At 49.8% G+C, this 68,395-nt stretch overlaps 5 protein-coding genes across 16 annotated transcripts; all 5 read left to right on the top strand.

Annotated features, from left to right (window-relative positions):
- The first annotated feature begins 16,962 nt into the window (after positions 1–16,962).
- Positions 16,963–21,632, top strand: S100A2 (S100 calcium binding protein A2). 6 transcript variants are annotated; one of them, XM_069574707.1, is made up of 3 exons: positions 16,963–17,012; positions 19,430–19,583; positions 21,380–21,632. In XM_069574707.1, the coding sequence occupies exons 2-3, from the start codon at positions 19,443–19,445 to the stop codon at positions 21,530–21,532; spliced, it is 294 nt and encodes a 97-aa protein (XP_069430808.1). In that variant the 5' UTR covers positions 16,963–17,012; positions 19,430–19,442; the 3' UTR covers positions 21,533–21,632. The 6 variants fall into 6 exon arrangements, with proteins under 6 accessions (XP_069430808.1, XP_069430798.1, XP_069430790.1 ...); XM_069574697.1 differs by lacking the exon at positions 16,963–17,012 and adding an exon at positions 17,024–17,859; XM_069574689.1 differs by lacking the exon at positions 16,963–17,012 and adding an exon at positions 17,566–18,054.
- Positions 21,633–30,312: 8,680 nt separating this feature from the next.
- Positions 30,313–31,466, top strand: S100A3 (S100 calcium binding protein A3). The gene is made up of 2 exons (XM_069571531.1): positions 30,313–30,447; positions 30,899–31,466. Exons 1-2 carry the CDS (start codon positions 30,313–30,315, stop codon positions 31,061–31,063), a joined length of 300 nt encoding a protein of 99 aa, XP_069427632.1. The 3' UTR covers positions 31,064–31,466.
- A 391-nt stretch (positions 31,467–31,857) lies between these two features.
- Positions 31,858–35,201, top strand: LOC138432926 (protein S100-A4). The gene is made up of 3 exons (XM_069574668.1): positions 31,858–32,897; positions 33,736–33,891; positions 34,902–35,201. The coding sequence occupies exons 1-3, from the start codon at positions 32,661–32,663 to the stop codon at positions 35,064–35,066; spliced, it is 558 nt and encodes a 185-aa protein (XP_069430769.1). The 5' UTR covers positions 31,858–32,660; the 3' UTR covers positions 35,067–35,201.
- A 2,470-nt stretch (positions 35,202–37,671) lies between these two features.
- On the top strand, positions 37,672–41,046 carry S100A5 (S100 calcium binding protein A5). Of its 7 annotated transcripts, none has more exons than XM_069571526.1 (3): positions 37,672–37,694; positions 38,896–39,054; positions 40,771–41,046. In XM_069571526.1, exons 2-3 carry the CDS (start codon positions 38,917–38,919, stop codon positions 40,912–40,914), a joined length of 282 nt encoding a protein of 93 aa, XP_069427627.1. In that variant the 5' UTR covers positions 37,672–37,694; positions 38,896–38,916; the 3' UTR covers positions 40,915–41,046. The 7 variants fall into 7 exon arrangements, with proteins under 7 accessions (XP_069427627.1, XP_069427615.1, XP_069427628.1 ...); XM_069571514.1 differs by lacking the exon at positions 37,672–37,694 and adding an exon at positions 38,185–38,330; XM_069571527.1 differs by lacking the exon at positions 37,672–37,694 and adding an exon at positions 38,205–38,330 and having other exon boundaries at positions 40,774–41,046.
- A 1,875-nt stretch (positions 41,047–42,921) lies between these two features.
- S100A6 (S100 calcium binding protein A6) lies at positions 42,922–45,058 on the top strand. The gene is made up of 3 exons (XM_069569867.1): positions 42,922–42,980; positions 43,366–43,550; positions 43,911–45,058. The coding sequence occupies exons 1-3, from the start codon at positions 42,922–42,924 to the stop codon at positions 44,045–44,047; spliced, it is 381 nt and encodes a 126-aa protein (XP_069425968.1). The 3' UTR covers positions 44,048–45,058.
- The last annotated feature ends 23,337 nt before the right edge of the window (positions 45,059–68,395 follow it).

Here is a 68,395-nt window from a genome sequence, read left to right as displayed (position 1 = left end):
AGTTCTTAAATTTCCATATGAGTTTGAATGTGTTTCCCCCCTCCCCCCTCTTAGTTACCCCAGTTACCACTTAGCAAATGTGTTCAACCTGAGACCTTTCACCTTTCTCTAATTCTCAGAAATCTATTACCATATTTCTTCAGCTATATCTGACCCCTTTTCTTCTTCCGCTCTTTGGGGAATCCTATTATCCTGATCTCACACTTTTTATGTCATTTAGCATCTTTTGAAATATTCTGTCTCTCTAATCTTTTCTTCTGCCCTCTGGGAGACTTTATTTTCTTGGGTTCCAAAATCACTGCAGATGGTGACTATAGCCATAAAATTAAAAGACGCTTGTTCCTTGGAAGAAAAGCTATGATGAACCTAAACATCATATTAAAAAGCAGAGACATTACTTTCCTGACAAAGGTCCGTATAGCCAAAGCTATGGTTTTTTCAGTAGTCATGGATGGATGTGAGTTGGACCATAAAGAAGGCTGGGCTCCAAAGAATTGATGCTTTTGAACTGTGGCGTTGGAGAAGACTCTTGAGAGTCCCTTGGGCCGCAAGGAGATCCAAACAGTCAATCCTAAAGGAGATCAGTCCTGAATATCCATTAGAAGGACTGATGCTGAAGCTGAAACTCCAATACTTTGGCTAACTGATGAGAAGAACGGACTCACTGGAAAAGACCCTGATGCTGGGAAAGATTGAGGGCAGGAGGAGAAGGGGACGACAGAGGATGAGATGGTTGGATGGCATCACAGACTCAATGAACATGAGTTTGAGCAAGCTCCGGGAGTTGGTGATGGACAGGGAAGCCTGGCATGCTGCAGTCCATAGGGTTGCAAAGAGCTGGACACAACTGAGCATCTGAACTGAACTGAACTGGGAGATTCTTCAGCCTGATCTCCCAGTTCACTCATTTGTTCTCCAGCTGTGTCTATCCTTTATTTTTTCCCCAATGTTGTGCTTTTAATGTCAATGAATATGTCTTACATATTTGATATGTCTACTCAGTTCTTTTTTTATGGCTTCTTGTTTTTTATTTCTATCGTGTGTTCTTTATATTTTGAGGATATTTATTATCTTATTTTAACTTCTCGGTTCATCAAGTTCAACATTTCTGCTCCAAACGGTTTAGGTTGCTCTTTTTTCTATGTCATTATAATAGTTAATCACTTCAGGTTCTGATTATTTTGGCTTGCAAGTATATGTTTCCTGGGCTGGAGTGGGATTTGTTCTCAGTTACTGTGTCTGCTGATGGTGTTTGGCCCCTCAGCCAAAGACACCAGAGAACTAGGGTCACTATTTTCTTTGCAGCCCCTCTACTAGGCAGCATTGTGGGGAGGGACATACCTCCAAACTTTAACTTAAAACTCTGGGAAGAGACAGTGTCTTTCATCCTCCAGCTCTGGGGATTTACAGGAGGAGGAGGCTTGGCTGCCTTAGGTCATCCCACACCTATTTTCATCAGCTTCTTATCTTGACAGGGCTTTTATATTGTCCTGTTTGTAGTCAGCTGTCAAGAGTTCTTGTCTTTCCATGGAGGGAGGCGATCATCTTGTTATTCTTTTTCTAATCCTTAGACCTTAAGGAAAATGGCCATAATCTTCAATTTAATGTTGAGTAAGGTGGTAATAGTGGGAATCCTTTCCTTGTTCTTGGCTTTTATAAGAATAATTTAAAGCATTCATTTACTATTGAGAATGAAATTGCAGTGGGTTTTTGATAGATTTTTGCTCTTTGTTAGTTAAAATATTTCTTTCCATTCTTAGATCACTAAGAGTTTTTATTACAAATGGGTATTGAATTTATTCTGGCATCTGTTGAAATAATCATATAATTTTAATTTTTAACCTGTTAATAAGGTGACTTACATTAATACAGTTAAAACCATCTCTGCTTTCATGGCATTGACCCAACTTAATCATGATGCATTTTTCCCAACTGTAATGCTGGATTCCATTTGCTAATAGTTTATTTAGGATTCTGCATCTGTAAGCATAATTGAGATTGATTTCTAATTTTCCTGTCTCATATGGTACATTTCTGCTGTTAGCATCTAGGGTGATCTACTTAGTCCACAGATTTGGCTGTGTAACGAATACCAAAAATAGCAGAGGCAAGGAGGAGGCAGAAATTGACTTCTTTATCTTGTACTATCTGGAGATTTGTGGTGTAGGGCTGGTTTGGTGGTTCTGCTCAGCTGTCTCTGGTTTGTATGGTTTCAATGGCCCATCTTTATTTTAAGCAGCAGTGAGGGGACGACGGCATGTTCTCTGCCATTAAGGGCATGAATCAGAACTTACACATACCAAACAAACAAACAAACAAAAGTTGCATATATCACTGTTACTGGCCGGAGTTGGGACCAAATCCAGGTTCAGCTCAGAAGTCAATGTTTGAGAGACAAGGGTTGATGGGAAAACACAGATGCTTTATTCAGGATGTCGGCAATCTCGGAAGATGGATGAGTGTTACCAAAACCATCTCTCAGCTGCCAGTTAGATGGAAAAGGGTTTTATAGGGGAAAACTGGGACCTTTCAGGGTGTGCAGGCAGGGGCTACATGCAGACCAGCACAGTCAGCTCTGACCAGCTTCTCAGTACCGGCCATGCAGTGACCTGGTCAGTATCATCTGTAATCTACAGCTCCAGGGTTGATTTGTCCATATTCCCTTGAGGCCCATTTCTGACGTTAGGCAAGCTGTAGATATCAGTACTGCTCAAGATGGAGCAGCTTATATCAAGGCTACAGTTTGGTCATCATGCAGCTAGCCTTTTCCTTCTGGTGATGGTTTTAGTTATTCACAAAACAGCTCAGGAATTTGTGTTGGACACTGGTTTCCATGTCTTTCAGGAGAAGCTAGGATTTCTGGGACTGCCAGATGGCTGACCTGTTGTTTAAATTATTACTAGTTCTCCTGGCCCCGCTTCTATCTTTTGTTATTATATATTCACATTCTTTCAATCCTTGACTCTTGAGCTGGCTTTTTGTGACTCATGGAATGCCTGGGAGACCAAAGGTTTTCTGTGAAGAAGCAGCAAGTGGAGGGCATGGATGGTGGGGTGGGGTTTGCCCCGGGAAGGCCCCACAGTTTCCCACTCTGTTTCATCACTTTTATCTACTTCTCTTGGCCAGAGCCTAGTCATGTGGCAAGGAGGACTGGGGACTGTGGCCTTTACTTGAACTTAAAAGTGAGTGTTCTTTTGCTACAAGAGATAAGAGGAGAATAAGTAATGGGACAACTAGCAGTCTTTACCTCAAAGACTATTTTGTATCTGCCTCATAAAGTAAGCTAGGCACTATTTTCTCTTTTTGTGTTTTCTGGAAATATAAGTTTTGTATAACTTTTTTTTCTTGGCTATTTGGTGAACGTCGGCAAAAATCATCAGGATCTGTTTTATTTTAAATTTTTATCTTTGTTGTGTGGATTTATACTAGTCATTAATTTCTTTAATAGTTATAGGGCTTTAGTCTTCTTAGTCCATGTTGATGAGTTTTATATATATATATATATATTTCTCCCCTGCAAAACTGCCTCTTTTATGTAATTTTTCAAATGTCACTCTCAGTTTTATCCAGAGAAATCTTGGTTAATCTGTTTTAAGAGTTTGGGCCTTCAAAATCATTTTGCTTTCATTGAGTACCCCAGGCCATTACCAGTTTAGCACCACTTTTTATGCTAACTTTTTATTTCCAGATTTTCAGAACCATGCCAGCCCCATAAACTAAAATCCCAAATCCGCACAAAGGCAAACCCAAGGTTAAAATTTCTCTAGGAAAACTATTTTTCCCCGTCCAGAGTCCAGGCCAAGCTATAGGAGCTTCTTTGTAATCTCATTTTGCTGGTGGGAGATTTCCCTTTCAGGCCATTCTTTCACTAAGGAAGCAGTCCTTTGAGGGTCTTGCTTCGTGTAAGGGGCTTTCCAGTTCCCAGCTACTTCCAGATAAAAGACTCATTTCTTCTCAACTGGTCACTAAAAACTGAAGCCCTTTGTTTCTAAGACTAGAAACCACCCCTTCCCAAGGACAGCTGGAGCATTAACTCACGCTCACTCCTTAGTGTTTGGTTTCTCCTTTGCTTTGGGCCTCTGGAAATTTCCTTTCTTGTGAGCTTCGCTATGAATTACAAAAAGTACGAATGTTACATCTCAATCAGAGGGAAATAGAAGTCTAATTCCGTTTTATTTCTTCCTTTTTTAAATTGAAGTGTAGTTAATTTACAGTGTTATGTTAGTTTCAAGTGTCAGCAGTGATTCAATTATACGTACACTTTCCGCATATTCTTTTTCAGATTCTTTACCGTCAATATAGTTCTTTGCACCATACAGTCGGTCCTTGCTGTTTACTTCTTTTGTATATAGTAGTGTGTATACACTTGTTTGAGATTTTTCTTGTTTCCCGAGGTAAGGTTATGTTGCTATAAACTTCTCTCTCACAACTGCTTTTGCTGTGCCCGTGGGTTTTGGATTGCTGTGCTTTCATTGTCAGTGGCCTCTATTTACTTTTTGATTGCCTCTGATTTCTTCAGAGGTCCATTGGTTATTTGGTAACATATTGTTGAGCCTCTACGTACTTGTGTTTTCTCCAGTTTTTTTTTTTCCCCTGTAATTGATTTCTAAGCTCATAACCTTGTGCTTGGAAAAGACGCTTGATATCATTTCAATTTTCTTGAATTTACCGAGGCTTGATTTGCGGCCCAATATGTGATCTATCCTGGAAAATATTCCCTATGCACTGAGGAAAAAGTCTATTCTGCTGCTTTTGGATGGAATGTCCTATAAGTAACGCGAATATGTTAATCCCAACCTCTTAATTTATCATTTCCCCATCCCCTTTGGTAACCATAAGTTTGTTTTCTAGGTCTGAGTCTATTTCTCTTTTGTAAATAAGTTCACTTACATCATTTTTAAATTTTATTAAACATTTTTGATTAATTAGTTAATTTTTTGGCCTCACCGTGCGGCATGTGGGATCTCCGTTCCCAAACGTGGGACTGAAGCCATACGCCCTGCATTGGAAGCTCAGAGTCTTAACTCCTGGACTGCCAAGGGAATCCCTGAATCGTTTTTTGAGATTCCACGTATTAAGTGATACCATATGATATTTGTTGTTGTCTGACTTACTTCGCTCAGTTTAATAATCTCTGGTCCGTCCGTATTGCTGTGTACTCTGCCATTTTTCATCGAGAGTGCCCCAGGGTCATGTTTAAGAATGAAGTTAGATTATGCCATCCTATTACCTAAAATCCTTCCCCGGTGTCCTTTTGTACTTAGAATAAAACTCGTAACTCCTTACACTGGCCAACAAGGCTCTGCATGACTTGACCCCCTTCTGACTTCTGCAGCTCCAACTTGTGCTAATCTCTCCCTCGCCATCCATGCCCCATCCACACTGGCCTTCATTTGCTTCTCTCACACCCCAAATCCCCTCCCATCTCTGGGTCAGTGCCTGGAATGCTCATCCTCCCTCCCTTTGGGGGAACGCCTCCTCCCTCAGGAGGCCTTTCCTGACCACCCTGCCCAGGTGATGCTTCTCTCTCATTGCGCCCGTTGGTTTTCATGCATAGCTCTTACTACAACTTGTAATTTACGTTTACTTGCTGTCACCCTCACTTGATTACATGCCCCACCAGTGTAAGGAATGTGTCTGGTTTTTTTTCACCAATGTATCCCCAGGGCCTGCTGCAGTGTTACTACCTAATTAACATTTGTTGAGTGTATGAATGAGTGTATGAAATGGAGAGCTGTACCCTTGAGAGCCACACTGAGGAGTTTACTTATTTATTAAAAAAAAAAACAAAACCTTTTTATTTTATATTGGAGTATAGCAAATTCACAATGTTTTGAGAGTTTTAGGTGCACAGCAAAGCAATTCAGCTGCACATATACTTGTATCCATTCTCCCCCAAACTCCCCTCCTATTGAGGCTGCCACATAACATTGAACAGATTTTCCTATGCTACACAGTGGGTCTTTGTTGATTATCCATTTTCAGTACAGCAGTGTGTACATGTAGGTCCCAAACTCCCTAACTATCCCTTCCCCCATCCTCCTTCCCTGTTAACCGTAGGATTGTTCTCGAAGTCTGTGAGTCTGTTTCTGTTTTGTAGATAAGTTCATTTATATAATTTCTTTTTAGATTCTTCAAACACACTGAAGAGTTTAAATGATGCGGTGGTCAGTGAAGAGATCTAGAAGTTTCTTGAATAAGTGAGGGATAGAATGGATAGCTATGATCAGAATGAAAGAAGGGAGGGGCTGTGATCCAGGAAGAGACAGGTCAGGAGGTTGCTCTCCCAGGGCAGCTGGGGTGAGGCTGTAGCTACAGGCACAGAGGGGAAGAGGTGGCCAGGTGAGGTTCCCAGGAATACCCGGCAGCACTCGCTCTGTGCTCAGTGAGGACCTGGGCTGGTGAGGCTGTCTGGCTGGCTCTGGGGTTTCTACAGAAGGCGGCAGGGTGATGCCCATTAGATGACCAGGGGATCGGTGACAGCCTGAGACTCTCAGGGGAGGGTGGGGCGGCCTGAATGCAGAGTCACACTCTTTCAAGTAGGTAAAGGATCTGCCTGCCATGCAGGAGACCCGGGTTTGATTCCTGGGTCAGGAAGATCCCCTGGAGAAGGAAATAGCCACCCACTCCAGTATTCTTGCCTGGAGAATCCCATGGACAGAGGAGCCTGGCGGGCTACAGTCCACGGGGGTCACAAGAGTCGGACACGACTGAGTGCCTAAACCACCACCAAAGTGAAAGGATGATGATGCTGTGAGAAAGAGGGGGAGAAAGAAAGGAGATGGAGGGAAGCAAGAAAGGGGGAAAGGGTCGAACACTAATGTCAGCCAACAGCAGAGAGAGGAAGAGCAACCAGGGAAGTGGCTGGAAACGAAACTTTGGGTGAAGGGGAGGCAGGGAGTGCGGGTGATTGAGGAGTGGAGCTCTGCGGCCAGGCCAACCTGCGTTTCAGTCCTGGCTCTATGCTTAATCCCCTGAGCTTCTGTTTCCTGATCTATTAATCACAGACATTCCCCACATTACAGGGTGGTTGGGAGGATTAAATTAGATAATGTAGGTAGAGTGCTTGAAACAATGTTTACACAGAGTAAACACTCAGTACATTCGAGTTTCTCCCCTCCTGCTTGACTGCTGCCCTCTTTCTGCTTTAGAAGCAGATGTTTATCAAGCCAGAAGCTGGGCAGGTTTAAAAAGTCTTTATTATTTAACTCAAGGATGAGCTTGTCCCGAGACACTAATTCTTGTGAATTCTTATGACTGTGTGATGAACACAAACATTCCAGAAACCAGCTCGATTTCTTACCAGAAGGAAGGTTTCTGTGAGAATCCAAATAAAGACCAGAGGTTGGTTGTTGAATAAACAGCCGGGAGAACTAGAGGTGGATGATCTTAACATCCTGAGTAACCTGGGATGATGACGTCTGTGTCTTCCCTCATGCAGGGAATCAATTTCCTTACCCATGACATGGGGTTTGGGGAGGCATTGAACCAGATCAGCCTTGGTTGTCACCAAGCTGCTATACGTGAAGCTGGTCCTAGATGTTTTACCAATTATTTGGACAAAATATGTTCATTTCCAAGCTAGGAGAATGAATGAAGGAAACGAGCAGACTTTCCTCAATTTTAAGATTTTCTTTATTATTTTTATATTCAGTTCAGTTCACTTTCAGTTCAGTTGCTCAATCGTGTCCGACTCTTTGCAACCCCATGAATCGCAGCATCCCAGATGGACAGCATCCCTGTCCATCACCAACTCCTGGAGTTCACCCAAATTCATGTCCATCGAGTCGGTGATGCCATCCAGCCATCTCATCCTCTGTCATCCCCTTCTCCTCCTGCCCCCAATCCCTCCCAGCATCAGGGTCTTTTCCAATGAGTCAACTCTTTGCATCAGGTGGCCAAAGTATTGGAGTTTCAGCTTTAGCATCATTCCTTCCAAAGAACACCCAGGGCTGATCTCCTTTAGAATGGACTGGTTGGATCTCCTTGCAGTCCAAGGGACTCTCAAGAGTCTTCTGCAACACCACAGTTCAAAAGCATCAATTCTTCGGCACTCAGCTTTCTTCACAGTCCAACTCTCACATCCATACATGACCACTGGAAAAGCCATAGCCTTGACTAGACAGACCTTTGTTGGCAAAGTAATGTCTCTGCTTTTGAATATGCTATCTAGGCTGGTCATAACTTTCTTTCCAAGGAGTAAGTGTCTTTTAATTTCATGGCTGCAATCACCATCTGCAGTGATTTTGGATCCCCCAAAAATAAAGTCAGCCACTGTTTCCACTGTTTCCCCATCTATTTGCCATGAAATGATGGGACCGGATGCCATGATCTTAGTTTTATATTAAAAAGTGTTAATATCTGAAACTGTGGGTGCATGCTCAGTCATGTCTGACTCTTCCTGCCAGGCTCCTCTGTCCGTGGGGATTCTCCAGGCAAGAATACTGGAGTGGGTTGCCATTTCCTTCTCCAGGGGATCTTTCTGACCCAGGAATCAAACCCGCGTCCTTGACTGTTGAGCCACCTAGGAAATCCCTGAGATTAGCAGAAGACAAGATAAGGGCTAAAAAAAATGTATAAATGTTGACGGGGAAACTAGAAGCAGACTACGGTCCTTGAGTTTCAGTGGACGTGTGGGGCTTGATCCTGGCTTCATGCTGCTGACGTGTCAGACGACCCCACCTGGGCAATGACGTTGTGTCTCACTGTATATCCTGGTTTCTGCTTCTACTGCTGTATGTAATAGCATTCACTGAGTGCTCACTGGGTCTCTACCTGTGTTATCTCGTTTGATCTGTGTGGTAGATGATAGTGTCCTCATTTTACAGGAGTGATGGGAACCTCCTGTCTCCCATCGGGGGTTAAGTCGTGAGTGTAGTGACTGCGGTAACTTGCTTCCTCCATTTGGAAAGAGATTCTTGATGGTAGGCTGGGCACCTTACCCACGCTGGCCATTTATAACACCCTGCATCCCTGGAAGCAGGGATTGGTCAACAGCTGAGTACGTGAGCCAAGTGGGGCCAATCAAGGCTCTTCCTGGGATGTGTGAGCCCTGGGTTTATGAAGCTGGAACAGTCTGTGGCTACATTCCTTGATATATAGAGACCTTGTTACAGTGAGAGTGAAGGTAACATGCAGAGACAGTGATGAGAGAAGGATGGACAAATAGAGGGATGGCCTTAAGTTCTGCGTCCTGGGGCTGTGGTTCATTGACCTGTGAATTATCACAGTGACCTTACCAGTTATGTAACACAGTATATCCCCCTTTTTCTTCAGTGAGCTTGCCTTGAACTGCCATCTCTTCTGGCTGAAAGATCTCGATCAATGGAGCTAGAATACAGTGGAGTTAAGATTCAGTCTCAGACTCCAACGTCTTAACTTCTTTGCTACAACCATTTCCTAGTATTATACGTTGGTCTCTTAGAACATCTCTCTTTAAACCACTTCCTCATGAGCAATACCCTATGGTTTTAAAAATCACTGCTCACCTTCCTGAGTTACCTTTCTTTTTCTGAAACTGCCTTTAGCTCCTTTCTGAGAGTTGGGAAGTTCCTAGATTTATCAGAGGACGGCAGAATGCATCTCTCAAGCTGAGTGTTTCTGGGAAGAATGTTAATCACTCCCCTTTGTGTTGATTCCGGTTGGCACCAGTCTCACCAAGTGATATTTTCCATCTGTGGCCCCATCTTCTAGCAAATGGCAGAACTCCACTTCAGACCTCGGTCTCTCTGACACCCAGGCCTGAGTGCTTGCCAGCAGGACAGCCAGAACCTAGGCCCCTGAGTCAGGCATCGGACCTTAGCAACTTACAGGCCCCCGTACTCTGACCTTGTAAGGGGCTGCGGACCAGAGAGGCAAGTCCAGCAGTGCGGGGGGATGGCCCAGAAGGCGCCCGTGCCCCTGGGAGTCCTCTCTCATGAGGACACAAATGAGGGTGAGGGCGGCTGGAGGTGGGTGCGTGCAAAGAGTGGTTTGTTCCTGGCCAGACCCCTGAGGAATGACCCTGGTTAAAAGATGTAGACGGCAGTAGAAGGGCCAAGAAGGAGGAGACCTAAGTACTGGGGTTTCTGAGGGTACTAATTGTTCACACTCCTCTCCTTTTTGAGTTTGGAGAAAATGGACCAGAGAATATAATTTAGAACGGGAGCCCAAAGCCCTTTAAGTTCCTTTCCTGCTGCTTCTTGACTTGACCTTCCCCATCTCATCACAGAGGGCAGCTGCCCTCCTGCCCCTGCCCATGGGGTTAGTGTGGTCACCAGGGAGGTGAGGACAGGATAGGGCTGGCTGGTGGAGAAAGAGAGCAGCAGGTTAGGAGCGTGGCCTCTTCTATCAGAGCCGAGAGGTGTGGACGGGCCCCTCCCTCTGAAGAGCACTTCTGAGGAGTGGGATTGTTAAGTCGCCCCCTCCCCCAAACTGGCGTTGGTAAAAAGGCTGCTTCTGGAGACAGCTGGATTTGTAGGATGGTAGAAAGTCAGCTTTTATTTGTTTATTTGCCTGCACCTTGCAGCTTATAGTATCTTAGTTCCCTGGCCAGGGATCAAACCCAGGCCCCTGGCAGCAAGAGTGCTGAGTCCTAAACAGTGGACCCCCAGGGAATTCCTGTGGGTCAGCTCTGAGAAGGTTCTGGGATGGGGGTAGGGGATTTAGAGTCTTAGAAATGTGGGGTCAAAGGGAGGAGAAAGGGGGGCGGCAACGAGGGACTGTGCTTGTGCCTCCTTCTGGCCATTCACGGGACACTCGCTCCGTGTCAAACACCGGGGGTCCCAGGAGTCGGCCATACTCAGCATCCAGGTCCCAGCAGCCTGATCGAGTTGGGGAAGACACACAAATAAACGGCCACGACGACACATAAAATGTGCGGTTACAGGGCGGTTGGCAACGGGCTGCAGAAGTACGTAGGAGGGACACCTACCTTAACCCAACACCCCACTCGGCTTGTGTGCACGTGAACACACATGTACACTCATGTGCTCTAGTATGTGAGGAGGCTGCGGAGTAGATCCAGGGATGCTGCACAGAGGAGTTGATCTTTGAGCTAAATTTAAAGGGTGAGTAGGAAGAACTACACAAAAAAGATCTTCATGACCCAGATAACCACGATGGTGTGATCACTCACCCACAGCCAGACATCCTGGAGTGTGAAGTCAAATGGGCCTTAGGAAGCATCACTACAAACAAAGCTAGTGGAGGTGATGGAATTCCAGTTGGGCTATTTCAAATCCAAAAAGATGATGCTGTGAAAATGCTGCACTCAATATGTCAGCAAATTTGGAAAACTCAGCGGTGGCCACAGGACTGGAAAAGGTTTTCATTCTAGTCCCAAACAAAGGCAATGCCAAAGAATGTTCAAGTTACCGCATAGTTGCACTCATCTCACACGCTAGCAAATAAATACTCAAAATTCTCCAGCCAGGGTTCAACAGTACATGAACTGTGAACTTGCAGATGTTCAAGCTGGATTTATAAAAGGCAGAGGAACCAGAGATCAAACTGCCAACATCTGTTGGATTATCGAAAGAGAGTTGCAGAAAAATACCTACTTCTGCTTTATTGACTATGCCAAAACCTTTGACTGGGTGGATCACAACAAACTGGAAAATTGTTCGAGAAACAGGAGTACCAGATCACCTTAACTGCCACCTGAGAAATCTGTATGCAGGTCAAGAAGCAACAGTTAGAACTGGATATGAAACAACAGACTGGTTCCAAATCTGGAAAGGAGTATGTCAAGGCTGTATATTGTCACCCTGTTTATTTAATTTATATGCAGAATACATCATGAGAAATGCTGGCCTGGAAGAAGCACAAGCTGGAATCAAGGTTGCTGGGAGAAATGTCAGTAACCTCAGATATGCAGATGACACCACCCTTATGCAGAAAGCGAAGAAGAACTAAAAAGCCTCTTGATGAAAGTGAAAGAGGAGAGTGAAAAAGTTGGCTTAAAACTCAACATTCAGAAAACTAGGATCATGACATCTGATCTCATCACTTCATGGCAAATAGATGGGGAAACAGCAGAAACAGTGGCTGACTTTATTTTTTTGGGCTCCAAAATCACTGCAGATGGTGACTGTAGCCATGAAATTAAAAGACACTTACTCCTTGGAAGGAAAGCTATGACCAACCTAGACAGCATATTAAAAAGCAGAGACCTTACTTTGCCAACATAAGTCTGTCTAGTTAAAACCATGGTTTTTCCAGTAGTCATGTATGGATGTGAAAGTTGGACTATAAAGAAAGCTGAGCGCCAAAGAATTGATGCTTCTGAACTGTGGTGTTGGAGAAGACTCTTGAGAGTCCCTTGGATTGCAAAGAGATCCAACTAGTCAATCCTAAAGGAGATCAGTCCTGAATATCCATTGGAAGGACTGATGCTGAAGCTGAAACTCCAATACTTTGGCCACCTGATGTGAAGAACTGACTCATTTGAAAAGACCCTGCTACTGGGAAAGATTGAAGGCAGGAGGAGAAGGGGACGACAGAGGATGAGATGGTTGGATGGCATCATCGACTTGATGGACATGAGTTTGAGGAAGCTCCGGGAGTTGGTGATGGACAGGGAAGCCTGGTGTGCTGCAATCCATGGGGTCGCAAAGAGTGGGACACGATTGAATGACTGAACTGAGGAGGAATTTCCCTGGCAGTCCAGTGTTTAAGATTCTGAGCTTCCAATTCAGGGGCACTTGTTTGATTCCTGGTCAGGGAACTAAAGTCCCAAATACTTCGCAGTGTGGCTAAAAAATATATATAAATAATGAGTAGGAGATTGATGACAAAGGTCCCTATAGTCAAAGCTATGGTTTTCCAGTAGTCATGTATGGATGTGAGAACTGGACTGAAAAGAAGGCTGATTGCCAAAGAATTGATGCGTTAGAGCTGTGGTCCTGGAGAAGATTCTTGAGAGTCCCTTGGCCTGCAAGGAGATCAAACCAGTCAATCCTAAAGGAAATCAGTCCTGAAAATATTCATTGGAAGGACTGATACTGAAGCTGAAGTTCCAATACTTTGGCCACCTGCTGTGAAGAGCCAACTCATTGGGAAAGACCTTGATGCTGGGAAAGATTGAGGGCAAGAGGAGGAGGGGGCAACAGAGGATGAGAGGGTTGGATGGCATCATCGACCTGATGGACATGAGTTTAAGCAAACTCTGGGAGACAGTGAAGGACAGGAAAGCCTGGCGTGCTGCGCCCACGGGGTCGCAAAGAGTCTGACGTGACTGAGCAACTGAAAACGACAACAGCAGGTCGACAGGGGGACAAAGCAAGAAGAGGCTTCTTCCTGAGAGAATGAATGGCTTGGGCAAGGGCTCAGAGGCCCGGAAGGGCGTGGCATGTGCCTCAGCACAGCTGGGTACCTAGGAAGGTGTGCCACGCGGGGTAGCCTTCTCCTAAAGTTAAGGGAGATGACTCCGTGTTTTCACCTGCGGAGTGACATGGTCAGGTCTGAATTTTAGGAAGATCACTCTGGTGGCAGAATTGAGAATGGCTCAGAGTGGGGGACAAGGTTAGTGGTGGGGGAAAAGGACAGAGCAAGGTGATACCGCGGGATCTCAGGCAGTGTAGACAGAACTGAGCAGTATTTAGAAGGTCAGGTCACCTGACCTGTGTAACTGGAGGGCAGTAAGGGGGAGAATAGGAAGACAGCCATGTTTTTGATTTGGGTCATTGTGTGAAGAGGTATTATTTGTTGCAACAGTAAGAGTCAAGGGAGGTGGCAGAGCTGAGGAAGTTTGTTTTTATTTTTTTTTTAAAGCTTATTTTAGATTCAAGCCAGAGTGCATTTGGAGGGAAAGGAAGAGGGGTCAACTGAAGATGTCAGACCAAAGCAGGCAAGAGATGGGCTCCTGGGTACTGGATGAGGTCCAGAAATAAGACTCAAAGGTTGGGTATAATGTGAGGGGATGGCTGGTTGGTCTGTGTAGGAATCAGAAGGTTAGGATTCTAGGGGATTCTTTTTTTTTTTGATGTGGACCATTTGAAAAAAAAGTCTATATAGAATTTGTTACAAAAATGCTTTGGTTTCATGTTTTGGCATTTTGGCCACAAAGCATATAGAATCTTAGCTCCCTGACCAGGGATTGAACCCACATCCCCCACACTGGAAGGTGAGGTCTTAACCAATGACGGAAGTCCCTAGGGGATTCTTGATGACTGGCTCTTCTAGGGAGGTTTACCATTGTGGCCACCTGTGTTTAAGCCATGCCTCATTAATTGTGTGAACTTGGGAAAACTTCTCTGAGCCTCAATTTTCTTCTCTGCAAAGTGGTGGTAAGACTGTACCAACTTTCTGGGATTTCTGTGTCAATTAAATGGGATTATATATGGACATCACTCAGCACACAGTAGGTGGCTCATAATGTCAGTCTGGACTCTTCCAGCAAAGGGTATGACAAATCCATTACACATGGAAGATCCAGAATGACCCAAACAGTGTGATAATGCAGGCTCTCTCATGCCGAGGGGCTGTCAGGGGATGTGCTGTGCTGGGCCCAGTCACTCAGCCGTGTCCAGCTCTTTGTGACCTCATGGACTGTGGCCCACCAGGCTCCTCTGTCCGTGGGGTTTTCCAGGCAATAATACTGGAGAGGGTTGCCATTTTCTCCTCCAGGGGATCTTCCTGACCCAGGGATGGAACCCTCGTCCCCTGTGTCTCCTGCACTGGCAGATGGCTTCTTTACCACCAAGCCACCAGGGAAGACCCATCAGGGGATATCTAGATGAATTATTTCATGCGGTTTGTTGAGAGAAAATATCTCAAAGCAGATTTGGGGAGGGCAGAGGAATAATAAAAAGGATCCTTGTGGTGAAAAATTTTGAGTTCAGAGGTTGGCGCAACTTCCTCAAGTCGCATGCTTAAGTCAGAGGAAAGCAAGGGCCCCACGCCCCAACAGCGAGACCATTTCTCTTTCCCTGGAACTGCCCCAGAGATGGTGGGGAGGTTGACAGAGCTTGACAGTGTTCAGCCCCTCACTTCTGCCGCTTAGTTCCTTCCTGCTTCCTCCCTACGGCTTTTAAACCCTTTACAGGCATCCAATTTCCATTTCAGAAGTCCACCTGGGCGTCTCAGCAGGAACTGTCCTGGAAACACTTCATACGTCATGCAGGTGTGAGAGGTGTGGGCGTGGGAAGGCTTGCTGGAGATGAATCAGCACTGTCTTCTCCTGCCTGAGTCAGGAGCAGGGCTGGGCAAGGGCTGGCCGACCCAGACAGGACGGAGGGAAAGAATAGGGAGACCAGCCTGCAATGACACATCTCAACCACCAGGGGGCATGAACAAGACGGGGAAAACCCAGGAGTGGCTGATGGGAAACCTTTGGCACCTGGAACCAGGCCTAGGAGAAAGAGGACACCCCGTTTCCCAGCTGGGCCTGGGCACAGTCACTGCCAGGATGTGTCCACTGCCTGCCTGCATCCTGGCTTCTCTGCCTTCACGAAGAAGTGGAGAGCACAGAATGGAATTGGACTTTGAGGGGTCAGCCTATCCAACCCTCCTGTTCTGCAAGGGGGAAGGAATTACTCTAGATAACACAGCAAGTTAGCGGCAAATTACTGTGATTTTCATCAGTTCCGGAATATGGCTCCTTGATGGGCATAGCCCTGGTCTCAGTTTAGGGACAGGGGTCCAGATGCTGCCCCTAGCGTCAGAGGCGCGCTCTCTCATCTCTCTGGTCTTCCCTTTTTCCTCTCACTTTCCGTGACTGTTTTTCTCTGACTTTCTCTCCCAGTTTCTGTCTGACTGCCTCTTCGTCTCTTCCTCTGTCTGCCTCCTGTCTCCATCTCTGCCCTCTGGGAACTCTGTGGTGCTCCTTCCCTCAGTGGGTCCCCAGAGCAAGATATTTCCTGCAGCCACTCCTCAGGGACTCATAGGTCTCTGAAGCTCTGTTTTCCAACCCAGGGTTTCAGTTCCACTCCTGGGAGCAGGCAGAGAAGTTATGATTTGGTAGCATCATCAGCGATGTGATTTCGGGAGGTGGGAAAGCCCCCTGGTACTGTCCCCAGCACCCTACCCACCACGGTGCCAACCGTAAACTTAGGATGGCACCTGGTGTGGGCAAGACCCTTTGCTCACGTGGTCCCTGCCCGGTGAGCTCACCATGTGGGAGTGAGGACGAGAGAAGACAGGCACGCGAGTGATTCAATTGAGATCAGAATGCTCCGAGTACAAAAGGAGCGTTTGCTGTGGGACAGAGCAGGTGGAGACAGACTCTGGTTAGCCCTGGGGCGGCTCCGTGAGGTGGGGGCGTTGAACTGGCCTTTGAAGGATATGTGGGACTTCGGGAGGCAGGGAGGTGGTGAGTGGGCACATTCTGAGCAGAAAGATGGGAATAGGCAGTCTTGGCCACTCCAAGTGCTCAGGCACAGTGAGCAAGCAATTAGGAGACATGCAGGAGAGGTTGGATATGCAGGTAGGGGCCAGAGCCCCAGCACCTCACTTCCAGCAAGGGCCATGGGGACGCCACTGCAGTTTCTGAGCAGAAGTGCCATCTGCCAAAGTCCTCAGTTAAAATGGAAGAAGTGCTGTAAAAACCAATGCATTGCACCCCACTGATCCTTACCCTCGGGGAGAACAATTTTTATTCCAAGCTCGACCTGAAATAGGTTTTAACAGGGAAGAGCAGTAGCACAAGGGGGTCAAGTGCCTTGGGGAGGAAGGACACTGGGTGGCTTTGCAGAGGTGTAGGAGTGGGCACCGGGGGCCCCTGAGGCCTGGTTTCATCTGTGCTGCTCAGGCCGCCCCCAAGTCCCACTGCGAGTGACCGCCGGGGAAAGAGCAGCCTGGCTCGATGTCTGATCTCTGGGGGTTCTCAGTCTGAGTTTCTCTGTGGTGTCATGACCCCAAACTCCCCAGAGTGGGCCTGATGAGGGGGTTCTGTTCCAGTGCCCTGTCTGCCGGAGCTGGGTTGTGGTTTCTGCCTGCTGCCCCGTAACTTCGTAACTTCGGCTGCCCTAGCCCTGGGGGAGGAGGGCGGTGCCGCTGAGTCACTGCCTGAGCCTCTGGGCCTGGAACCTCGGGTGAGTCACCCAGGACTAGGGGCGCCGGAGGAGGGGAAAGAAGCTGTGGACATCTGGAGCGGGGAGGGGAGCTGGCGCACAGGAAGGGCGGTGCCCGGACTGGACTGAGGCAGTAGGCGAGGGGGGCCTGGGAAGGGGCCGAGTGAAGTCTGCTCTTCTCTGAAAGGCCCTCCCCTGGGCTGGGTCCTAACAGGCCTCAGTGTTTGCCTTTCTCTGGGGAGGGGCCTGGAGAGAGAGGCCTCATCCCCAGCCTGGCCTCCTGGCTTGGGAAGCTGTGCGGGCCTCCTCCTCACGTGCTCACCTCCCAAGCTGGAGGAGACTCCCGTTTTCTCCTCCCTTCAACCCTCCTGGGCCTTCCTCACACACACAGACTGCTGCTCACCCCAGCTGACGATAGCAGAGCCACTCCACCTGTCGCTGCCTCGCTGTCTCCTGCCAGACCCCTTCCTACCCGAAGGGGGCCTTTCCAGGTCTTTTAAAGCACACCCACTTGCCTCAGTACATCACTGACAGTTATTCTGGGGCCAGCTATTAAAAGCCACTTTGTTTCCCTGCGGTCACCCCTGCCCTCTTCTTCCTGATAGCCCCCAGCTGCCTCCTGGTTCCCAGAACACACACAGGCCCGTGAAGTCCCAGCACGCACCTGCAGCTTCGGGCACGCCAATGAACTGTGACTTGCAGGCATTTGTCATGAGAGCAAGACTGGGCCTGAATCTCCAGGCCCCCGTGAACAGGGGCTGCCTCCCCTCGCCCAGGGCCCAGAATACCTTTTCCCGGTGACACCCCCGCTCCCACTGTGGCCAGGGCGGGGCCGGGGGAGGGGCTGCCCTTGGCTGCCCAGGAGCCGGTATTGTCGGGAAGGGAGGGACTGGGAGGGGGTGTGTGGGGGTGGCAGGAGGCCAGGCTTTGGCGGGATCAGGTTGGGGCAGGTTTGGTTTCCTTAAAATGCAAAGTTGGGGGCCAGTGGGGCTAGCATATAAATGCCAACTCTGCACCTGGCCCTTTGCTTTCCTTCCTGAGTCTCTCTCTGCCCTCTGGTCTGGTGAGTACCTCTGTCCTGGGCAGGGCTGGGTGGGCAAGACCCCCATGGGTCTCTGCCTTTGTCCCGTTGGCTTTTTCTTTAATGGGTTTTTGTCGGAGCAGAGCTGGTTTACAGTGTTGTGTGAGCTTCTGCGGCATGTCCCCTTATGCTGCTCTTTGTCTCCCTGTTTCCTTGGTGGAAGGCCCGGGGCCTCTGTGTGTCTCTGCATTTGGGGGGACCTCCGGTGAAGTGTCAGACAGAGGCTTTTTCCCAGTTCCTCTGTGAGGTTTAGGGGTTACTCTTGGGGTCTGTCTTGCATCTCTCACTCTGAGTGTTGCTGCTTCTTGGGGGTTTGGGTCCAGGCATATGAAGTATGTGTGGTTGTGGGAGGGTTGGGGGGGTGCTTTAAGGAGAATCCTGGGTTTGTTTGTTTTTGAAAAGTCCTGGGTTCCAGCAGGACTAAGAGCCAGGGATCTCAAGCGAGCGGGCCTGCCTGGCCCCTGCCCTGAGCAGCGGGATAGCCCTGCCGCTTCCTGTCTTCTCCCGCCTCCTGAAGGCAGGGCTGGCAGGACGGGCCCAGGGTGCTTCTTGCCTCTGGCGCCTGCTCCTCTGGCCTCACCCTGGGGCCTGCCTAATCCCCCCAGGGTGGTGTGACCGCACTGAGAGGCTGGGCCTTGGAAAGGATGACCTCCAAATTCTGTCCTTGGTCTCAGATTCTGTCCTGATCCTGGGGTACTGGGCTTTTAATTTCTTGAATTCCAGTCCCAGAAGAATCCTTGCTGTCAGGGAGAGTGTTAGTTACCAGCACCCCTGCTCTGGTGCCTCCAGCGTGAGGGGAGACACATTCCCTACAGAGTGAGAGCCCCTGGTCTGACGGAGGATACAACCTACCCAAGGGAGCTTCCAGTTAGATGGGAGAACGACGCCCTCTGGCTGAGGGGGGAGGTCACTCCTCAGGGAACCTCATACCCCTGGGGCTGTAGCCAAGGCCGCTGCCAGAGCCCAGTGAGCCCCACTAACTGTGCATGAGACGCCTGTCCCTGCAGCCCTGGCACAGAGCCCACTGCCCTATGATAGAAGCTGACAGAAAGGATCCCCAGTGGGACTCTGGCCACCCTGCCTTTTTTTTTTTTTTCCCCACAGACGCTCTGGGCCCCAAATATGATGGGAGGAGACATGAGGCCCTTCCAAATACAGGGGAAGGTCTAGCCTCTGCCTCACCCACCTAGTGTGAGACGGAGGTATGGCTTCTGGCCAGCGAGCCACCGGCTGAGGCGGAGATGCAGCCCTGCCTGCCCATTCAGAAAGGGACTTGGAGAGGCAGCTTGGGGCACAAGGGCAGCAGATGGTCCTGCAGGCTGGGCTGAGGCCTCTCCCTCGCTTGCCACCCCTGTAGCCTCAGATCCAAGATGTCCAGTCCCCTGGAGCAGGCGCTGGCTGTGATGGTCGCCACCTTCCACAAGTATTCTGGCCAAGAGGGAGACAAGTTCAAGCTGAGTAAGGGGGAGATGAAGGAGCTTCTGCACAAGGAGCTGCCCAGCTTTGTGGGGGTGAGTGGGGCTGACTGGGGGTGAGAGGGTCCTGGTGTATGGTGTGGGGGCACAGGATGAATCTCTTCTCCCTCCCTGGCTGGGGGTAGGCGGGCCTGGGGATGCAGACACCAGGGTGGAGTCAAGCCTTTTATGACCTCACCAGAGTGAGAGGGAGGCCTTTGTGTGAATGCGTGAGTGGGCACTCTGCTGCTGGCTCCTCCCTGCAGCGTTCCGGAGAGCGGCTGTGCTGCCAGAGCCCAGAGAGGGGACGTGACTCGCTCAGGATCACACAGCTCTCATTTGTGATCTCCTCCTCTCTTCCTCCCTCCATCCTTTCCTCTCCCTTTTTGTTTTCCATATTTGCTTGCCAAACTAAGAAGGTGTCTAGGGAGAGAAAAGCTCAGCTAAGGCACACCCTGAGATGTTTTGGAGAGAAATCCCCTTTGCCCTGCCTTTAATCAGTGCCTCCCTCGTGTGTGCTCACGTGCTCACTTGGTCAGTCATGTCTAACTCTTTGCAACCGCGTGGACTATAGTCTGCCAGGCTCCTCTGTCCATGGAACTGTCCAGGCCAGAATACTGGGGCGGGTTGCCATTTCCTCCTCCAGGGCATCTGCCTGACCCAGGGGTCACACCTGAGTCTCTTGTGTCTCCTGCACCGGCAGATGGATTGTTTACCACTAGCGGCACCTGACGGAGAAGGCAATGGCACCCCACTCCAGTACTCTTGCCTGGCAAATCCCACGGACAGAGGAGTCTGGTGGGCTGCAGTCCATGGAGTTGCTGAGGGTCAGACACGACTGAATGACTTCACTTTCACTTTTCACTTTCATGCATTGGAGAAGGAAATGGCAACCCACTCCAGTGTTCTTGCCTGGAGAATCCCAGTGACGGGGGAGCCTGGTGGGCTGCCGTCTATGGGGTCGCACAGAGGCGGACACGACTGAAGCGACTTAGCAGCAGCAGCAGTAGCACCTCCTGAGAAGTGCACCGCTCCCCCTCTGCCCCACCAAAAAAACGGTTATTTACTTGGCTGCACTGGAGTAAGGACAGAGCAGGGTACATGGGCAGGAAGCTCCGGCTCTCTACCTCCTTCCACAGGCCAGTGGGCTCTATGCCAGGGCTGTGGAGATGTGCATCTCCTGGGGCTGGTTAGTGGGGCTCACTGGGCTCTGGCAGCGGCCTTGGGTACAGTCCAGGGGTACGAGGTTCCTTGAGAGTGCATGGGCGGGAGTCTTAGATGCAGCATGTGGGATCTAGTTTCCCGACCAGGGATCTAATCCAGGAGTCTGCACTGGGAGTGTGGAGCCACTGGACCAAATCCCAGTGGAGTCTTAGCTGCTGGAACAAATCCCAAGGTCACATCTCAGGCTTTGAACATACGAGGCATGTCCTTTTTTTGTAAAAAAATATTTTTGATCATACTTTTCTAATTTGGTTTCATTTTATCTGGTATGGGAAAGAGCCTGCCTTTTTGGAATTCACTTTTCTGGTGATGAGGCGTGGTGGTAGCTTCAGAAAGCTTGAGTTTCCTCATCAGCAGGATGTGGGTGATGCCTGTCTTGCTGGGCCCTTGTAGGGAGCAGAGCTGATCCTCTGAAGGGAGGGTCTGGGGTCCCCCAGCAGGGAGAGCTGGAGGCTCTGGCTCATGACTTCCCTGTGTCCCCACTCACAGGGCACCCTAGTGCTCCCAGGTGCTCCCTGCTCCCCATCACTCCAGGTGCTCCCTGCTCACCACTTACCTGCTGCCCAGGGAGGAGGGGAAAGCTGGGTTCTGCCCCAAGAGTGGATGGCCTGACTGTCTCTTGCTTTCAGGAGAAGGTGGATGAGGAGGGCCTGAAGAAGCTGATGGGTGATCTGGATGAGAACAGTGACCAGCAGGTGGACTTCCAGGAGTACGCCGTCTTCCTGGCCCTCATCACAATCATGTGCAACGATTTCTTCCAGGGCTCCCCAGCGCGGTCCTGATGCAGAGCTCGTGGCTCCCTGCTATGGGTCTCTTCAGCCCAGGAGGACTCTCTATCTTTTTAAATTTTACTCAATAAACTCCTTTTGCTGGTTGACAGTATTTTCATTGCTCAGAGTGGCCCTGTCATCTGGCTGGCCCTGTTGCTGTGCTGAAAGTTTAAGACCCAAAGCTGCTTTTTGTTGTGAGCTGTCTTTATCCCTTTCAGTGCAAGATGATACAATTCCTTCAAAAATGTTGTGGGCTTCCTGTGCATCAACTTACAAATTCAGTTAGACAAAAGCCACATTTATAAATCTCTTTGAGACTGGCCCTTTCCACCTTAGAGTCAGGGTGCTGGGAGAAAATGTCCTTATGATTCTTACAGACCCTCTTGTCTGAAAGGCTCAAGAAGACACAATAAAATTATTAGAAGACATAATATGTATGTGAAATCTGAGACTTGCCCTTAAATCTTTTTGAAGTCCGCATGAAATTTCTCCTCTTTGACTTTGTCTTACCCTGAGGCCCTTTTCCTGGGCAGGGCCGACGATTTGATCTTGGCCCCAAGGCCATTTATTACTTTGAGAGCCATTTGTTGTCTGGGAAGACTGCCTGGGGCTCCCCTGGTGGCTCAGACAGTAAAGAATCTGCCTGTAGTGTGGGAGACCCGGGTTCAATCCCTGGGTCAGGAAGATCCCTGAAAGAACGGAATGGACACCCACTGCAGTATTCTTGCCTGGAGATTCCTACGGACAGGGGAGCCTGGTGGGCTATAGTCTGTGCGGTCGCAGAGTCAGACACAACTGAGCAAGTAACATGGCCTTGTTCTCCGACTGTCCTGGGCCCTCTGTATCTTCTCTAAATTCTACTCGAATTGAAGAGCTCCTGTTTTTTGGCTGAACCATGAAGCATGCAGGATCTTAGTTCCTCCACCAGGGATCCAACCCATGCCCCCTGCAGTGGAAGCGAGGAGTGAAAAAGAGTTTTAACGAAAAGGAAAGGGGGGGTGGATAGTAGACAAATAATAGACAATATTTCTGTGAATTACTTTTTTTTCTCACTTCCCTGGGAAGCTCTGCTGCTTGGGAACTGCTTACAGAGTAGCTCAGACAAAAGCTCCCCCCAAATAAGGGGTGAGAAACCCTGCTTGTTCTCACTGTTTCGCTTTAACTGCACATCTGGGGCTGGTGCTGGGGGAGGTTGGGCAGGCTGAGCAATGAAAAGAGAGGAGCCTATTTCCTAATATAATACCATGTAGGGAAAGGAACCAGTGAACACAGGTCAGGGATGTATGATAATGGTAATTAACATTTCCACAGCAGTTCCCAAAGCTGCTTTCATGAACACTGTTTCTTCAGCCCCATGGTAACCCCCCAGAGAACGATCATTAGGCCCCTTTTACAGATAAGGAAATCGAGAGGAGGAAGCGTCTGCCGTTCGAGGTGCTCTCGTTTTTGGCCAGGCTCTCTCATAGGCCTGTTCGAGCAACATCCCACTGACTCTTCACAGCGGTTGTGTGAGGGCCGTATCGCTAGTTTCCACATTTTACAGAGGAGGACACAGGGCCTGGGAGAGGTTAAGTACGGGCTTCCCCGGTGGCCCAGTGGTAAAGGATCTGCCTGCAATTCAGGAGACGTGGGCTTGATCCCTGTGCCAGGAGGATTCCCTGGAGTCCGGAATGGCTGCCCACTCCAGTATTCTTGCCTGGGAAATGTCATGGACAGAGGAGCTACAGTCCTTGGGATTGCAAAAGAGTCTGGCATGACTTAGCCCCTGGACAGCAGCAGCAGAAGTCATACAGGGAGCGGCGCTGGAATTTGCCCCAGGTCTGTGAGAAAGGGGCTCCTGCTTAAGCGATATGCAGGCGATAGCCTGGGCCTTCCTCTCCTTCCCCTGGGGCTTTGTGTGAGATGAAGGGCACCTGGCTGGGCAAAGTCCAGATGCCCTTGGTCTCTCGACCCTGAAGACACGGGGAAGCGGATCCACTTGGTGATCGCAAGGCCGTAGTGTGGCTGCCTGCAGTGGATCCTGGCTTCTGCTGGCCCTCTGTCCCCAATTCTGGGGCTGTTTGGGCTGGTGGAGGCTGGTCACGATTGGCTGCCTCTGGAACTGTTCCCCGACTGGCTAGGCACCTAATGGGACAAATTTCTTTCTGTGTATTTGACAAACTAACAAACACATGAGTTTCCTAGCTGGTCTCAGTAATCTTCCCTCATCCCACTGCTCCCTGCAAATCTCCGTGCCAAGGCAGAGAGCAGGAGGGTCTGGAAAGTGGTGCTTGCTGTTCAGGGGCCTGCTGGCCAGATTCTCTCTCACTTTCTCCTGGAGTTAGGGCAGGGAGCAGAACCTCAGGGAAATATATCTCTCCTTCCATTGTGTCCCATTGCGACTCTGCTATTTGCTCTTCAAGGTCTGTCCTGCAAGAAAAGAGGGACAGAGGCAAAGGAGGATTCTGAGACAGTTCAATTCAGTTCAGTCTCTTAGTTGTGTCTGACTCTTTGCGACCCCATGGACTGCAGTACTCCAGGCTTCCCTGTCCATCACTGGTTCCCAGAGCTTGCTCAGACTCATGTCCATCGAGTTGGTGATGCCAACCAACCATCTCATCTTCTGTTGTCCCCTTCTCCTGCCTTCAATAGGAGTGACCCCAATGAGGCTCCCCATGCTCCCACATTTAGGTCATTTGAACTCCTCACCGACTCAGGGCTCCCATCCAGGAAATGGGCACAGTCAGGCATTGACTAGGCCCTCAGAAGAGGTGGTAGGTCTAAGCTCTACAGATTCTCTTTGATCCCAGTTCAGATTCTCTCCCCACCCCCATTCCCTAATTCTGTAGCAAAGGCCTCCCTGGCTCCAGCCTCAGTAAATCAAATACCCCTTCCCACACTCTCTCCACACTGGGCTCAGATGATGAGAGAGAGGAGATGAGTCAGTTTGAGGAGGTTCATTGACTCCCACGGGGCTATGAGACTGGGGGTGGGGTCACCCTGTCCCTCAGGCCCAGGTCCTTGTGGCACAAGAATGTTCGGACGCTCCAGGACATTTCATCTGATTTCTCCCTGAGATGCAGAACCAGGCACTGACCTTCAGGGGGCAAAGGGGTTTCCCAGAGGCCTTTGTAAGGTGAAGGTGGTGATAGTGGGGAACCGAGGCAAGGAGGGAGGGGAGATGGAGAGGAGGGCAGTCCTGCCAGGTCAGAGAGCGTCTGCTTCTCTTCCTGCCACCCACATTGAGTGGGGGATTTTGCGTGTGGTTGCTGAGTTACACGCGGGGCCCTCCACTCTCACACGCTCCACAGGACTGTCAAATGAAATGAAGAACTTTCACACTGAAGTCTCAGGGCAGGAATCTTCCAGATTAAAAAAAAAAAAAAATCAAGACCCAAACAAGGTAAAGGGCATGCTCAAGGTGGAGAGAGGAGGGTGGTGGAGCTAAGAGTGAGGGCTCAGTGAAGGGGTCTTCTCATGATGGTCCTCCAGCCCCAGAGCACCTCCTCCCAGACTCTCCAGTCCACCCACCCTCCCCTCAGCTGTCACCTCCTAGGGTGAGCACCTGCCTGCCTCAGTCTGGGCAAACAAAAGGGAGGAGTCCCGGGGAGGTGCAGCCAGGCTGAGAAACAGAGAGGGCTGGGGGATAAGGACTCAGACTGGGAGCAGGTTGCCCAGCTCTCCCTTGACCACTCACGTAAAGTACCCCAGGCCCCACCACTGTAGCCCTGCTTTCTGCTCTTCCTTGCATTTATGTTACCCATCTCTCATAGTACATTTGTTACCGTTTGTTGCCTGCGTTAGAGGGTCCTTTCCACAGAACTTGGATTTTGTCTGTTTTGTTTATGGCTATACCTCCAATGCCTAGAAGAGGTGCTTCTAAATATTCACAGGAGGACTTCTCGGTGGTGCAGTGGCAGGAATCCACCTGCCAATGCAGGGGACACAGGTTTGATCCCTGGTCTGGGCAGATTCCACGTGCTATGGAGCAGCCCAGGCCGCGTGTGCCTAGAGCCCGTACTCTGCAACAAGAAGAGCCGGCGCAATGCGAAGGCCTCACACTGCAATGACGAGCAGCCCTTGGTCCTCACAACCAGAGAAAGCCCATTGTGCAGCAACGAAGACCCAGGGCAGCAGAAAATAAGTACACTTAAAAAAAATAAAATAAATACTGACATGAGTCACGAATGGCTCTTACCCGGTCACTAATTAGCTGTGTGACTTGGGGCAAGTTACCTGCCTCTCAGCCAACATTCACACGCTCACCAGGTGCCAGCGCTATTTGTCTATGAGCTGGGTGCATATTAACTCATTTATGCCTCACAGCAGTCCTATGAAACGGTGACCATTATTTTCCTTGGTCATCCACAGATGATGAAAATGAGGCCCAGAGAGGTGAGGTGATCTGCTTAGGGAAGGTGGCTGCTCATGGCATTCCTGGGATGGCACAGGTGGGAACAGTGATTGACTCAGAACTGAATTAATTGCTGGTCCACATTAGTCCCCTGCTTCTGTCCCCTACTCCCCATAATTCTTTGCCTATAAAACAGAGATAATCACAGCCCTCCCTTCCCTGCCCTCCCACTGCTTGCTTCCCTCATCTAAAGGGGCTGAGTCTTCAGGGAGCTGATGGCAAGGTTGAGCTTCAGGTGCAGGGGGACTCAAGGGAGGCCAAGGTGTCATGAACTCTCTGGCTGCCCCATAAGCGTTAGGGTTTCTTCCCCATTCCACACTCTTCTGGATCTTGAGTTCTCTTTCTGAGAAATGAGGAGGGGTCTCTCCGGCCCAGGGATGAGGGGCGGGAGGAGAGAATTGATATAAAGGGATTTCCATTTCTGGTAATATGGTGATCTGTGCTGGTTTCAGCTAAAAACAACAAAAAGTGCTGGAGAGAATAAAAACAGCTTTTCAAAGCATTAAAGAGCTCACAAGGCGGTAAGGAATGAGATCAAAATCTAAGTGAAAGCAGATTCCAGGAAGAGAGCCAGGTACTGGGCCCCTCGTATCCTGAGGACATCACTAAACTGAGCCAAAGTGACCTTTGGCTTTGTTTGTGGAAAGAGGAAGGGTTCATTTGAGGAGCAGAGGCAAAGGGGACACCTCATGTAATGCTGGGACCCCAGAGGGCTATACCCTTAAGCCCCACACCAGAGGAAACCTACCCCCACCCCAAGGGAGTGCAGGGAACTCGGCCTTGGTGCCATGTGGAGCCAGGAGGACAGGGCACAAGAGCTCTAGCTCCAGGCTGCCCTGGCGAGAGTCTGTGCTTGGTGGGGTGGGGTGAGGGGGCACCAGGGAAACACAGCCTAGACTTCCGGAAGGGCCCCTAGGAGCAGCACGCCTTCCTCCTGGGTCTCAAGGCTTTCTACTGATGGTCCCCCCAGGGAAGCAAGCAGTTTTCTGCCCAAGGTGTCCAGGCGAAACCCTTAGGTGCTGTTTCAGGGGCTCCAAAGAGCTCCAGTGCCGTAGTTCTTTATGTCTCAGCACAGAAAAGAATTCAGGGAGAGGTGAAGTGATATAGTGAAGAAATGATTTACTGGAATAGGACGCTTGTGAGACTTAACACGTGGGAGGACGAGAGATGGCACACCGTGAGAACTTACTGGGCCACGGTTTTATAATCAGAGGAAAAGTGGGGAGGAGGAGAAGACCTTCTTTGTCTTTCTTAGTAGACATCAATGCTTCTATCATTAGCTCCTCCTCCGGGCTGAGCAGGGGAGTTTTCTTGTCTCTACATAGTCAAGCTAGGTTCAAAAATTATTGTTTTCCTAATGTGTACAGACAGCATGTCAGCTTTCTGAGCTTACTGCGCAGTGTGTGGGGCTCACGCTGCCGTTGTTTCATTGTTTTGGGGGATGTCCTGAGCTTCTGTTGTGTGGTTTTGTTGCTAAGGAAGCCTGCTTGGTTTTGGGGTTATGCAAACCTGCTTTCAGGCTTCCCTGGTGACTCAGTGGTAAAAAATACACCTGCCAATGATGTGGGTTTGATCTCTGGGTCGGGAAGATCTCCTGGAGAAGGGACTGGCAACCCACTCCAGTATTCTTGCCCGGGAAATCCCACGGACAGAGGAGCCTGGCAGGGTACAGTCCACGGGGTTGCAAAGAGTCGGACATGACTTAGCAACTAAATAACAACAAGCCTGCTTTCTTGAGTAATGATTAACATTCAGGGGTCTTTCATATTTTTCTGCTTACCATCCCCTAATGGGATTACCTATTTAATCACCTATTTTGTCCCTTTGAAAGTGAAAATGTTAGTAGCTCAGTTGTATCTGAGTCTTTGTGAGCCCATGGACTGTAGTCCCCCAGGCTCCTCTGTCTATGGAATTCTCCAGGCAAGAATACTGCAGTGGGTAGCCATTCCCTGCTCCAGGGGATCTTCCCTACCCAGGGATTGAACCCCAGTCTCCTGCGCTGCAAGCAGATTCTTTACCATCTGAGCCACCAGTACTATGCCCCCATCACAAAGACTGTTGGTCTGGGGATCAAGCAGGGAGAGTGTCTGTGGGCTCAGTGGTCTCACGATAAATGGGGGGCTGAACCAGAGGCTCACCAAGATCCTCTCTGGCACGGGGATTCTCTGGGCAAAAATGTGTCCATCCTTCTTTCGGGATGCCTCTTCAGCATGAAGAGATAGAGGGCGGCTGTAACGAATGACCTGTCTCCTCTAACCATGCAGGAAGGAGATGGACAGGAGGCCATGCCCTGTTCCCAACGCTGGGGGAGGGCAGAGGGAAAATGAAGAGGTGGTGGTGTCTGCAGCCTTTGATGTACGCATGGCTAGGTGTGTGAGTGCGGCTTGTAGTAGGGGTTGCCAGGGAGGGAGGCAGGGGAGCCCCTGGGGGGCATCCTGAGCTTGACCTACTTGGATCTCCCCATAATTACTCCCTTCCTTCATCGGGAGGCTACAAATAGGGATGTCCTGTCTCTGGGTTCCTCCACTTGAGACGCCAGCATCAGCGGTGAGTGCCAGCTGCTTGGGTCCTGCCCTGGGCTGGGTGTTGGCCAGCCCGAGTTCTGTCTCCTGGCTCAGGGTCTGAGCTTGGGGGCAGAGGGGTGACCACAGCAGGGACTGATGAGGTGAGGAGAGTCTGGTGATAGGCCCAGGGGCTCCCTGGCACAGTAAGGGGATGCTGGGGAGCTTGGGTTTAGCGGGTGTGCAGAGCTGAGGTCTGGCCGAGGGATGGGGACGATGGGCTGAAAGCACTGCTGTTGCCCACAGTTAATTCCCCCCTTACCCACTCCCTTCATTCCTGCCGGGGAGGCAAGATGGGCCAGGGAGGCGGGCAAGAGAGGATTCCCTCTAGTCTCCAGGCACTGAGCTCCTGAAAAAGCCACAGTGGTGGCGCCAGGCAGGCTGGCAGGAACCCAGAGGGGCAGTTCAGCCTCTCTGCATTTCCCCATTCCCTGCCATCATGGCCCTTTCCTCTCCTGGGAACCCGGAACTCTGCTCCAATCCTGGGCTGTCACAAAGCGTTAAACCCCAGGCAGCACTTAACCCCATTGTCTCTCCCTACTCTTGACCATCCACCGGGCCCAGCAGAGGACAAATCATTAGGGAGGGAGAGAGCCTTGGCCCAGGCTGCCGCGTGCTGCAGGACTCCTGTCCCCTGGGGGAACCAGGAGTGAGTCACTCGGCTCACGTGGAAACAACACATGCCTTCCTGGCTGCCTTAGGGTTTCCCCAGGCTGGAGGCATCTCCCAGGAGGGCAGTGGGAGGGGCCAATGCTATAGGGGTGGGTGGGCAATTCTGGGAAGGGCTTCCCCTCTAACAGAGCGGGGTACCTGTCTGCAGAGCCTTCTGTTTCAAGACCCTCAGGGGTCAGGCGGATGGCTATAGTTGGGGTAGATCACAGACTGGTCCGGACCGGAGCTGGTTGTCTCCAGAGACCATCTGCTTCAGGTCCCTAATTAGGTCTGTGAGGTGGGATTAACCCCATTTCACAGATAAGACACCTGAGACCTTAAATGGCTCATTCTCACCTGCACAGCTAGTCAGAGGCATAGTAGATCTTTGGATGCAGCTTCCCTGAGTTCAGGACAGATGGGATGGTGAGGGGGTGGTGGTGAGACTGTAGGGGTTCCTCTGAGACCTGACTCCCTCCAAGGATGCTCAGCTTTGCCAAGGACCTGAGGCTGGGAGCCCAGAGCAAGGATCTCCGTGCAGGTTCCTGGCTCTGGGGTCCTGAAGGGGAGGAAGATTCTGGGCTCAGGGGGCTGTCTCAGAGGGTGGTGCAGAGCTGGACCGAGTCACTGTTGGGTGTCAGATGAGAAAAGATGGAGACAATAGTGGGGGCTTCCCTGGTGGCTCAGATGGTAAAGAACCCCTGCAAGGCAGGAGACCCAGGGTTTGATCCCTGGATCGGGAAGATCCTCTGGAGAAGGAAGTGGCAAACTACTCCAGTATTCTTGCCTGGAGAATCCCATGGACAGAGGAGCCTGACTGGCTACAGTTCATGGGGCCACGGAAGAGTCCAACGTGACTTAGCAACTAAACTACCACCACTGTGAGGGAGTGAGGTGACGAGTGGGCCATGCTCCCTGAGGGCTTTGCAGTGATGTCGGGCAATTAAGGCCTCTGTCCAGAAATGGAACAAGCGGTGGTGGTGGGAGAGGGTGGGGGTGGTCGGAAAATAAATGAGGAGCTGGTGTAGTCAAGGAGGGCTGCTCAGAGGAGGGGGAGCTTGTGGGGTCGGAAGCGTGTAGGGGGTTAATCATGTCTGGGCTCAGTCCTTGGGACACTTGGCAGCGGTGAGAAGAAGGGCTGACTCGGCTTCTGCCATGAGTCCCACCTTTGTTCCATGACAGTCAATATGGCCAGTCTTCTGGAGCAGGCGTTGGCTACTCTCGTGAAAACCTTTCAGGAATATTCACAGTTCTCTGGAAACTCGCTCTGCCAGGCGAAGTTCAAGGAACTCCTGGAGAAGGAGCTGCCTACCTGGGCCCCGGTGAGCACCTGGGCCGAGCCCCCAGGAAGCACTGCTTGAATTCTGGGAAAAGACCCTGCTCTGAGTCTGGGGCACAAGGGGGTGGAAGTTAGACTGTGGGGAGGGGTGCTGGGAGGGAAATGGGCACAACCGGAGTCTCAGTTTCTTCATCTGTAAAGTGGAGGAAAATCACCTCCCAGACTGTGGAAGGGCGGTTGGGAGGACTGAGGGAGAGCTCTGTGAAGAATGCCTGACTCGCAGCTGGCGGTCTGTAAATGAGCTGAGAAAGAGGATTTGGGAGGGGAACTGACACGGTGAATCCTCAGAACAGGGAGGCTAAGGCTGAGGCTGAGGGCGTGGGTTGCTGATGGCGGGGAGGAGGCGTGGAGGGGAGGGAAGCTGGATGTGAGCACCAGGCTGCTCTGCCCTCCTCAGCCTGCCTCCTCATCCCTCCCCGCCCCACCCCGCACAGACGACGCTCCGGGAGTGTGACTACAAGCAGTTCATCAGTGCCCTGGACACCGACAAGGATGGCCAGGTGGATTTTGTGGAGTACATGCGCTTGCTCGCCTGCCTCTGCATCTGCTGCCATGAGTACTTGAAGGACAGCCCCCTGAAGCCCTCCTGCTCCCAGTAACGGGCAGGGCTGCTGTCAGAGGGCAGAGGAGGACAGCCCCCTGAAGCCCTCCTGCTCCCAGTAACGGGCAAGGCTGCTGTCAGAGGGCAGAGGTTGGGGTCCTCTCGACCGCTCTGACTCTGCCCCAAGGTCATCCTGAGCACGTCAGCTCTCCCCTTCCGGGCCCCCCAGGCTCCTCCTTCTAGAATCTCCCAGGTTTGCCCCTGGTGTGTCAACCCATGGGTCCAGGAGACACGAGGGGACCATCCCCAGAATCATAGCTAGTGATCTGAAGAGCAGCCAGCCGCTGCCTCCACCCACCAGCCACAGTGGTGGTGGCTGTCAAGGCCCAGAAGAGCATGTCTGGGAGAGAGATTGTGGCGGCAAAGGCCTCTTTTGTTCCTAATAAAGAACTGGCATCACTTGACTCTGTTTGGTTCTTCTGAGAGGACGGCCTGGGGACAGAGTCCCACTGGGGCGTCACCCCTCCCTGGACTTTTCCACGGGAGGACAGGAGGTTGAGGGCAGTTTCAGACCCTGCGGAAATGAAATGGTCCTAATGTCCAGCAGGAAGGCATGGGGGCAACTCGAGGACAATGCCCATGGGAGGATGGTTTGGGGGGGCTCTCTGTCTGTCTGTCTGTCTGTATCGGGCAGGTCTCTGAAGAAGCTCCCTTGGGCTGTGAAGGAGGTGAGAGGAGGGTCAAACTCAGTCCCCCAGACCACATGTTCTGGGAGGAGGGTGGGGCCGTAGGGGAGAGGGCGGGTCTGTTCCCCGCCCTGGGCTATGAGAGCCCAGAGTGCAGCACTAATCTGATCAGGGGTTGGACTAGGGTGTTGCTCCCTGATCATTTGGGGAGGGGTGCTCTGCTGCTGAAGGGGGAAGGAGAGAGACCTTCAGGCAGACCCCTCTCCTTGAAGCCACAGCCACCTGAGGGGTTAACCCCCGACTCCTGACCCTCCCTCAACCCCTGAGCTCATACCTTACCCTGGGAGGTTCCCCTGATCCCTGCCTCCCCTCATTTTGTGCTGCATCACCTCTAACTTTCCTCTGCTCCCTGCCCTCTTCATCCCTGACACCCAGCCCAAATCTAAGCCCCCTCCCAAAGCCCTCTGCCAAATCTAAGCCCCCTCCCAACGCCCTCTGCCACCCCACTGCTCTCGGTCCCTTCAGTCCATCCCTGAGCCCCAAGGCATGCCTCTCCTTCCCCATTCCATCACTCCGGCATCCAGCGCCTTTCTGCAAGGATGTGCCTGCGGGGGGTCCCCAAGCCTCCTTTGGGTGTTAGCCAGTTCCTCCTCCCAGACCCCCAGCTCCCACTGTCCCGGGGCTCACTCCACAAGGTAGGAAGCTCTTTGGGGAGGGGCGCAGGGCAGCGTGAGCCGTCCCCAGCACCGAACCTGAGGGGCCCTCCCTGTCTTCTCAGGCTGCCGCATCCCAGGGCAGTTTCCCACCTGCCACCTTCCACCCCTCTATGCTGGCTGCCTGGTGGGACCACGACCTCCTTGTCCCTCATGCCCCAGGCACAACCTGTCCCTCCCCCCAGCTCCCTAAAACTCGAGCTGAGCTGTGCACACCCACCCTCCAGGCCCCTGCCTGTGCCCCTGGGGCTCTCCCATGTCCGTCTGTGCCTGCTGGGGCAGGAAGCTAGCTTTCCAGGCTGGGCGGGTGGAGGGGGGTGGAGGGGGGCCGCGGCGTTCACCACATCAGCCCACGATAGGAGGGCTGGGTCCTGTTCTCCCGCATCCCCTGCCATGGGCAGGGCCTGGCCCGGGTATAAATAGGTCAGACTGCTGGGTTCTCCCCATTCTTCCTCTCTCCCCATCATCTCTCCCCAGCACTTCCTCTCTCTTGGTGAGTTGTGGTCGCCTGACTGGCATGCAAGAGGTGTCAGGCCGAGGCTGGGTGCAGGAGAAAGGGAGGTGGATGGGGGCCAGAGGCACTAAACAGGTCCAGATGTGAGATTCTGATGTGGAGGCTCTGGGGTGGGTGGTGTGCGTGTGAACAAGTGCGTGTGCACTCAGGAAAGAACAACAAGTGTGAGGTGGCTGGTGGGAACTGTCTGAGGGGTTCTGTGATGCTGGGGCTTGTGTGCGTTGTTGCTGCTGTACACACTGGTGGGTGTGTGGGCTGGTGTCTGCTGGGTGGCACACTTGGATGTGGAAAGCACAGTGAAGGCAGAAGGCGCCTGTGGGCTCTGGCTGGTTATGTCCTAGGAGCCTCGGTCCTGCACCAGCAGCCCAGCCCAAGGGAGGGTGGCCTCCCCGTCCCTCCCCTGCATCCGTGCCTCTGCCACCTCACCCTGCCCCTCCCTATGCACTGGTTTTTTCCGCTAGGCCCCTGGGCAAGCGTCCAGCAGCCTCACCCAGCCCAGTGTTGGGAGGGGGAAAGAATGGGCTGGGGTGGGGCTGCTGTGGGCTGAGCGTACCAGTGAGTGAATGGACCAAGTGAGGGTGGAGAAAGTGCTCCTGGGGAGCTGGCTGCCTGGAACCTGGAGCCTGAGCACCAGGCCCTGCAGGGGTTCACTGCCCCAAGCATACATTTCCCTCTCCCGCTAGGAGCTGAACCCCTTTCTGGATGGGAGCAATGTCACCAATGTGCTCCCTGAGGGATGGAAGTGGGGGGCATTTACAAATACATAGCTGGGGGTGGGGTGGGGAAAATAAGGTTGTCTCTGTGACCCTGCCCCCAGCTCCTGATTGCTGCCATGGCGTACCCCCTGGAGAAGGCCCTCGATGTGATGGTGTCCACCTTCCACAAGTACTCGGGCAAGGAGGGTGACAAGTTCAAGCTCAACAAGTCTGAGCTAAAGGAGCTGCTGACCCGGGAGCTGCCCAGCTTTTTAGGGGTGAGTGATACTGCCTGGGAGGCACCCGTCCTCTGTGAAGCATTACCTATAGCTGGCATCTGCTGCTGACACGGGCAATTTCCAGGCAGAGAGCTTACCCTGGCTGCCTGGGGCCAAAGCACGGTGAGCACCCACAGCTCACTTCCTAGCACCCTCAGAAAGAGGGCAGAGTGAGCAGATAGGGTATGGTGCTCTGTACAACTTCCCTGGAGGGAAACTGATGCTCAGAGAGGCTAAGTAACTTCCCAAGGAAGTCCGTGTTTAAAGCTGAGATCATGAACTGCGATGGTCAAACTCTTGCCATCACTCCAGCAATGAAACTTGTTTTTTTTTTTTTTAAGATTCTGTGAAAGTTATATGCCTTTTTTTTTTTTAGTTGAAATATCGTTGATTTACACTGTGTTTATTTCAGGTGTACAGCAAAGTGATTTAGCTATATATACACATATCTATTTTTTCAGATTCTTTTCCATTATAAGGTATTACACAATATTGAATGCAGTTCCCTGTGTGATACAGTAAATCCTTGTTGCTTATCTCTTTTATATACAGTAGTGTATATCTGTTAACCTCATATTTCTATTTTATCACCATCCCCCCGCCCCATAAACCATTTTTGAGTTTCTGTTTGGCTTGTGGACGTGAAGATACAGTTCTCTGGAGACACTCACACACTTACAGAATTCTCTTGAGCAATCCCAGATGCCGTCTGTATCAACCTTTACGCTGTTTATCTATTGCTTTCATGACCACTGTATGATTGGACTCTTAAAATGACCTTGGCAGAAGAGGCTGTGGTCTCCTTTACGCAGTTGTACCCAGGTCCTCAGACTTCATCTGAGGGGTAGCTTAGCCCCTAGGGCTGGAGGTCCAGAGCCAGGCCCCGCAGGGGTGCCTGTGCCCTCCTGAGCTCCCGTCTGGAGCTCAGACCTCACCCGGTGCTAGCTCTGCTCCACTTCCCGACCCCGACCTCGCTTCCGGTTTCCACCTGTAGCCTCTTCCTCCTGCAGAAAAGGACGGATGAAGCTGCGTTCCAGAAACTGATGAGCAACCTGGACTGCAACAAGGACAACGAGGTGGACTTCCAGGAGTACTGCGTCTTCCTGTCCTGCATCGCCATGATGTGCAATGAGTTCTTCGAAGGGTTCCCTGATAAGCAGCCCCGGAAAAAATGAAGCCTCCTCAGGTGTGGGGGGTGGTGGGCTGCCAGCTGGGGTCTTCCCTGTTGGCGGTGGGCGCATCACCTCACCCTGGCTCCTCCAGATGTGAGCACAATACTGAACAAGTTCAATAAAGATTCTTGAAAGCTATGAGGCTGATGGTCTGAGAAACTCCGGGGGCGTGGGGTGGGGCCTGAGGGATGCCTGGTGGGGGCAGTGGGGAGGGGGTAATGGAGGGTGCTGGGAGTTGAGCTGTAGTCTTCTGGAGAGTGGAGAGTAGATTAGTGAAAGTGGAGAGGGATGCGGGGGACTGTGCATGTGTGTGAAGGACAGAGTCGACTCTGGATGGGGTCAAAGGCAGGGAAAGGGACCCCAGAGGCTTGGAACATCCTGGCTGTAGGATCTTAGCCAGTGTTCTCACCCATCCCACCTCCCCAGCCTTGCCTCTGGCAGGATCTCTGACTGAGGCTGGGATGGATTCGGAGGTCACATCTGCTCCTGGTTGGGGTCTGGAATGGAGTGTGGGTGCCCTGGGGTGGTGGGGAAAGGGCTGAGTCATGGGGAGGAAGTAGTGAGGCCAGAGTGGGATGGGGAGGAAGGCTCAGTCCTGACACTTACAGCTAGGGCCCTGCCTGCCACCTGTTCCAGTGGCCTGGCTTCAGACCCCAGGGAAGATGAATCTTTCCTGTCCAGGGTCAGATCAGGGAGGGGACATGGAGGAAGGGCAGCTTGATGGCCACAGCGTGAGCATATCATCCTTCTCTAAGCCTATCTCTCCCGGAGGCCCTGGGATGAGATTCGTTACCAGTTAACAGTCGTGCTCCATCAGAGGAGGACAGAGGACCTTGGAAATGATGAGTGTAGGACAGTAACTGGATTGGGAGGGAGGGAGATAGAGGGAGGCGACCAGAGTTTTGGAGACAAAATTCTAGGCATGAGATCTGGTAAGTGAATTGAGACTCCCCTCCCCTCCTCCCTACCCCTCCTGAAAATATCAGGCACGATAGTGCTTCTCTTTAGGTTAAAGACCAGCAGCTCCAACCTGCAACGGGTGGGGGTTAGATTTCCAGGCCCTGCTTGGGTGGTACAGGGACTTTCAATGAAGAGGTGAGTAGAAGGCAGGTCCAGAGGCAGAGAAGGTCTGGTTCCCGTGACCTTTCAAGCTTTCCCCTTTTCTTCCATCACGTTGTGTTTTTCTCTCAAGTTGCAGAGGAGTGGGGTAGGTGACTCAGATGTTCCTTTAGAATGTGACTACAGAGACTCGGATAGAATTTTGATCCAGGAAAAAGTTTGCCACTTCTTCCTTCTCCCCCTCATCCCTCGCCCCGGTCTGCCCATCTTCCATCGGAGTGCCCTCCCCTGAGTCTCCCTTCTGCATCACTCTCTACTTTGGAAACTCCTGTTGCTTAGCGACCAGTCCCTGCTGCCTCTTTACCTTTGGCAGCTGGGGGTGGGAGTGGAATTGGGGTCAGCCGGGAGCATCTAGGCAGGCTAGGGTTTGGCGGCATCAGCCACAGGTGCTAAGCCCCTAACTCTGTTCTCTTCTCATTCTTGAGCTGGTTGGTGGTAGAACAATGTCTGGGCTTCCCTGGTAGCTCAGCTGATTAAAAATCTGCCTGCAATGCAGGAGACCCCAACAGGGTTCCTGGGTTGGGAAGATCCCCTGGAGAAGGGATAGCCTATCCACTCCAGTATTCTTGGGCTTCCCTGGTGGCTCAGATGGTAAAGATTCCATGTGCAACGTGGGAGACCTGGCTTCAATCCCTGGTTTGGGAAGATCCCCTGGAGGAGGGCATGGCAACCCACTCCAGTATTCTTGCCTGGAGAATCTAATGGACAGAGAAGCCTGGCGGGCTACAGTCCATGGGGCTGCAAAGAGTCAGACACGCCTGAGCAACTAATCACAGAACAATGTCTGAGTCTCCCCTAGGATATAGGCAAATCTCCTTGACTCACACCCTGGTCATTACTGCACCTTGAACCTGCTCCCCAGAGTCTGCAGCCTCTACCCCATCATCCAGCCCTACCCGTCCCCGATTTCTGCCTTGGTCTCCCTGATTCCCAGTTCCCCAGGAGTCTCTGACAATTCTTTCCCATGGTGACCAGTGAGGTGTCGAAGAATCCTTTAAAAATCTTAGCCTACATACTCGCTAATGGCCTTGACCATGCCCTTGGCAGGAAACATCTTTCCCCGCTGATTCCCATCTTGAGCTGCATCTGTTCTGCTCTTGGGGTGGGTAGGAGGGCTCCAATACAAAGAGCAGCCTAAGGTATGGGTGGATACCCTGCATACCTCCTGATTCTTCTTTCCAGGGAGCCTGGCTGTCGTCCCATCAGATTGTGAGTTCTGGGTTTTGGTTGGAAAGACAAAGCTTCTGGGATTGAAAATGTATGTACCATGGTAAACTCAGTATGCTCCCATCCCCTCTGTTTAGAAACAAGTGAGGTGAGATTCGCAAAAGGGGGTTTCTTTGCAGCCATGTCCCAGGAGGCTCTGACCTAAGCTTCTTTGGTCCCTGGCCCCTTCTTATTGGCCCTTCTTTCCCCTGGTTTCCTGGGGATTGGAACAAGGGAATAAAGGCAGAGAGCAGTGGCAGGCAGCCCGAGTCTGCCGCGTGAGTTCTCTGGCTCTCTCTTTCCTGGGTGAGTCCTTCCTTCTGATCTCCCTGCTCATTTATATGGTAGGGCAAGCTGGGCGATGAGGCCAGAGGCTGACAAGCTCTGGTGACCTCCCCCAAGAAAGGCTGGGTCTGATGAGTGGGCATGTGCTCAGGGAGGAGAGGGCCAGGTATTTGGCATCATGGCTATGAGAATTTCCTGAGAAGTGGCCCTGGAGGTGGAGGTGGGGATCGGAACCAGCCAGGAGGCTGCTGCAACTGCCGAGACCCTCGCCTTCCACCGTGGTCCTGGCTGAGTCTCCCGGTGGCGGGGAGAAGCTGAGGGTTTGGGGAGGTAGGAGTTGAATGACAGGTCCGGTTCAGGAATAGCCAGGTGGGCTTCTGGCTGAGGGTAGGAGACAGCAGCTTCTTCCTCGTTTCCTGGCTCAGGACCCTGCACAGATTTACCTGCAGCCCCCAAGTTCCTTGGGTGTTGGCTCCTTCCTGCCTAAGGGGGAAGTGGTTTTCAAGTCTGAGTCACAGGAGCTCCAAGAGCTTCTTCCTTTGGAGGGGTGTGTGGCTGTGCTGGTGGACTGGAGGGCCCCATCAGACCCAGCCTCTGGATCCAGCCCTCACAATGACCCCGGAGAGGAGGCCCACTTCCTTCCCTGACTCATGACTGGTCCGTGTGTACAGTTCTCTGGGCGGGAGCCTGGGGACCAGCCGGACAAGTCCTGTCACCCCTCCCGGCTTCCTGTTGAGATCTTATCTTCCAGTTTCAGCCCCAGGTTCCTCCAACCCCTGGATTCTCTCTTTGCCCTGTCCCCCACTTCTGTAATGGGACACTCCCTGATAGTGGGTGGTTCAGGCTCCTGGGGCAAGGAGGGTGACTAGGGCAAGGAGGATGACCTCTGAAAAATGAGTGCCCAAGCTGGGTCAGGCTGGAAGAAAATCCTGACCCTTCATTGGTTCCACCATTTGCCACCAGTTCTTCTGGGGAGGTCAGCTTTTTTACAACATCTTCTAAGCAGGAGAGTGTGCAGTCTCCTTCCAGGGCTGGTCAGGCTCTGGCTGTTCCAAGTTTGCTGTGGGTCTCACTACAGCCTATCCTGAGACATTGGGGTCCACGTGCTAGATTTTGGTCTCACCATGCATTCCAGTCACTGCTCCTTGAAGGAGAAGCTTGGAGAGGGGCTAGTGATGGGGTCCGGCTTCCTGGGGAACGTGATCTTTCCCTCTCCCTTCAGCTTCTGGAACTGCACGCCGTGATGGAGACCCCCCTGGAGAAGGCCCTGACCACTATGGTCACCACTTTCCATAAATATTCTGGGAGAGAGGGCAGCAAACTGACTCTGAGCAAGAAGGAGCTGAAGGAACTGATCAAGAAGGAGCTGTGTCTTGGTGAGGTAGGTTCTGGTCCCTCCCCTGCACCCCAGAGTCCCAGTGCTCCCTGGGCAGTTGGGGGAAGGGAGGAAAAAGAAGGGGAAGCACGGATGCCACTGTCAGGGGCTCCCCAGCACGAGGGAGGGAGGCCCCTCCAGAGGGGGCGCATGTCTGTCTGCAAGATACACTAGTCTCAGCCAGGACAGGATGGCCAAAAGTAGGGGCGGAGACCCCAGGAAGACGGTGGGCATCTTGGGCGTGCACAACTCTAGACCTAGCGGGGAGGGATGAATCAGGTATCACTGGGAACAGAGAAGGGCAGCGTTTGCAGGGTGGACCTCAGCCCGGGTGAGGGATTCAGAGAAGGAGATCACGGAGACTTCCAGGTTGAGGCTGGGTTCCTGCAGCTGTGGAATCTGTGAGAGGAATGGGGTGGGTGGTGGGTGAGGGGGTTCAGCGGTCCAGGTCAGCTATGCAAAACTCACAGGCAGGGCTCCCACCTGGTCCTGCTCTGTGCGTCCACCACTGCTGGGGCTTTCAGCTGATGCTGATGGGGGACCCCAAAGGACCATTCTGCTAGTTTGTGAACACAGGTTGGAAGGAAGCAGAACTGATTCTTACCAGATGGAGGTGGTGGGAGGGAGGCAACTGAAGAGGGAGAGGCCTATGTGGTAGTCATCACATTATTGTTACACTTAAAAAAAAAATTGAGGCTCAGATACATTATACAATCTCCAGCTAGTGGGAGGCTGGAATTCCAGGCCAGCTCCACGTATCACTCTCCCTCTTTCCTTTAAAATCAGCCTGGGGCAGGGGGCTCTCCTGCGGCATCCTGAACCTTAGCGGACCTCCCTAGAGAAAAGTGGGAAGGCGTCTCTGTGGACAGGGGACCAAAGCACGTGTGGGTGTCACCAGGCCTCCCCTCTGGCCTTCCTGCCTACTTCTCTGCATCCTGGAGTTAATGAGGGCAGAGGGAGGGGCCGTGGGTCCGGCAGGGTTAATTACAGGGAGACGGAGGCCCTGGGGAGGGCCTGGCTTTAACAGGAGCCCAGATTGGGGACAAGCACGGCGTCACAGAGAGGCTGTTTCCATCTCCGTATGTCCCGACGTCCTGTCTCCTGTGGCAAAGCTGGAGTGGAGGGCAGCGAAGAGGAGCCGGCAGGATGTGCCTGTATTTTCTTCCTGTTTCCCCCAAGCGCCCTGTCTCCCTCCTCTTGTAGAGCTGAGCTGGGAGGGCAGGGGACCAGACAGAGAGCAGGCCTGGGTGCCATGCACTCATTCCATACAGCTGTCCTGCAGGCTCTCCTAGCTAGGGAACACAGAGCTCTAACCACTGCTCTCGTGGAGGGATGTGTGATCTGCTTGCGTTCTGAACGATCCCCAACAGGGACAGAGTAAGACTTGGATGCTGCTCAGGGCCAGTATAGTCACCAAGCTGTTTCTATGAGGTGTTGTAGGAAATCTAGCTGTTTCTTTGAATGGTAGAAATTGTTGAGAGGAAGAGGGGTGCCTGCAGTAGCTGTACTCTAGTCATTTGTTCAGGTTGAGGAGTCAGGGCACGGAGGCTCTGCTAGGTGTCAGATCCCATGCTGGCTGTGGCCTGGGGGGAGGCTCTGGGGGTTGAGATGCTCCGTGTTGCTGACTCAGCTGGTGATCAGCCTGAGGCCACCTTCCCAGGGGCCACCGCAGGGCTGGGAGAGGTGGCTGGCTGATCTGTCTCTCTATTTGGGCCCTCGAAGAAGATGAGGGAGAGCAGCATTGACGACCTGATGAAGAGCTTGGACAAGAACAGCGACCAGGAGATTGACTTCAAGGAGTACTCGGTGTTCCTGACCACGCTGTGCATGGCCTACAACGACTTCTTTCTGGAGGAGAGCCAATGACCGGGGCCTGGTCCCTGGCCCCGGCAGCTCTGTTCACAAACCCTACATGGCCCCTCACCTTCCCCTCCCTCCCAGACAGACCCTGCTTCAGCCTTCCCCTCCAGTAGAGGAATAAAGGTTTTCCATTCCAGGCGTCCAGGGCTGGTTTGGTAGATTCTTTTCCACCTTTGCTGGGGTGGGGTGGGCCCAGGCAGAGCTTCTCCTTGAGTAAATGGACAGCCTCTGGGAATTAGGGTTCTGAGTCTTTCAGAGTGGGTGTGACTAATCTTATCCAGGCGTAGTCTTGCCCTCCACACACACACACACACAAATGGGGAAGCGGGGCCAAGCTTTTGCTTGTCTCGAGGGAATGCTGCAAGTATGCAGAGAAAGCTGCTGAGGCAAAGTGCTCGGGAACGAGGACACGGGTGAAATCCTTAGGTGCTTTTTCAGGAGCTCCAAAGAGCTCTGGTACCATAGCCCTTTATGTCTCAGCATAGCAAAGAATTCAGCAAGAGACTAAGTGATAGAAAAGAAGTGATTTACTGGAAGAGAACGATTGTGAGGTTTACAAGTGGGTGAGTGAGAGATACCGGGCCCTAAGAACTTACTGGGTTACAATTTTACAATCAGAGGAAAGGTGAGGAGGGGGAGAAGACCTTTGTCTTTCTTAGAAGACATCATGCTTCCATCATTAGCTCCTCCTCTGGGTTGAGCAGGGAGTTTTCTTGTCTCTATATGGTCAAGTTAGGTCCACAAATTACTGTTTTTTATGTGTACAGAGAGCATGACCTCGGGATCATTAACTTACTGAGCTCACTGGGCAGTATGTGGGGCTCATACCATCACTGTTTTGTTGTTTGGGGCTATGTCTTATGTTTCTGATGCATTGTTTCGTTGCTAAGCAAGCCTGCTTGGTTTTGTGGCTAAGCAAACCCACTTTCTTGAGTAATCATCAATTCATAGGGGTCTCTTATACTTTTTCTACCTATAGTCCCCTAGTGGGATTAACTGTCCCACTACTTTGCCCCTTTATTCTGTCCCTTTCACTGGGGGCAGCTGGGATTTGGTTCCTGAGGGCAGTGGTGGGCAGGCCAGAATGACTTGTCCCTGGCTCACAGGAGGCTCTCCCTCCCCCCAACCCCAACACACTAAGAAAACAGAGTCTGGCCTTGACCTCCAGGCCAGGCCCTTCTCCTCCATTTCCCCCTTTGCAACGAGCCCCATCCCCCATCATCTCTGGGGTCCAGAGATTTCTGCTGTCCCCACTTCTCCATAGCAAAATCCTTTCTTAGAAGAGGATCTGAAAAACTTTGCAGTGGAGGGTAAATAACTAACGACACAGGGCTCTGCTCGCCTGGGTGTGCGTGCACTTTAAAGGGCAAGAGGTTCCGAGTGGAATTCGGGAGGGGCGTGGGGTGGGGGAAGGGAGGGGGTGGTGGCGGCAGGAATTTATTTTCCCTAGTGGGATGGGTGTTCCAGAGGCCCTGTCACTTCTATCCTTCATCGAGGGTTTTCCCAGCATAGCCACCCTCTTACTTCTACACGGACAGACAGACAGACAGACAGACAGACAGACAGACAGACACACACACACACACACACACACACACAGTCGCTGCCCGGTTCTCCGCCTCCTCCCCTTGCCCTGTCACATCAAGACATGGGGGACAAAATGAGGTTGGGAGATTAGGAGGTCTTCCTTAAGCCCCTGACACCCACCCCACGGAGCCCCAGGACATGCAAAGTTCGGCCTGGGTACTGTGTAAAGAGCCGGCAGGGTGGGGCGTGGGGGGGACATCGGCGGCAGGGGCGCTTTCGCTGACCGGCTTCCCTGCGGCGCAACTATAGGGCGGGCTGGCCGACCACTCAGCCTTCCGCTCGGTCGCTCCCTTCTCGTTTCGCTGCAACCGGCGGTGAGTTCTCCCCAGGGCCGCCGCCGGCGCTCCCTGGTCCGCTGGCATTCAGAGTAGGCCGGTGGCGGGGAGAGGCAGGCCGTGTCAGGCTGGCCCCGGGCTAAGGCATCCTATGGGGCAGCTCTCACAGCGGGCCTGGGAGGCTGCAGGAGGGTGCGTCCCGGGCGTGGGGTGAGTCAGTGCCACGGTATGTAGTCCTGTGAGGATGTGTGCGTGTGTGTGTGTGTGTGTGTGTGGCGGGGGGGCGGGGGGGGGGCGGCTGGGTGTGCAGCCTCCAGCCCACACTCCCAGCATACTCCCCAACTTTCTTGGAACCCCTAGAGGAGAGTTCTCAACTGTGGTCCTATTTATTTCTTAGGATCCTAGAACCACCTCTGTTCTGGTTCCCTTCTCTGCAGGACACTCATCTCTTGGCCCTAGAGTCTGCCCTCCCCTCCCCTTCCAGCCCTGGGCTTTCTCCACCAAGGCTCACCTCACTCTAGCCAAAGGGAGTCGAAGGGATTGCTTGACAGTGGTCTTGAGGTGTGTGGGTGAGTGAGAAAGCCTTGCTGCCCAGGCTGCTGACCTGTCCCGCTGCCTGCACCTCTGAGCCCAGTCTTCAGCTATGGGGACACCCCCTGGATCAGGCCATTAGCCTCCTGGTGGTCATCTGCCACAAGTACTCCGGCCATGATGGTGACGAGAACACCCTGAGCAAGAAGGAGCTGAAAGAGCTTGTCCAGAAGGAGCTCACCCTTGGGGAGATGAGTGAGCCTCCCAGGCCCCCTCTCCCCACCTCCCACTCTTTAGCAGCAGGATTGGGAGAGGACGGGGTGCCAGGTGCATCTGACTCACCCCTGTCCACATTCCAGGGCCCTAGACCACATGTCTTACCGTTGGTTCACACTCCTGCGGGGCTGGGGCTACTCTCAGCCTGGTATTCCCTCCCTTGAGTGAGGGACAGAGGAGGGGTAAAGCCAAGTGAAACCAAGGTGGAACTGGATCTTTGGTGACGAGTGAGAACAGAGACACTTGTATGAGAGAAGGCTGCCTGGGAGGGGGAAATGCAGAGAACTCAAGGTCTCATCACCATTGAGTCTGGCTTTCCCATTCTGACACATTAAAAGATGCAGGATGAGGAAACCGCAGAGCTAATGGATGAAATGGACCAGAACAAGGACCAGGTGGTGAACTTCCAAGAATATGTCACCTTCCTGGGGGCCTTGGCTATGAGCTACAATGAACTTCTCCGGGACTGAAAATAAATTGGGAGGTGGAGACGCCCTCTGTCTGATCTGTCTGTCTAATGGTGGTAATTGTACGATAAAATTATGATTATTTTTTGTTTAAATCTACCCCTGTGTCCTGGCTTCCCTGTGATTTCTGTCTCCTCTGCTTGATGCCGCATCAACCATCAGAAGGTTACAGTTACCTCTGGGAGTGACTCAGTGACTCACCAGGCCAGGAAAACTGGTGGGAAGGCTCACAAGATGGTGGATGTACCCTAACAGAGTGGCTGTGAGCTCATAAGCTGGCTTTGATGTGGATTAGAAAAGATGTCCACTCTGGGTGAAGCCGCCTTAAGGAAAGGCTCGAGGGGTCCCCAGGCTTCCTGGTGGTGCTAGTGGTAAAGAACCGCCTGCCAGTGCAGGAGACAGGAGAGATGGGGGTTTGATCCCTGGGTCAGGAAGATCCTCTGGAGGAGGGCATGGCAACCCACTCCAGTATTCTTGCCTGGAGAATCCCATGGACAGAGGAGCCTGGCGGGGTATGGTCCATGGAGTTGCAAAGAGTCGAACATGGCTGAAGTGACTTAGCACACACACACACACACAAGTGGTCCCCAGTAGAGTGGGTTCTGGGATGGGCTTGGAGGAAATGGTGCTTGAGTCAGGCTGTGTTGAGCCCAGAGTGGAGCAGAGATGGTCCTAGCAAGGTCCCTGATGATGAAGACTTATTTTTGCTCTGGGTATGGTCAGAGCGGAAGAGTCACAAGCGCTGGGAGGCGGGGCTGGTCCACGTTCTCACCACAGTGAAGTGGGGGCAGAGGAGGTGCCACTGACATGCCCAGCGCCTGGTCAAGGAGTGTTCTGTCATTCTGTTGAGACCACCACAGACAGACAGGACACTGGATGCTTGAGTTCCATTCTGATGCCTATGCCCTGGGTGGTCGAAGTTGGGAAGCACGCTTCAGGAGTCTGTCCGTGCATTCAGGGTACAGGGTTCTTTGTACTAGGGGTGGTGGTCTGAGAAGCTGGCAGCTGTGTCAATATGTGAATCATGGGGTGTTCGTGAAAGGGGTGGAGTGGGGGGGTCCTCAGGATGGGGTGGGGATCCCAGGGCTGGGCAACCATGGCTTCAAGCTTTTCTGTCAATATTGATCCAGCCAATCCCTACAGCCTTAGCAGAATGAATCACCCCGGTTATTCCATCAGAGCCAAGCCTCATTCTCAGCCCCCATCAGGGAAGGTGAGTAACTGTCTGAATTACTGCCTGAGTTCATTGTTTGCGTTAGTGTTTTCATGTGGTGGGTGAGGGTGGGGGCAAGGGGGTAAGTTGTGTCTCAGGGTGATGGGGCAGGTGTCATAGTTCTGTCCCCTCCAGGCCTGGTGGGCCCCAGGCAAGTTCCCCTGTAGGCTCTGGGGACCTCAAAGGGAAACCATATCCTCCTCTTCCTCTTTCCTCCGCACTTCCCTGGGGCCCAGGTTTGCGGCATTGTCTTCTTCCTCCTTGGGGTGGGGATGAGTGGACCGTCTCAAGAGGGCTGGAAGCCTTACCTTTTGGTGTCCCTCCTTCTCTAGTGGCCTCTCCTTCCCTGCAGGGTGTAGTGGCTTGCACAGTTGGGAACCAGGAAGGGACCCAGGGCCTGAGGTCCCAGGCCTTGGTTGCATCCAACACCACCTGGAAAGGTACCTTCCCAGAACCCCAGAGGCCAGCATATTGGGGCGTGGAGCGAGCGCCCTCTTGTGGGCAGAGAGCAGGACGCTGCAGACCGGCGGGGTTGGCTTTCTCCAGCCCCTGGGGAGGGGCCAATGGTGGTTGGTGGAGCCCTTCCAGTGAAGAAGAACACGCCACTTGGCGCTCAGGGAATGCCAGCCGGGTGATCTTTTGGCTCCTGGCACCTAACCTCTGGACAGCAAGATCAGACCAGTCAAGTCTTAAAGGAAATCAACCCTGAATGTTCACTGGAAGGACAGTTGCTGAAGCTGAAGCTTCAGTACTTTGGCCACCTGACGCGAAGAGCCGACTCTTTGAAAAAGACCCTGATACTGGGAAAGAAGGCAAAAGGGGAAGGGGGCGGCAGAGGATGAGATGGTTGGATAGTGTCACCAACTCAACAGACGAGTTTGAGCAAACTCTGGGAGATAGTGGAGGACAGAGGAGTGTGCTGCAGTCCATGGCGTTGCAGAGTCGGGCATGGCTCAGAGGCTGAACAAACGCAAACCTAACTCAGCCCTCGAATAAAGCAATTTAGCTTCAGCTAAGACACGCCTACCACCAGCAAGTCGAAGAAAGGAAGGCGGTTTGCAAAGACAAATAGAATCTGAACCCTTTGCCTCCCCTCCCTCAATTTCAGGGCCAAGAAGACCATACAAAGAGGGAGGAGGGGTCATTTCAGCGGGTGAAGACCCACTGCAGGCGGAGGGGCTGCGCAGACAAGGCCTGCAGCCCTGCGTCTTCAGGGAGCTCTGGTGGGTGGGCAGGCCGTGAGGCCGAAGGAAATCAGTAAACACGCACAGTGCACCCGCACCTTAACAGACATGTCCTTTATCATCTGTCTTTCCATAGTAGTGGAGGGGAATAGGAACACAGATTTAAAAAATAAAACCGCAAACAAATAGCAAGTCTTTTGTTTGCTTTGAAGTTACGGTTTTTAAGGTTTTTTTTTTTTTTTTTTTTTTGTGGGGGGGGCAGTGGGAGGCAGCAGGATTTACAATGAAATTTGGCGGGTGCTCTACTCAGAGGGGTGGGATTGGGTGTAGAGGGGAGGCACAGACTGGTCATGTTTTATTGCGTTTGCTTCCAACTGGTGTAAGATTGGACGTGAAGCCTTTAGCTCATGCTGTGGAACAGGGGTCTGGGCTTAGAGCAGAAGGAAATGTTCAGATGTGAGCTGGGGGCTTCATACCGTGTCCCTTTGCTGAGGCTGATCCAGGCCTCTGGTGGAAGTGGCTGTGTGTTCCCCATGCCCCTTGATGAGGCTCCCTTTTCCCTTGTGATGTATAAACTGGCATTAATCCTACAACCTAGTCAGCCTGACTCCCAGGAAGCTGAAACAGCAACATCACAGCCCATGTCTGTAAGCTGGGGCGGGCCCCAATCAAAGGAGTTCAGGACTGAGTCACAGTTTGTAACTCTTTGTTCTCTGCCAAGCGTATCCAGTACAGTGGAGAATAAAGCCGCTGTGCATTTGTATAGCGCTTTTAGTTTAACAAGGCACTTTCTTACCATTGTCTTTTGTGATGCTCACAAGATTCATGGGCAGTATGAATTATTAACCTTGTTTGACAAGTGAAAAGACCAGTAAAGCAGTAAGTGCCTCCACCCTGGGCAAACTTAAGTTCAGAACTGGAGCCGCTCCATTCTCTTTGCCAGTTCCTCAGTGCTTATCACATCATGACATATTTTGGCTATTTCTTTTTCATGTTTTTCTCTTAAATGTTTTCATTACGTATTGAGAGTGTACAAAATGATTTACAGAAACAATCAGTGAGTCAGAGTTGCCTGGGCCTGGATCTTATCCTGGGCTGGGTCCCATTCAAGGACCAGACATTCAAAGACTAGTGACAAGGAAAGATGATTTTTCACTACTTGTAAGGAGGGAAAGGGAACCTGTTCTCTTCTTCTGGAATGGTCTCCTTGGGAATGTCACTGGCCTGAATCCTAACACCACCCTTTGGAATGTAAATAAAATTTCTCTAGGAAGAAGATAGCTTCGGGAGTCTCCAGTTTTTAGATCCTAGAGATCTCTAAATTCCGAGTCTTCACCTCTTTTGAAGTATAAATACCTAGAGAGATAGCTTTGTTTTCTTGAGCTTCTTGGAGCTTAACCTTGGGACCTACCACAGACAGTAAGCATTTGACTTGGGAGACAAGTGAAAGAAAAGTGAAAGTCTTAGTTGCTCAGTCGTGTCCGACTCTTTGTGACCCCATGGACTGTAGCCTCGCCAGGCTCCTCTGTCCATGGAATTCTCCAGGCAAGTATACTGGAATGGGTTGCTATTTCCTACTCCAGGGGATCTTCCCAACCCAGGGATCAAACCCAGGTCTCCTGCATTGTGGGCAGATTCTTTACCATCTGGGCCACCACGGAAGCTCTGGAGCAAAACAATTAAGTACAGAATACCTGCAAGTTTAATTCTCGAGGTATGTGAAGAGTCCCAGTGTTAGGGGAAGCATGCTGATTGAAACCGCCCATCCCGGCCAGGCACCGTAGTAACCATTGCATGAGTTGTTTTCCACAGTAGGTCCTGGTAAGGAACACAAAACTAATAAGCCATCTCCAACCGGAAGAGTTCAGGAAAGGGCGGAAGGATACACCACGTGTCCGACCACTTCCCAGAATCCTTCTTGCTGGCATCCATCTTGGCTGAACAAGGCGTGCACCACCAGCAAGGACTCTGAGTCAGAATGATTGTCTAAAGACAACCCAAACACTAATCCCAACACTATAAAATCCAAGCCCGAGAGCCACATGGCAGAGCAGTCCTTCTGGGTTCCCTGACCCTACTGCTCTCCGCCTGGGCACCTCCTCCCAATAAAACCTCTTTGTCAGCACGTGTGTCTCCTTGGACAGTTCATTTCTGAGTGTTAGACAAGAGCCCACTTTTAGGCCCTGGAAGGGGTCCTGCTTCCTGCAACACCAGGAGGCTAGGGCTTGTGCTGGGGAACTGAGATATTCACTGAAGTTTTATTTTCTCGCACACAAACAACTACTGTTAATAAACTAGAATGCATTTTTCCATAGCTTGTTTATGACCATGTTACTATATATAAATGCAGTCCCGAATATAAGAGACATTTTGTATAATTGCATTATAAAAATAGCATCATGATCTGTATGTGTTTTTCTCATTTTATTTTTCTCCATTTATCAATATATCATGAAAATCCTTTCAAGTCAATCTGTAGAGGTCTAAATCCTTCTTTTTAATGGCTGTGTATTATCCCATAGTACAGAAGCACCAAGTGGTGCTTGCTGCTTCCTATTTCCTATTTCCCTAGAGGTGGGCATTTTCTACCTCCAATTTTTTTCACTATAAACAATAATAATATTGATGAATAAACATCTCTGTATCCACATTTTTAAGAACTGATGGTTTTATTTATTTAGTACAGAATCTTAGGAGTGAAATTGCTGGGTTAAAGGGGTTATACATATTTAATTTAAATAGCTATTACTATATTACTTTTCAAAATGACAGTCACAGTTCCCACTTCCCACTACTGGTAAATGATTCAGCATCTTGGACAGCCTTGGGTAGTATCATTTTAAAAAGTTTTAGCTAGTCTGATAGGATCTAGTGGATTTTGAACTACAAGAGCTCTTGTGGGTCCTCAGAGGTGATTTAGGCGCTTGCCCATGGTGGGGTGATTCTCATTTGGTGCAGCTTCTGACCATTCACCATTTCAGCCAGTGCTGTGTGCTGAGTCGCTTCAGCGGTGTCCGACTCTTTGCAGTCATATGGGCTGTATCCCGCCAGGCTCCTCTGTCCATGGGATTCTCCAGGCAAGAGTACTGGAGTGGGTTGCCATTTCCTTCTCTAGGGGATCTTCCCAACCCAGGGGTTGAACCCACATCTCCTGTGTCTCCTGCATTGCAGGCAGATTCTTTACCCACTGAGCCACCCGGGAAGCCCTATTTTTGGTATTTTTCATAGACCAGCCTCCTCCATAATGTTTCCTTTTAAGAAAGGGTTCCAAGAATAAAGGGCTTCCCTGGTGGGCTCAGACAGTAAAGAATTTGCCTGCAATACAGGGAGACTCGGGTTTGATCCTTGGGTTGGGAAGATCCTCTGGAAGATAATGGCTACCCACTCTAGGATTCTTGCTTGGAAAATCCCATGGATGGAGGGCTACAGTCCATAAGGTCACAAAAAGTCAGACACTACTGAGCCACTAACACTTTCCAGGGGTAAAGGAATGTTTGAGAGCCCTGCCTCTCAACTATGGGTATGCAACTGGTATTGAAGGTTTCGAATGAGGTGGTGATTTGATGAAAGCCTGGACTTCAAAGAGATCTGGAGCCCATGGAAGAGGCCAGGAAGCTGGTGACCTCTGCGAGTGGGACAATGAGGATCTGACCTGGAGTGCGGTGGGGTGGCAGGAAGAGGGCAGGCAGTTACCCAAAGATGATCCTGTAGGATCTCCTGGATATATGGTGAGGATGGAGTTGTAGACAAGCTAGGATGCCCCAGGTTGGCACCCAGTGGTTGGCTAGGAGGCCTGTGATGACGCTCCTGGAGTGAGCACACCAGTCTTCCTGGCACTTTGGGAATTAATTTATAAGCCTAGCCGAGGTGGTTAGTAGGGACAGACCTGGAGGAGCCTGAAAAAGGAGCTGGGTAAGGGGTGGTGGGGAGTGTGTAGGGTCAGGGCTAGGGCTGATTGCGGCTCTTCTGGCTTCTTGTAGGAAGGGTGTGGTGGGAGAGTGGGAGGGGAGAAGGGGAGAAAGGGAAACCCCAGTCAGCCACCGATCATTGCTCAATGGGATGTCCAAGCAGACCCTTTCCCTGTCCTCTGAGGGCCCTGCCTGTGTCCTCCCAGAGTCCAGGGGAAAGCAACCCAGGCCTCTGTTCAAGGGGAGGGGGAATGGTGGGGAAGGTCCGGAGGCACTCCCTCACATCTCTCCTTGGGAAGGCTACACTCACAGGCTCAGGAGGCTATTCTCCTGCCTCCAGGCTTCTCTCGTGGCTCAGATGGTAAAGAATCCATCTGCAATGAAGGAGACCTGAGTTCAGTCTCTGGGTTGGGAAGATCCCCTGAGAACAGAATGGCTACACACTCCAGTATTCTTGCCTGGAGAATCCCATGGACAGAGGAGCCTGGCTACAGTCCGTGGGGTTGCCCAGAGTCTGACACGACTTTCACTTTCTAGGTCAATGGTAGGGCTCTCAGGTGGGGAGTCCTACGTGGAAGCTCCCTCCCTGGAGCTCTTCTCCTCACACAGTTCTTTAAGCCTCCAGACTCTGAGTTGTCACACCCCTCCCTCAGCACACCCCTCTGCTCTCCTTATTTAAGGGTGTCCCAGCATTCAGGCCCTTGGTGCTTTGGGAGCTAACAGAGCTTTTTGCCCAGGCTCTGCCTTCTCTGGAGGGTTCAGGGTTGAGGGGAGGCAATAGAGTTCCAGACCGAGGAGTAGGGTCGCCAATCCTGGTTCTTTCCCTGCAGCGCTTGAAGGCTGTGACCGATTTCCTCACAAATTACCTCGAAGTGGGACTGCTTTTGACTTCATGAGCTCTAAGTACTTTTGCCTCTGTGAACTCTTTCCTCCACAGGAGCATAATAAAAACCGTCTTTTACTACTGTACTGGCATAAAGACGAATGTGAACCAAAATGGATTCATTATTATACATGCATTATTTGTATATTCAGATTTCTCATACTTTCAAAATAAATGAATATGTTTTCAAGGCCCTCAGCACAGTGACTTCTGTATCTAATAGGTGCCCCTATCCAGAGGCTAGCACCTCACCCAGGGACTGTTTTCATTACAAGAAAAATTAGCCGTCTCTCTCTTTTTTTAAACAGGTTTATTGAGGAATTGAAATTAGACTCTCTCAGAGACATCTGTGCTCCCACGTTCTTTGCAGCATTACCCACAATAGTCAACATCTGGAAACTATCCGAGTGAATTTCAATGGATCAAGATGTGATGTATATACATACACAACGGAGTATTATTCTGCTGTGAGAGGAAAGGAGAGCCTGCCATTTGCCGCAACCTGGATGGACCTGGAGGGCATTAACACATGCATCAGTGGAACAGAATAGAGTCCAGAAATAAATTCACACTTACGTGGTCAGTTAATCGACAACAAAGGAAACAAGAATATACAAAAAGGAAAAGACAGCCTTTGTAATGAATGGTGCTGGGAACACTGGACTAGGTGGGAACACTAGACAGGGAGGAACCTAGCACAATCTGATAAAATTTCTCTCTGTGTCTCTTAATCTTTAAATGACCCAGCAAATATTTGTTTACCAAACATTTACTTTTCTGTCTCCATGGGAATTACCTTCTTCCCCTTTGAAGTCCAAAACCACTACCCTCAACATCTTATTTTGTCTTTCACTGAAGACTGTATTTAAGATGAGTGTTTTGGCCGTTTTGGTGAGTTCCTCAGTTTTTCTGGGTCTCTCCCATGTATCCATGTTATCAAACTTTTGATTTTCTCCTTTTAGTCTGTCTCAGATCAATTTAATTCTTAGACCAGACAGAAAAATGTTAGGCAGGTAGAGGGTATGCACATTATAGATATGATATTTTTCTATCTCAGAATCATACTGCCAAAATTAATTTGAAAAAGTACTCTATTTAACTGGTTTAAAAGTAAGTAGTCACAGGAATTTCCTGGTGACCTAATTGTTAGGATCTTGGGCTTTCGACGCTGTGGCCTGGGTTCAGTCTCTGGTTGGGCAACTGAGATCCTGCAAGCCATGTGGCATGGCCTAAATAAATAAATGCAACCACCTATAGATTAAATATTTCCAAAGCTCAAAAGTATAATAGAAATTATCTCAAATGTTTTCAAGTTCACATGATATAGGATTAATCACTGGTAAGTAAATAAAAGCAAGTTTAAAGGTATTGGTTTGATTAAAATAAAAGTGTCTTTAGAGTTATTAGCATTAAATGTAAAATTTTATAATATATAGGCTTGCCAAAAGTCAAATAAAGTTCATTATCTCCATTACAAAATTTGTTAGCAAGAAAAATAGCTTGCGATGATGGCTGACTTTGTCTAATGTCTCACAAAGTTTCCATGGGTAGCCAAACATAATTGTTGGGAATAAGTGATTTCAGTTCAGTTCAGTTCAGTCGCTCAGTCATGTCCGACTCTTTGTGACCCCATGAACTGCAGCACGCCAGGCCTCCCTGTCCATCATGAACTCCCGGAGTCCACTCAAACTCACGTCCATCGAGTCAGTGATGCCACCCAGCCATTTCATCCTCTGTCATCCCCTTTTCCTCCTGCCCCCAATCCCTCCCAGCATCAGAGTCTTTTCCAGTGAGTCAACTCTTTGCATGAAGGTGGCCAAAGTACTGGAGTTTCAGCTTTAGCATCATTCCTTCCAAAGAACACCCAGGACTGATCTTCTTCAGAATGGACTGGTTGGATCTCCTTGCAGTCCAAGGGACTCTCAAGAGTCTTCTCCTATACCACAGTTCAAAAGCATCAATTATTCGATGCTCAGCCTTCTTCACAGTCCAACTCTCACATCTATACATGACTACTGGAAAAACTATAGCCTTGACTAGACGGACATTTGTTGGCAAAGTAATGTCTCTGCTTTTCAATATGCTATCTAGGTTGGTCATAACTTTCCTTCCAAGGAGTAAGTGTCTTTTAATTTCATGGCTGCAATCACTATCTGCAGTAATTTTGGAGCCTCCAAAAATGAGGTCTGCCACTGTTTCCACTGTTTCTCCATCTATTTGCCATGAAGTGATGGAACCAGATGCCATGATCTTAGTTTTCTGAATGTTGAGCTGTAAGCTAACTTTTTCACTCTCCTCTTTCACTTTCATCAAGAGGCTTTTTAGTTCCTCTTCACTTTCTGGCATACAGGTGGTGTCATCTGCATATCTGAGGTTATTGATATTTCTCCCAGCAATCTTGATTCCAGCTTGTGCTTCTTCCAGTCCAGCGTTTCTCATAATGTACTCTGCATATAAGTTAAATAAGCAGGGTGACAATATACAGCCTTGATGTACTCCTTTTCCTATTTGGAACCAGTCTGTTGTTCCATGTCCAGTTCTAACTGTTGCTTCCTGACCTGCATATAGGTTTCTCAAGAGGCAGGTCAGGTGGTCTGGTATTCCCATTTCTTTCAGAATTTCCCACAGTTGATTGACTTAGAAAGATGTAAATCTATCTAAAGGTCTAAAGATAGTTTCCAAGATCTTTCAGGAACTTAACTCTTTAGTTTTGCTAAGTTAAATGATGGAAATTCGTTAGATTGCCTAGATTATTTCCAGATAAGATAAAATGCTGAAACATTAATTGCTAAATAAGCCTAAATTTACTTACTTTTTTCTTATTATTGAAAAACTAAAGATGTTTGGGTCTATTAGAAAAATGTCATGTACCACTGAAAAAAAAAGTTATGCTATGAGGAAATGTATATTTTTAGAAATCATAACATGTATAAGTTTGCCAAAGAAAAAATACTGGTATAACAAACAGTCTTCAATTGGTTGCTTCCTACTTTTAAATAGAAATTAAGTTTTCTAAAGGTTAATAATTCTAATCAACATGTGTAATTAAAGTTACTAAAATTAAGAGGGAAAACATTCTCATATGCAAAGAAACTTTAAAAGTATAAAGTTATGGAAGTGCATTTTGTTAAGGGAAAAGAAAGTAATTTTATACTAAAGAGAGGTTGAGAGAGAGAGGAGAACGGGACAAAATTCTGAATGTAAAGAATTAAATTATAGAAGATTTGTGGAAAAGGAACCTTGGAAAAAAGAGTTTTATATATGGTCAAGATGGCTAAGATTAAAATGAATTTAATTAAGTGAATGAGTTTTAATATAGAAGTAAGCTGATACAAAATTAGAATTTGGCTTTCTCTCTCTAATAACAGGAGAGCATTTTCTTGAAATATTGATCTGTTTTGAACTTGGGCCACAGCAGTTAAAGTGCTGAGTCCTAACCACTTAAACACCAGGGAATTCCCTATTGATTTGTTTTTGGTAACAAATTGTACAAATTTCTTCATCTTTTAAGTATTAATAATATGTTATAACTTCCTGTATTTGTCTTTGAAATCTTTTATTGAAACTTTGGTTAAATGGACAAGTATTGTTTCACAGTGACTTATGATCCTATTTGACCAAGTGTTTAGAAAATCTTTGATAAAATTCGCCAAATCAAATTCTAAATAAAGCCCTTTTGACCGCTAGCTAACTTAGAGAATCAAAGGGCCCCTGAAACATCTCCAAAAGAGATATTAAACTAATAGTCTCATTCATCATATTAAATTACCTGTGGCACATTATCAAATAAATAATGATAAATCTTCTCAGGTTATATTGTATGGATAAATGTTATTAACATAAATATGCTAGAAATTGTATAAAATCCCTAAAAGTTGGATATGTCCTGTTATATCATCAGTTACATTTCTAGTTATTATGTTAAAATGTTGTATGTCACAGAAATGACCAAATATCTTTTTCAATTGCATTGTAATCAAATCTTTAATGTGACATTTAAAGTCTTTTGGCATTTATAGACAGTTATTATCTTACTCTGATGTTTTTGGGGAAATGCTTCAAGGTTCATAGATAGGACATTTTTAAAAAAAACGGACAAGTTTCTGATAACTTTTAAATAATACCAGTGAAACTAGGTAAGAAATTACAGAACTCTAATGAAAACGCTGATGGCTTTCTGAACATACTAAAAATACTAACAAAAGATCAAGATCAACAAGAATTAATTACATGGGACTAAAATGAACTGATGAGTACAATTCTAATTTGTATAACTTTTTGTCTGGAATATTCAGTTTAGTTTCAGTTCAGTCGCTCAATCGTGTCCAACTCTTTTTGACCCCATGAATTGCAGCACGCCAGGCCTCCCTTGTCCATCACCAACTCCCAGAACTAACTCAAACTCATGTCCATCAAGTCGATGACACCATCCAACCATCTCATCCTCTGTCATCCCCTTCTCCTGCCCTCAATCTTTCCCAGCATCAGGGTCTTTTCCAGTGAGTCAGTTCTTCTCATTCAGTGGCCAAAGTATTGCAGTTTCAGCTTCAACATCAGTCCTTCCAAAGAACACTCAGAACTGATTTCCTTTAGGATGGACTGGTTGGATCTCCTTGCAGTCCAAGGGACTCTCAAGAGTCTTCTCCAACACCAGAGTTCAAAAGCATTAATTCGTCGGTGCTCAGCTTTCTTGAATAGTCCAACTCTCACATCCATACATGACGACTGGAAAAACCATAGCTGGGATATTATTGATTTTTTAATCTTTGTTTTCCAGTTATAAGGATACCTTTCCTTTTATGCTAACTATGACTTACAGCGATTTGGTAAATTATACCTTTGTAAGGACAATTGAAACATTTATTTTTTTTCTCTCTCCCTGGTCCTTTCAGAAGTCGGCAACTCTTAGAGGGTGTTCTTATTTTCATAGTAATATGTGTGAGTGTGCTAAGTTGCCTTAGTCGTGTCCAACTCTGTGAGACCCTATGGACTGTAGCGTGCTAGACTCCTCTGTCCATGGGATTCTCTAGGCAAGAATACTGGAGTGGGTTGCCATGGCCTTCTCCAGGGGATCTTCCTGAGCCAGGGATCTTGTCTGCCCTCTGCATTGGCCGGTGGGTTCTTTACCGCTAGCGCCACCTGGGAAGCCCTGGCAATATAATTATTTCATATATTTGCTAAGAATCTGTTCTCCTTGTAATAGGACACAATTGGAAACATTGGTTATTTTATGAAGACTTTGACTGGAATATCGTATTTGAAGGAGACAAGCATAGAATCAGATGTGACAGCTTTAAGGAGCTAAGATTGATGTTATTGAGTCTTAAAGCCCCTTGGAAAAATAGTTTGGAACCTTCCTTACAGGGTTCCCAGCAGTCTTACCAGGTGAGTGAGAATGGTCACTTCCTGGCAGGCACAAGAACCTCAGATATTTGGGGGACCTCAGACAGAGAGGAATTCACCCAAATTTGTAGGGATCACAGGCAAGTCCGATGGCAGGTTGTTGGCATGGTTTCCTGACCTCGGAGGCATTTGAAAGTTCAATCTGGAGATTTCTTATGAAAAGTTCTCAACAAACTGATTTAAAAGAGCCTATTGGTCAATAGCTATTCTTGCTGGATTTATGTTAAATAATCAGACCGAGTTTAATGAAACTAAATTTATTTTGCAAATACATTAGTCTTAATTTGGCTATCTTGTTTAAAAATGAGGGTAATTTTAGAAAAAAAATTATTTCAGTAGAAACTATAGTAAGTACGTGTAGATTTTCATTAATTAATTAATTAATTTTGGTCACACCAGGAGGCTGGACTTTCCTGTGTATGCATGTTATTAAACTTCTGTTTGATGTTTTCCCATTAATCTGCCTCATGTCAACTTAATTCTCATACCAGCCAGAAGAACCGAAAAGGGCAGGGAACATTTTCTTCCTCTCTGACAGAATAAGCTGGTGATTGCCAGGGGAGGGAGATCAGGGGAGAATGAATGAAATAGATAAGGGAGATTCAGAGGTAGGAACTTCTAGTTGTGAAATAAAATGTGAAAATTATAAATAAAATAAAATGTGAATGAAATAATGTGAAAATAAATGTGGAAAGCAAATGTGAAATTATATCCCCATGGGATATATATACAGTATAGAGGACATAGTCACTAATATTGTAATAACTCTGTATGGTGATAGATGATAATTAGAGTAATTGTGGTAATCGTTTTATAATGTAACATTGAATTACTACATTAGACACCTGAAACTAATATTGTAAACCAGTTATACTTTAATTTAAAAAAGAACACAATTTAAAAAAGCAGTCATCATCAACGGTCCTGTCCTTGAGCTGTGAATGTAATTTTGTGGACAGTTTGACAGTTACAGAAGGTACTGTCATCTTCATCGAGACTGAGAGGGGTGAGGGGCAGCTGATTCCATCTCCTAATGACCTCCTTTCTTTAAAAAAAAAAAATTTTATTTACTTTTTGTCCGTACTGAGTTTTCATTGCTTTGTTTGGGCCCTCTCGAGTTGTGGTGGTGGGGGAGGGCGCCATTCTTTGTTGCCCTGCGCAGGCTTCTCATTGCTGTGGCCTCTCTTGTGGAGGACAGCCTCTAGGCGTGCAGGCGTCAGCAGCTGCGGCTTGGGGAGGCAGGAGGGGGCTCCAGAGCTCAGTAGTTGTGGCAGACAGACTTAGTTGTTCCAAGGCATGTGGAATCTTCCCGGACCAGGGATCAAACGCATGTCCCCTGCGTTGGCAAGTAGATTCTCAACCCCTGTACCACCAGGGAAGTCCTCATTTCTTGCTTAATTTGAGATGCTTTTGGATTTGTTTTCGGGGCCTCCTGTCTTTGTTGTTTGTTGTAAGGTACAGTTCCTGTTTTAAAGAATATACATTCAGTTTGCTTTGCCTTCCTTGTGCTGTTCTTAGTCGCTCAGTCGTGTCTGAGTTTGCGACCCCATGGATTGTAGCCCACCGGACTCCTCCGTCCATGGGATTCTCCAGGCAAGAGTACTGGAGTGGGTTGCCATGCCCTCCTCCAGGGGATCTTCCCAACCCAGGGACTGAACCCAGGTCTCCTGCATTGCAGGCAGATTCTTTACCATCTGAGCCAGCAGGGAAGCCCTTGTCTTCCTTATTGACTTCATATATGAATATGGATGATAATTTGGAGGAACCGGTATCAATCTCGGTACTAAAATGTCCATCATCCTTTGCTCAGGGATAAGAAGAATTATTTTTTACTATGTTGATTGCCATTTTCTGTCACCTTTTGCAGATTATGGAGGTATAGAAAAATATTTTCTAATAGAATTAACTTTTGTTTGAGTTGAAATTTTAATGTAACCTATAATTCTTAGGTATACCTCAATATGAAAATGGTTAGGGTTTCAGGTTTTAAAAAATATTGAATTAATGTTGCTATATTGACAAAATGCTAATAGTTTGGTACCTAAGAATTACACAATGTACCAGAATACAGAAATACATAAAACAGGCATTATAATCACTTATTCTTTCAAATAAACGAGCAAGCAATCAAATTCCCAACCAAGCAGGATACTCCTCTGCCTGCCTTCACTCTCTCTGGGAAGGAACACTACATTTGCCTCCAGGAATGAGTAAAAACTTAACAAAAAAATACCTTTTAATTTTATATTGGAGTATAGTTGATTAAGAATGCTGTGAGAGTTTCGTGGGTACAGCCAAGTGATTCAGTTACACATTTACATGCATCTGTTCTTTTTCAAACTCTTTTCCCATTTAGGTTGTTACATAATTCTGAGCAGAGTTCCCCCTGTTATACAGCAGGTTCTTGTTGGTTCTTCATTTTAAATACAGCGGTGTATACATGTCAGCCCCCAATTCCCTAACTATCCCTACCCCCCTGGTAACCATAAATGCCTTCTTTAAGTCTATGAGTCTATTTCTGTTTTGTAAATAACTTCATTTGTATTATTTCTTTCCAGATTCTGCTCATAGGATGTTTCTTTTCCTCTGTCTGACTTCACTCAATATGATAATCTCTAGATCTAGCCATACTGCTGCACATGGCATTATTTCATTATTTTTAACGGCTGCTGAGTAATATACCATGGTATATCTGTACCGTGTCTTCTTTGTCCGTTCCTCTGTGGCGGAATATTTAGGTTGCTTTCACGTCTTGGTCAACAGAGCTGCAGTGAACACTGGGGTGCATGTATCCTTTCAGATCATGTTTTTCTCTGGATATATGCCCAGGAGTGGGATTGCAGGATCACAGGGGAGTTCTATTTTTAGTTTTTTAAGGAACCTCCATACTGTTCTCAGTAAAGCGTCTGTCTACAATGTGGGAGACCTGGGTTCGATCCCTGGGTCGGGAAGTTCCCTGAAGAAGGAAATGGCAACCCACTCCAGTACTCTTGGCTAGAAAATCCCAAGGACGGAGGAGCCTGATGTCTGTGGGGTCGCAAAGAGTCAGACACGACTGAGCGACTTCACTTCACTATACCGTTCTCCATAGTAGCTGTACCAATTTACATTTCCATGAACAGTGTAGAAGGGCTCCCTTCTCTCTACTTCCTCTCCAGCATTTATTATGTGTGGATTTTTTTTGATGATAGCTATTTGAGTCAAAATTCTTTTAGTGCATACCCCTTCCCCTACAAAAAGAAAAGACAAGCATTTCTACTCTCTCACCAAATTTTCCTACAAGTACATAATTTCCATTTTACTGGTGACACACAGTTCCTTCCTGTTGATGTTCCACATTTGCTGGTGGTGGTGGTTTAGTCGCTAAGTCGTGTCCGACTCTTGCGACCCCGGGGACTGTAGCCTGCCAGCCTTCTCTGTCCATGGGGATTTTCTAGGCAAGGATACTGGAGTGGGTTGCCAGTTCCTTCTCCAGGTGTCCCTTAATTTTGGACATTTAGATGGTCCTTTCCTCCTCCCAGTTACAGATCACCTATGGTAAATTTATTAATAAATATAGATTTAAATTGTGAGTTACTCTCAAGAGTGTGAATTATTGCTGATGCTAAGTCGCTTCAGTTGTGTGAATTATTACCAGATTGTAATTAGTTCTGAGGCTCACACCCAGCTCTAGCTTGTGATTTTATGTTCTGAGAAGGGTCCTTGCTCACAGCTCAGAGCATTAGTTTAGGAACGCACAGAAGTATGACCCAAAACTTGATCAGGAAATTACTGAGTTTGGTGGGTAAAAACCTCCCTAAGAAACTGGGAAGAGCCTTAAAAAAAAAAAAGTAAATGTGCATGTTTTCCCTGAATTTTGGGGAAAAAAAATCCCACCTCCTTCTTTTTCTGATCTCTTATTTGAGGTCAGAGTGGGGTTGGGGTGAGGGGTGGGAGAGGCTGGCCAATGATGGAACCCAAGGGATCAGGCTGTGCCAGGGTCTGGAACCTGGAAGGTTTTCCTTTTCACCATGTGGTGGGAAGGCTCTGACCAGCCTTGAGACAGTCTAATCACCAGTCCTTTGGTGCCCCCTGCTGACCATTCAGTCTCCACGCAGCGTGGTCCTGTATACAGGGAAGCCCGAGAGGCCAGCAGATTGCCTGGGAGAACCTGACGGCCAGATGTCTTGATCAGAAGCCAGACCCTTCCTCTTTAGTGTTGAGTCACACTGCTCTGCTAATGGGCAGCCTTACAGTATAGAGAAAAATTGAGTTAGACCCGGTTTGTCTTCCACATTGCTGTCAAATTTGTCTTTCTGGCTAATAAAGCTGATTCTGTAGCTTAAAGTCCTATATTGACTTCTGCTATGGACTGAATGTTCCTTTCCCCCCAATTCATATGTTAATCCCCAACATGATGATACTTGGAGGCTGGGGCCTTTGGGAAATAATTGGGTTTGGATGAGGTCATGGGGGTGGAGCCCTCAGGATGGGATTTGTGCCCTTATAAGTACCCTCTGCTGGTAGAAGGGAGCACTGCACACACGCTGGACACCTGCCCCGGTCCCTAGATCTTGCCGTGTCCATCCCATGATTTGTCCAGGCAATTTCTTCCGTCTCTCGGGAAACCCACTCAAGGCTCAAGTGTCACCTGCCTTGTGACATGTTAGGTCTCTGCTCTTAACTCCTATAGCACCTCTTACACCTGTCTATATTAGTCCTGCTACACCTTAGTGTAAACACCTGCCTATAAGCCTCTTCTCCTTCATTTCCCCTTCCTTCCATCCCCTCTCCTGGTGCTCACACTTGGAGCTACTCAGAACGAGGGACCGTGTCATCCTCGTTTTTATTTTAGCACAGAGCCCGCCACCTAATAAGTGTCCCATGCATCTTTGTCGGATGGATGAACACACTTCCACACTCAGGAAGGCTGTGGGATAAAGGGCTAGGAATGGGGGACTGCACGAGAATTTTTACACAGAACTCGGAGCCACGCGTCTCGAAGCTGAAAAACAAGTTCAGCTCTGAGGCAGGGGGATGGAGGATTTGATTAGTCAAGATCAGGCTCAACATGTGGGTCCTGAGTCTGCACATACCAAGCAGAGGGTATCCATGAGTTACCCTTTGAGAAACATGGCTGAGGGGTGGCGGGGAAACACAGCAGTGGTGGGCATAGACCTGGAATTCCACTGTCATGGAAATGCCAGAAGGACCACGAGGAACCCTGGATGTGTTCACTGCTGCGTCCCTCATTCCCAGCATCGTATGGGGTGTACAGCGGGTGATTCACGAAACATAACCAGCTTACTGAATGCACTGCGCTCAGTGACGTATAGACAAAACCGAACCTCTATTCCCTCCAAATGCTCTCCGTTAAACCTGATTTCTCATTCTTCTCTATCTGCGGAGGAAATCTTGCAGCTCTTAATTTTCAGGCAGTGAAACGTTGAGTCCAGAGATCCATCTCTCATCCCAGTGAGAGCACTTGGCCTGCCTGGTGGGGGCTGAAGAGGGGTGGGGGTGGGGGTTGTGGAGTAGGGAGGTGGCCTCTTCACTGGTCACACCTACCCTTTCGCCCTCCTTCCCTGCTCACCACGTCACCTCTGGCCCTTCTAGGCGGACGGAGACAGGAGAGACAGGGGGTCACAGAGGTCTTAGTGATCAGGGCACGCATCAGCTGGCCTTGGAGTCCTCATGGGTGGGGCTCAAATGCTGACTCTCTCTGGGCGAGGGTAACTTTTGTGGGTGTGTCAGAACCCCCCTTCATTGATCCTTTACAGCATCTCACCTCTCTCTGCTCTGCTCTGACTTCCAGCAGAAGTCTCCACGCAGGCCCTCATTTGGGGTCCCTCCATCCTGGAGGCAGGCCCCCTTTGCTGGGGGTCTGGCCATAGGACCCCAGCAATTGCCCCACAGTTGCAGGAGGGCAATCTCACCCCTTGGCAGGCATCTTTCCATACCTGCTGTTGGAGCAGCCGGCCTCTTGCCTGGAGGGTTTGGTTGTCTGCAGGACACAGCCCATGCCCTGCGTGGCTCTCACTTGGGTTAAGGTGAAGGAGAAGCGCCTTGCCCTCTGCCTCTTTGGGGTGTGGGAGCGCACAGACAATAGCCTTGCCACACCACCCTGCTCCCTCCTGTCTCTGACTGACCCCAGCCTTTCCTTCCCTCACGTCGAGGGATAGGTAAACACATTGCCTTTTTGCTTCACCTCCTTCCTAGGAAGTTCTCTATAGTTGGTCAAGAGCCTCTCTTTAGAATGCGTAGAAACTTAACCCTTTGACCTCAGCCTTCGTCCTTAGTCAAAAAGAAGACAGTTGAAAAAGTTCCATTATTTTTTTTAACATCCTGTTACGTCAAGGTTGTCAGAAAACAATCAGTATCAAGGCCTCAAAGAACAAAGAACTTCATTTGGGCTCTTAAGACCTGCAGTCTGGAGGCACAGATTGGGGTCAACCAGAAAGAGTGTTCTGAGGAAGAGACAGTCAGGGGCTCACATAGACAAAAGCCACAGGTCTGTCCTCTGACACAAGGAAGGAAGTACTGTCCTTAAGGGATAAGCTGTCCTGAGTTATTTTAGGGTAAGTGTCCGATAAGCATCTTGGAACGTGGAGCAGATGCTCTGGATGTCTTTGTGAAGACAATGAGAGGTCGAAAGGTCAGTTTCCATATGGGCTGAGACGTGCGTAGGTCTCACTCCCTCAGTGGCCTCTTGGCTCCGTTTTAGGGAGCTCTCTTAGCGACACTGACTCTAGGGTTTGTGGAATGGAGGACGGGATGACCAGGAAGCTTCCTGGGTCAGCCGTGAGGTGGCAGGAGAGCAGCAAGGGGGCCCGGCTTGGACCCCCATAGTAGACGGGAACCTGAACGCTGGAGCTCTCATTTCTTGGTTGCGTGTTTTGGGGACAACTGCATATTCTCTCTATAACTGGCTCACCTCTAAGTAGGGATAATTATAGAAGCCACCATGCAGGGTTAGGACTAATGAGATGACGTAGACTAACGAGAACCCAAGGGGCGCAGTGGTAAAGAATCTACCGGCCAGTTCAGGAGATGTGGGTTCAATCCCTGGGTCAGAAAGATCCCCTGGAGGAGGAAATGGCAACCCGCTCCAGAATTCTTGCCTGGAGAATTCCATGGACAGAGGAGCCTGGAGGGCAACAGTCCACAGGGTTGCAAAGAGCTGGGCATGACCGAGCTGCTTAGCACACAGATTAATAGATGATGAAGCCTGCAGGAGAGCCTGCACTCTGGTAGTAATACAGGTGTTGGGGTTATTGCTCCTCAGAGGCCAGGGGTGGCTTCGTCAGCAGGCTAAGGGTGGGGTCGGGGCTCAGGCTTGGTAGGAAGCAGCAGGAGGAGAAGAGACAGGGAGTGAGGAATTCAGTCCAGAGGGGAAGCCAGTTTCCAGCTCCTGGATTGGGCAGCTGTTGGAGGAGAAAGTCAGAGATGAATCCCCACCTCCGTAGCCAGCTTCCCCCTCTCCCCAGCTCACTCAGCCTGGTTGCAGGCAATCTGCGCTCCCTCCCTGCGTGGGGAGGACCGACTCAGCCCTGAGCTGGGTCCCTGGAGAGTGGCCCTGGTGGGCAGGAGAGAGGGTCCTGTCCCCTCCGAGCCCCAGTCCAGGTTCTCCCCTCCCCCTTCCTCTGCTGGATCAGCCCCTCCTCCCTGCCCTAGGAGGGCCTTCATGGCTGACTCATGCGCTCTTGGGGTTCTCTGGCCAAAAATTCCACAGCCTCCCCGCTCTGGTCTTGGAAATGGAAATTCTTCTTCATGGAGCTGGTGTAGGAAGCCAGCTGCGCAGAGCTGGCGAGTCAAACTGGACCACATGACGGGCGAGAAGGGCTCAGTAAAGTCAGATGCGCCACGAAGGCCCGTGGAGGCCAGTTGGCCCTTGGTGTGCTTGCTGCTTTCATTTTCATGCATGCATGCATTTTCTGACCACCATCTCTTCCCCTTTTGAGGAACTTTCCTTCCCCACTCTCACTGCATTCTGGCTGTGCTCCCAGTTATACGACTTTACTCCTCCAAGCCGCAGCGGGTGTGTGAGCGCAGGTTGGCTGCTCCGACAGCCTTGCCCCTGGCGCTGCGGGCCCTGGCTGGCCTGCTGTGCCCAGTCCCTCCCGGCCCTGGAACGGAGGAGACACCTGGTGGATGAGGGTCGACGACCACCCTGGCCTGGATGCCGTGTGGCTTTGCCACAGGAGTGATGCAGCAAGATGGGGCTCAGAGCCAAGAGGGACTTGTGCCTGAAACCAGGAGTTGGATCCAGGTGACGTGGTTTTCTGAAGGTCGGTTTTTGATCTTGTCACTCTGGAGTTTCAGTGTGACCAAGCTGAAAACATGAGGGGGACCTGGAAAACTTCAGAGAACAGCTTCCAGCCTGAGATCCTCTGGAATGTCTTGTGGGATAGAATTTTTGGGGTCTTTTGCAATAAAAACAAACTACACAAATGAGGTGTCAGAATGCGCTGTGCTTCAAGCCTCAAATCCAGCTCTTGTGGATGATGTCAGCCTGGCCACAGGACTACTGAAGGGTGGTCACGTGACCTTGTTGTTCAGTTGCTCTGTTGTGTCCGATTCTTCTTTTTTGTTAAATTTATTATTATTATTATTTTTGTCTGACTCTTCTTTTTTGTTAAATTTATTATTATTATTATTTGTGTCTGACTCTTTGCAACCCCGTGGACTGCAGGACACCAGGCTTCCCTGTCCTTTACTATCTCCTGGCGTTTGCTCAGACTCATGTCCATTGAGTCGGCGACGCCATCAAACCATCTCCTCTGTCACCCCTTCTCCTCCTGCTTTCAATCTTTCCCTGCATCAGGGTCTTTTTCAGTGAGTTGGGTCTTCCCATCAGGTGGCCTAAGTATTGGAGCTTCAGCTTCAGCACTAATCCTTCCAGTGAATGTTCATGGTTGATGCCCTTTAGGATTGAATGGTTTGAGCCCCTCCAACACCACAGTTCAAAAGCATCAATTCCTTGGCGCTCAGTCTTCATGGTCAACTCTCACACCCATACGTGACCACTGGAAAAACCATAGCCTTGACCAGACGGACCTTTGCTGGCAAAGTGACGTCTCTGCTTTTTAATACGCTGTCTGGATTTGTTGTGGCTCTTCTTCCAAGGAGCAAGTCTTTTAAGTCATGTGAAACCAAACTGGGCCAATCGGGGTCCTTTCCCGGGGGAAGGATGCTAGAGGAAGAAAGCTCTCTTTCTCTGTGATTGCAACACGTGTGTGATAAAAGCTGTCTGTCTTCTCATGGAGGAAGTCCTCCTAGGCAGGGGAGAATGGGATTTTCTAAGAGAGATGGGGCATCAGTGGATCCATCATCTAGAAAGCAGGTGATATCTTTTGAGTCTTGGCATTTCTCTGTGTCCTCTAGTGATACGAGGCTTTTTCCCCCCTGAAGCTACTTTTCATTTTGTTCTTTTCAGTCAGCGGAGTCCTCGTAAGACGTCGCTTCAGAACCCCTGCATTCACACTCCGTCACAGCAACTTACATCCTTGGTGGATTCTCTCCCTGCCCTCCTCCCCACCCCAAACTCCTTGGGCCACCGTCTTTTGTCCACCTCCCCCTACCCCACCTACACATACAGTCAAGGATAATTAAGAGGTAACTACTGTATTAATGTCTTCTCCCCCCACTTGGCTCTGCAAATGACCCTGTGAGGCAGATGGGCTGGGCAGGTCAGCTGTACTCCTATCTTACAGATGAGGAGACAGAGGCTCAGAACAGTGAAGTTCGGGGCCCCTGGCTCAGAGCTGGTGGCAGGGCTGAGACACATGCCCAGGTGTTCTGGTGCTGGATGGCACTGCAGAAGGGAGGGAGGGGGACTTTCAAAAGGCAGTTAACTTCTTTGAAACTTAGTTTCCTCAGCTGAAAAGTGGGGATCACATGATCCATCCCACAGAGAGCTTCTGGTTGAAAAGGGGTCTGGGCTGCAGCCCCTGATACCATCGTGTTCTCATAGAATGACTCACGAAGGTTAGGCGTGTGTGCATGCTCAGTCGCTCTGACTCTTTGCAACCCCGTGGATTGGTAGCCCGCCAGACTCCTCTGTCCATGGAATTTTCCTGGCAAGAACAACTGGATTGGGTTGTCATTTCTTCCTCCAGGCAATCTTCCAGACCCAGGGATCGAATCTGAGTCTCCTGCATTGGGACATGGATTCTTTACCACTATGTCACCTGGGAAACCCTTCATGGAAGTAGAGAGAAAGACAAAGTCTCTACAGACAACAAGTATGAAATATGAGGAAGAACGAGGGCTGAGGAAATCTGGCAGCACTCTCCTCTGTCTTCTCTCAGGAGAGTTTCTTCTGCTTGTGAAAACATGGGGAGACATTTGTTATCTGAGCCATGGGTCCCAAACTGTAGCATTCATCAGAATCATATGAAAGGCTTGTTAATACACAAATTGCAGGCCCATCTGAGTTTCTAACACAGTAGATCTGGTGGGGCTGAGAATTTGCCTTTATCGCAGGTTCCTGAGTGCTGCTGGTTCTGCTGTTTGGTGGACTGCACTTTGAGAACCACTGTCCTCAAGGGTCTGCTCTGCAAGGGCTCGGAGATGGAGTTGGGGGCCCTTGGTGGTCTTCCCTTTTCTGGCTTCACTGAGTGATACCCTAAGCCCTCCCACTACTTAGGCTGCTGGACCAGAGTCACTGGTGGCTATAAGTTAGTGCAGAACCTGAAAGGACATTGGTGTCACATTTTTGGTGCTTGCATTTTAAAAAGAAAATAAAGATTTGGATGCATATGTAATCCTTCCCTAAGACCCCTCCTCCAAACCTCAAACCCTGCACCTTCGAACCCCCAAGGAGCCAGGGTGACTGGGTGGGGCGGGAGTGCAGGAGCAGACAGAGGTCACTGAGGTTTCAGAACAAGCTCTGGCCCTGAGATGGTGCCTCTTGGAGCGGATCAGGGCCAGCATCGGCTGGTTCAGCAGGAAGGTGGCTCTGGGCCTGAAGACTTGGCTGAACTTCCCATCTCATTCTCCAACAGCCACATGGATGTGTGTCGGGGCCTGGATACCTGGGAGAACGGTGGTGTTTTCCTTGGCCGCTGACATGGGGTCTTAGTTCCCCAACAAGGGATCAAACTTGCATTTCCAGCCTGGAAGCGCAGAGTCTAACCACTGGATCACCAGGGAAGTCCCAGAATGGTGGTCCTTGAAAGGGTAATCCCCCTCCCTGTCTCCTAATATGGGCAAGGAGGAAAGCTTCTGGCTACACAGGGTTATCATTAAATGGACGAGTCTCTTGAAAGGTTTATTTTATTTTAAGCGTGTATTTGCAATCCTGTTTTTCTCTCTATCCACTGGAGGTAGCCAGAGCCCTGAGATCTTTCCTGTTCTTCCCAATCTTTTGATATCTCATAAGAGAATGCAATTTCCAAAGAACCAGAGGGCAGGAAGAAGATGTAAGAGAGCAGAAAGAGGAGCCTGGAAGTGGTCTGTGACATTATTGTAACAGTAATAGCAGCTGTTAAGTAGTCTAATAGGACTGTGAACTGTCACTCATGGAAGGCCTGGCCATTAACACGGGCAAGGTAGGTATAGGGGGACAGAACAAACAACAAATCAGCAGCAACAAATCCAAAACTTACTCTAGAGCTGCAGCGTCTACCACATGGATTAGCTTTTTATATTATTAAATGTAATTCACATTAGGAGTTTCCATAATGTGGTCCAGTGGATAAGACTCAGAGCTCCCAGTGCAGGGGGCTCAGGTTTGGGTCAGGGAACAAGATGCCACATGCCGCAACTAGGACCTGGCAC

This window comes from Ovis canadensis, chromosome 1, assembly GCF_042477335.2.
Source record: "Ovis canadensis isolate MfBH-ARS-UI-01 breed Bighorn chromosome 1, ARS-UI_OviCan_v2, whole genome shotgun sequence".
Taxonomy (NCBI): domain Eukaryota; kingdom Metazoa; phylum Chordata; class Mammalia; order Artiodactyla; family Bovidae; genus Ovis; species Ovis canadensis.
Note: the sequence above shows the minus strand (reverse complement) of the source record. Positions and strands in the feature narration are given on the sequence as shown.

Bases quoted from the DNA above. Each gene is read 5' to 3' on its own strand.
- S100A2 (XM_069574679.1), top strand. From the start codon at position 17,676: ATGAACTGTGACTTGCAGGCATTTGTCATGAGAGCAAGACTGGGCCTG. The intron at 17,789-19,429 runs GTGACACCCCCG...CCACCCCTGTAG, and splicing joins GCCCAGAATACCTTTTCCCG to CCTCAGATCCAAGATGTCCA. The intron at 19,584-21,379 runs GTGAGTGGGGCT...TCTTGCTTTCAG, and splicing joins AGCTGCCCAGCTTTGTGGGG to GAGAAGGTGGATGAGGAGGG.
- S100A5 (XM_069571526.1), top strand. From the start codon at position 38,917: ATGGAGACCCCCCTGGAGAAGGCCCTGACCACTATGGTCACCACTTTC. The intron at 39,055-40,770 runs GTAGGTTCTGGT...GGGCCCTCGAAG, and splicing joins AGGAGCTGTGTCTTGGTGAG to AAGATGAGGGAGAGCAGCAT.
- LOC138432926 (XM_069574668.1), top strand. From the start codon at position 32,661: ATGTCCGTCTGTGCCTGCTGGGGCAGGAAGCTAGCTTTCCAGGCTGGG. The intron at 32,898-33,735 runs GTGAGTTGTGGT...CCCTGCCCCCAG, and splicing joins CCAGCACTTCCTCTCTCTTG to CTCCTGATTGCTGCCATGGC. The intron at 33,892-34,901 runs GTGAGTGATACT...TTCCTCCTGCAG, and splicing joins AGCTGCCCAGCTTTTTAGGG to AAAAGGACGGATGAAGCTGC.
- S100A6 (XM_069569867.1), top strand. From the start codon at position 42,922: ATGGGGCAGCTCTCACAGCGGGCCTGGGAGGCTGCAGGAGGGTGCGTC. The intron at 42,981-43,365 runs GTGAGTCAGTGC...CTTGCTGCCCAG, and splicing joins GGGTGCGTCCCGGGCGTGGG to GCTGCTGACCTGTCCCGCTG. The intron at 43,551-43,910 runs AGATGAGTGAGC...TTCTGACACATT, and splicing joins GAAGGAGCTCACCCTTGGGG to AAAAGATGCAGGATGAGGAA.
- S100A3 (XM_069571531.1), top strand. From the start codon at position 30,313: ATGGCCAGTCTTCTGGAGCAGGCGTTGGCTACTCTCGTGAAAACCTTT. The intron at 30,448-30,898 runs GTGAGCACCTGG...CACCCCGCACAG, and splicing joins AGCTGCCTACCTGGGCCCCG to ACGACGCTCCGGGAGTGTGA.